General features: G+C 35.9%; 4 protein-coding genes and 5 long non-coding RNA genes across 17 annotated transcripts in view; 3 read left to right on the top strand and 6 right to left on the bottom strand.

The window, feature by feature from the left end:
- LOC142224962 (uncharacterized) overlaps positions 1–1,544 on the top strand; it is a 2,787-nt gene extending 1,243 nt beyond the window's left edge. Inside the window, exon 2 of the mRNA XM_075294739.1 lies at positions 1–1,544. This exon is cut by the window's left edge and continues 410 nt beyond it. Coding sequence (XP_075150854.1) covers positions 1–1,081 — 1,081 coding nt within the window. The 3' untranslated portion in view covers positions 1,082–1,544.
- A 14,563-nt stretch (positions 1,545–16,107) lies between these two features.
- On the bottom strand, positions 16,108–16,650 carry LOC142224961 (uncharacterized). The gene has a single exon (XM_075294738.1). It carries the CDS (start codon positions 16,648–16,650, stop codon positions 16,108–16,110), a length of 543 nt encoding a protein of 180 aa, XP_075150853.1.
- A 19,525-nt stretch (positions 16,651–36,175) lies between these two features.
- On the bottom strand, positions 36,176–49,819 carry LOC142223725 (uncharacterized). 2 transcript variants are annotated; one of them, XR_012718874.1, is made up of 5 exons: positions 49,682–49,819; positions 37,851–38,101; positions 37,360–37,561; positions 37,205–37,296; positions 36,176–37,064 (listed from the first exon to the last, which is right to left on the bottom strand). It is a non-coding gene; the product is annotated as an uncharacterized LOC142223725 (long non-coding RNA). The 2 variants fall into 2 exon arrangements; XR_012718873.1 differs by lacking the exon at positions 37,205–37,296.
- LOC142223724 (uncharacterized) lies at positions 47,621–48,350 on the top strand. The gene is made up of 2 exons (XR_012718872.1): positions 47,621–47,893; positions 47,958–48,350. It is a non-coding gene; the product is annotated as an uncharacterized LOC142223724 (long non-coding RNA).
- Positions 49,820–50,825: 1,006 nt separating the features above from the next.
- LOC142226012 (uncharacterized) lies at positions 50,826–57,353 on the bottom strand. Of its 8 annotated transcripts, none has more exons than XR_012719566.1 (4): positions 55,223–55,461; positions 54,777–55,073; positions 50,925–54,684; positions 50,826–50,869 (listed from the first exon to the last, which is right to left on the bottom strand). XR_012719566.1 is itself a non-coding variant. In XM_075295873.1 (4 exons), exons 2-4 carry the CDS (start codon positions 54,833–54,835, stop codon positions 52,952–52,954), a joined length of 1,617 nt encoding a protein of 538 aa, XP_075151988.1. In that variant the 5' UTR covers positions 54,836–55,073; positions 55,223–55,461; the 3' UTR covers positions 52,807–52,951. The 8 variants fall into 8 exon arrangements, 7 of the variants coding, with proteins under 7 accessions (XP_075151986.1, XP_075151985.1, XP_075151987.1 ...); XM_075295873.1 differs by lacking the exon at positions 50,826–50,869 and having other exon boundaries at positions 52,807–52,966; positions 53,142–54,684; XM_075295874.1 differs by lacking the exon at positions 50,826–50,869 and having other exon boundaries at positions 53,156–53,351; positions 53,576–54,684.
- LOC142224960 (uncharacterized) lies at positions 51,626–52,111 on the bottom strand. Its single transcript, XM_075294737.1, has one exon. It carries the CDS (start codon positions 52,109–52,111, stop codon positions 51,626–51,628), a length of 486 nt encoding a protein of 161 aa, XP_075150852.1.
- Positions 55,475–55,950, top strand: LOC142226013 (uncharacterized). The gene is made up of 2 exons (XR_012719567.1): positions 55,475–55,585; positions 55,656–55,950. It is a non-coding gene; the product is annotated as an uncharacterized LOC142226013 (long non-coding RNA).
- An 834-nt stretch (positions 57,354–58,187) lies between the features above and the next one.
- LOC142223723 (uncharacterized) lies at positions 58,188–59,272 on the bottom strand. Its single transcript, XR_012718871.1, has 3 exons — positions 58,945–59,272; positions 58,522–58,879; positions 58,188–58,460 (listed from the first exon to the last, which is right to left on the bottom strand). It is a non-coding gene; the product is annotated as an uncharacterized LOC142223723 (long non-coding RNA).
- A 6,155-nt stretch (positions 59,273–65,427) lies between these two features.
- Positions 65,428–65,959, bottom strand: LOC142223722 (uncharacterized). The gene is made up of 2 exons (XR_012718870.1): positions 65,724–65,959; positions 65,428–65,666 (listed from the first exon to the last, which is right to left on the bottom strand). It is a non-coding gene; the product is annotated as an uncharacterized LOC142223722 (long non-coding RNA).
- Between the last annotated feature and the right edge of the window lie 6,130 nt (positions 65,960–72,089).

Raw genomic sequence — 72,089 nt, 5'->3', positions numbered from 1 at the left:
TGAAATATTTACGGAAAGATTAAGAAATTTAACAGACATTACTAATAAAATAAATAATTCCATAAAAAAGAGCAATAAATTAATTAACGAAGCTGCCATCAGCCTACAAATTAAGTTAAGATTTGTCAAAGAGGAACTAATTAATATAAGGTATGCTATAGAATGGGCAAAACAAAATGTAATAAATTCGGTCCTCTTAAATAAAGAAGAAATTAAAAAAACATTGAGCAAATTAGTTGAAGACAAATTTTCATTTTCATCTGTAGAACAAGCACTTGAATTATCAAATGTAAAAGTATTATATAATAAAAAGAAAATAATGTATGTAATTGTTGTACCCCTTATGAGCAACAAAGTTTATACTGATGTAATTTTGAAACCCGTAAAAAGAAATGGGAAAATTGTAAATGTCAAATATAAAGAAATAATGAAGAATAATAATGAAATATATGGAATCTTAAATGCATGCCCTAAAGTAAATGACGTAAAGATTTGTAAATTGAACCAACTAGTTAATATATCCAAAGATAATTGCATCCCGCCGCTCCTTAGTGGTAGAAATTCATCATGCACGATGTCCCAAGGATATCATATACCAAACGTGGAAATTATATCTCCCGGTGTAGTATTACTTAACGACTTTAACGGAACAATTAACAATGAAACAATTAGTGGAACATATTTGATCAAATTCCACAATGTAACTGTTAAAATAAATAACAAATTTTACAGAAATTTAGAAGCTCCCCATATGGAAGTTTCTCCACCATCAATTCAACAATTCCCAATTGAAAACGAATTCGTAAATCTCTTATCTTTGGAAATGTTGAACTACGTTCATATTAATAACACTAAGAAAATACACGAAATTAAATCAGACTTTGTCACTACAAAATACATAAATTTTTCAATATTCATTCTTTTGTTTCTACTTTTTGCAATAATAAACTGTTTCTCAAAGAAACGAGAAAAAATAGTTTTTCAAACAGTAACTCCAAACCCAAAGGCAATTCAGCAAATTGTCCAACCTAACTTCCAATGTTTAAGGCCACAGAAAGTCGATGACCTACCGTATTTTTAACGATTGGGGACAATCGTTTTTAAAGGGGGAGGAGTTAACGCTAAGTATGTTCACTATTATAAAAAATATAAATTTCTTCGCATAAATAAATGCAAACTCTGCAGTACAAGTTCAGTGACACATTACGAGGCCACTAACTTAAATATGAAACTTGAAACCTTTTTGTTTGCATTTTTTTTCCTTTTCACCTTTTTTTCCGTTCCGAAACTAAAATCGCATTAAGTGTCATTAACCCGCGTAGAATTTGCCAATAAATGCAAACGTATCAATTGATACATTTTTTTCGGTTTTTCTCTTTATTTAAATGCATGGCCTGATTTAATAGAAAGTAGCAAGTAAGCATTTTTATTATTAAAACCAAGTCTTAGTTCTAAGTAACATACAAAGAAATATTGCACTTCATTTTTATTCGTTCAATAAAGAAGCTGACCGGCGCTCGACGCGTCGTTAACTAACGTAAAAAGTTTTTCATTTATTGGTTGGGAAGTTGAAAGAGTCCAGGCGACTCTAAGAAATTATTTTTTTTCTATTCAAGGACCCAACCATCATAACTTATATATATATATATATATATATATATATATATATATATATATATATATATATATATATATATATATATATATATATATATATATATATATATATATATATATATATATATATATATATATATATATATATATATATATATATATATATATATATATATATATATATATATATATATATATATATATATATATATATATATATATAATGGGTTTTATACACATATCATATGATTTGCATTAATAGTGCCAAATGCATTTTTATTTAGCTTTAAAACTGTCTTCTCTAAATTTTGAAGGAAAGTTTCAAGAATTTTCAGGGAAGGTTAGGGTTGCTATTCACTACGGTGTTTGTCGATATTGTATCGGGGAAAGTGACGTCCCTTTAAAACAATAGAGCAAAAATTAAACATCTCCGATCTACTTGAAATTTACAGGGAACGTGGGAGGAGGTGATGAAATTTATACATGATTTTTAAATTAATATATGATTTTTCGATATCTGGTTGGGGAAGGGGAAAATTGAAATAAACTTTGTCGATTTACTTCGATAGAATTTATAGGGACCATTGAGTAGTTGCGAAATTAATATAGGGTACGTGATAGTCCGATATCAGGTCAGAGTGGAGCGAAGGTGGGGAGAGAGTTCCCTTTTGTCGGTTTTTTCTCTTAAATTGAAAGTGGAGGGTTGTCCGTAAATGGGAACTCGGTATATAATTTTATGATTTTTGCACAGGCTTCTTTCTTCCAGACTTCCTATTAGAAAAGAGGGGGTTCCCTTTTGTCCGTTTTTTTTTTTTTCTTAAGTTGAAAGTAGAGGGTTGTCCGTAAATGGGAACTCGGTACATAATTTTATGATTTTTGCACAGGCTTCTGCCAGACTTCTTTTTAGTAAAGAACTTAAATTTACATGAAATTGGCAGTCAACGTAGAGGGTGCATTATTTTCCAACATTTTAGCAAATGTTAATGTGGTAAAATTTTTTACTATTTTTACTTTTTCCGATTTATTGGATGGGAAACAGTAATTCTTTGTATGTTATTATAATATAATGCTTAATTTTCAGATATGTTGAGGAGAAGGATACTTTTCCTTGACAAACCACACTTAAAATTCACAAGAAATATAGAAGAAGGTACACCCTCTCCCGGATATATGGTTGCTATTATTTTGGAAAATTTTAACTAATTTTTTTAATTGCAACATATTACAAATAAGCTAATTATTTTTGTCTAATTGAAGAAAATGTATTAGAAGTAATAATGTTTTTTGTGTTGTTTAAGAAAATTTCATATGTTGAAAGAAAAAATTGGATCCAAAAATTATTAAAATATCTTTAGCGCTGTACGAAATTCAAGGCAAGTAAAAGTTTTGTAAAATTTACTCATTTGAGAGGCTTATGAACACAATTTAATCAAACTTCTCCCATTTTAGGAAAATATGAAATATTTTATTATTTAGTAAAATTATTTACTATATTTGCATAAAACTTTTTTTCTTATTTTTAGTACACGCCAATAAAGTAAGCAAAAAATTATTCACTTGCTCACATTGGGCAACATTTAACTAAAATCAACTAATCTTTATGAACTAAAATAAAGTTTAGTTGGTATTAAAGCCCCCTTTTTTAATACAGTGTCAGAGTCATTGGTAGAGCATTAATAGTGAGAAAGGAGCGTGTTACAGAAATAGGAATAATAGGATTGGGTGTTATATAGCTAAACACTATTCAAAGTACTGTGATGAGAGGAGTGTGGTTGTGGGAGTGAAATGTAAGAATGTTAATTTTTAATCGGTTTTCAAGGTTAATGGCGATTTCGATTCGAATAATAGATCGAAGGAGACTGTCATAATTTATGCATATAGAATTCCTCAAAATATTATGAATTAATATAAACTTTGGATGGAACTATCGTTTGGGCAAAAATAAAGGAAGAAATGAATTAGTGTAACACACGCATACTATTTTTTTCACCCTTACCAACCATTTTATAAATTTATTTCTAATTCTATTGAATTTCAATATAAATTATTGAGGCGAATGCACTTTTTCTAATTTTAGTTGAAGAGGGTCGGTTAATAAATACGGAAAATTTGCGCAAAACTGTTGCGAATAGCTATAAATTATCCATTCTACAAAATTATCCTAAGGAAATTGTATAACTGTGCGCCACATATATCTTATTCCACATCAATTTAATCAATTACAATATCAATTTCAAAATTTAGAGAAGACAGTTTTAAAGCTAAATAAAAATGCATTTGGCACTATTAATGCAAATCATATGATATGTGTATAAAACCCATTATATATATATATATATATATATATATATATATATATATATATATATATATATATATATATATATATATATATATATATATATATATATATATATATATATATATATATATATATATATATATATATATATATATATATATATATATATATATATATATATATATATATATATATATATATATATATATATATATATATATATATAATGGGTTTTATACACATATCATATGATTTGCATTAATAGTGCCAAATGCATTTTTATTTAGCTTTAAAACTGTCTTCTCTAAATTTTGAAATTGATATTGTAATTGATTAAATTGATGTGGAATAAGATATATGTGGCGCACAGTTATACAATTTCCTTAGGATAATTTTGTAGAATGGATAATTTATAGCTATTCGCAACAGTTTTGCGCAAATTTTCCGTATTTATTAACCGACCCTCTTCAACTAAAATTAGAAAAAGTGCATTCGCCTCAATAATTTATATTGAAATTCAATAGAATTAGAAATAAATTTATAAAATGGTTGGTAAGGGTGAAAAAAATAGTATGCGTGTGTTACACTAATTCATTTCTTCCTTTATTTTTGCCCAAACGATAGTTCCATCCAAAGTTTATATTAATTCATAATATTTTGAGGAATTCTATATGCATAAATTATGACAGTCTCCTTCGATCTATTATTCGAATCGAAATCGCCATTAACCTTGAAAACCGATTAAAAATTAACATTCTTACATTTCACTCCCACAACCACACTCCTCTCATCACAGTACTTTGAATAGTGTTTAGCTATATAACACCCAATCCTATTATTCCTATTTCTGTAACACGCTCCTTTCTCACTATTAATGCTCTACCAATGACTCTGACACTGTATTAAAAAAGGGGGCTTTAATACCAACTAAACTTTATTTTAGTTCATAAAGATTAGTTGATTTTAGTTAAATGTTGCCCAATGTGAGCAAGTGAATAATTTTTTGCTTACTTTATTGGCGTGTACTAAAAATAAGAAAAAAAGTTTTATGCAAATATAGTAAATAATTTTACTAAATAATAAAATATTTCATATTTTCCTAAAATGGGAGAAGTTTGATTAAATTGTGTTCATAAGCCTCTCAAATGAGTAAATTTTACAAAACTTTTACTTGCCTTGAATTTCGTACAGCGCTAAAGATATTTTAATAATTTTTGGATCCAATTTTTTCTTTCAACATATGAAATTTTCTTAAACAACACAAAAAACATTATTACTTCTAATACATTTTCTTCAATTAGACAAAAATAATTAGCTTATTTGTAATATGTTGCAATTAAAAAAATTAGTTAAAATTTTCCAAAATAATAGCAACCATATATCCGGGAGAGGGTGTACCTTCTTCTATATTTCTTGTGAATTTTAAGTGTGGTTTGTCAAGGAAAAGTATCCTTCTCCTCAACATATCTGAAAATTAAGCATTATATTATAATAACATACAAAGAATTACTGTTTCCCATCCAATAAATCGGAAAAAGTAAAAATAGTAAAAAATTTTACCACATTAACATTTGCTAAAATGTTGGAAAATAATGCACCCTCTACGTTGACTGCCAATTTCATGTAAATTTAAGTTCTTTACTAAAAAGAAGTCTGGCAGAAGCCTGTGCAAAAATCATAAAATTATGTACCGAGTTCCCATTTACGGACAACCCTCTACTTTCAACTTAAGAAAAAAAAAAAAACGGACAAAAGGGAACCCCCTCTTTTCTAATAGGAAGTCTGGAAGAAAGAAGCCTGTGCAAAAATCATAAAATTATATACCGAGTTCCCATTTACGGACAACCCTCCACTTTCAATTTAAGAGAAAAAACCGACAAAAGGGAACTCTCTCCCCACCTTCGCTCCACTCTGACCTGATATCGGACTATCACGTACCCTATATTAATTTCGCAACTACTCAATGGTCCCTATAAAAAGTTTATTTCAATTTTCCCCTTCCCCAACCAGATATCGAAAAATCATATATTAATTTAAAAATCATGTATAAATTTCATCACCTCCTCCCACGTTCCCTGTAAATTTCAAGTAGATCGGAGATGTTTAATTTTTGCTCTATTGTTTTAAAGGGACGTCACTTTCCCCGATACAATATCGACAAACACCGTAGTGAATAGCAACCCTAACCTTCCCTGAAAATTCTTGAAACTTTCCTTCAAGTGTGGGGCAATGATGGTTGCCTCTTCATTTATAACCTTTTCCCCCGCTTCCTTTGTAAATTTCAAGAAAACTTAAATTTTTTTATATTTCATGTTAGCCTGATACCGAAACAGGTAATTGACGTCCAAATGCATTATATCTAATTATACAATTATTTTTCGAGCTTTATGGACAGATATAGATTAAGGAACATGGTTAATAGAGCCATTTTTTGCAGTTTTAGAGGAGGACCTCCTCCCCGACCAAATGTCGAAAAGCGTATCTTTTGTAAACGTCCCAGAAAATGTCAAGCAAATTATAAGCCTAAAGGGCGGCCTCTCTTCCGTCCAAAAATCACAAAATCAGGTATCAACTATTACGATTGACAGAGGTTACGATCTCTCCCCAGTCCTCTGTAAATTTCAAGTAACTCGGTAAAGTTTAATTGTTTCTCTGTATGTACTTAAGAGAAGCGGATGTCTCCCTATGCCCTTTTATTTTTATTAAAAAATCAGGAACCTGATATAAATTTCATAACCTCACCCATTTTTCCGTAAAATTTCAGTCGGGGGAGTTTAGTTTTGTTTTCACTGTACTTTAAAAAAAGTCGGGCAAAGGGGTGGCCCCCCTCCCCGACCAAATATCGAAAAATAATGTAGCGGATTTTTGTCTAGATGCCAACCCCAACATTCAATGAAAATTTCATGCAAATCGCATAATTTTGTTCCAAGTTTCAAAAAGTAAGGCAAGGGGGAGGTCCCCCTCCCCGTCCGCATATGAAATCATCAGGTACCCCATATTAATTCCATAACCTCACCGCATGTTCTCTTTAAATCTCAGATAATTTAGAGAATTTTAGTTTTTTCACTGTACTTTAAAAAAGTCGAACAAAGGGGAGGTCCCCCTCCGCCACCAAATATCGAAATATAAAGTAGCGGATCTTTGTCTAGTTGCCAACCCCAACCTTCAATGAAAATTTCAAGCAAATCGGTCAACTTTGGTCTAATTTTCAAAAAGTCCGACAAAGGGGAGGTCCCCCTCCGCGACCAGGTGTCAAAAAATGAGGTACCCTATTTTCACCACATGAACGTCCCCTATGATCTCTGAAAGTTTCAAGTAAATCGGTTCAGCCGTTTCGGAGCCAACTCGGTTCATACAAACAAACAAACAAACAAACATAGATTGAATTTTATATATATAGATAATGGGTACTTGATATCGGAAAGATAAATAATAAATAATTTTTATGATTTTTTATAATTTTTAATGGATTCTAACGCTTGTCTGAAACGTTTGACCTCAAATATTTTCAAAAATTCATAATTTTTTCAGATTGAATTTAGCATTTTTTCGACAAAATTTAAATAATTTGTACCATTTTATGAATTCTTAAACAGTTTTTAACCAATTTGAAACAAAAAATTTAACATTACCAATTAAAAATATGAATAAAACATGTTATAAAAAATTGAATGAAAAGAACTTCCTGTGTAGTTAAAATGAAGAACATCATTGGGAGTACATCTTCTGGAAGTTCTTTTAAAGTTGTGCCTTTGGAAGAACTTCCAAATTTTTTGATGGGTAACTCTGCACTTCTGCCACATAGGATCAGCAATATTTTTTTATGAAATAGCGCAATGCCTCATGCAAACGATCCATAAATTCTGTTCCTGGTGTAATACAATTGCTACCGAATCGTTCGTGTTCTCTCACTTCACCACGCTCTGTGCTAATCGTTCCAAAGTTCAGCTTCCTTGGCTGAACGAAAACGTCTACTACGCTGTTGATTAATTTTTGTACGAGGGGCCACGCCGTCAATGGCCACAAAGCATAATTTCTGTGGTTTAATTAGAAAAACAACTTGTCAATATAGTTGAATATGTCCTTCAACATATCCTCCTCTTATGTTGAGATGGATGTTTGTATCACCGGAATGGGAGCAATTGTGAATAATGCCATTCATATCCAAATAAAGATTATCAAAATCGGGAACCTAAATAGAATACACAAGAAGCTCATAATTATTTCCTCCAACTTGTTACATGTCACTCCACACTTACGCACTGTTCCCAGGCCAATTCACTGAGACAAGGATACCGTTTGCTTATGTAGCGGACAAATTTCGCCCCATTTTTTGTTGTTGTTTTGTATTGATGTCTGCCTTAGGCATATATTTAACTTCAAATGACTTTTTGTTCTTTGTAATAAACAATGGTTGGCTGAAAACAACACTACACATACACAAAATGTCAACTTAAGTCATCTGCCATTTTAGTTTGACATTATAATTATCATGGGGGGTACACACGTTTGCTCGTGACTTTACCTTTAATTAATATGCCTTGATACCCACCTTAAACTTGAACCAAAACACTAAATTAAAAGTACAAAAATATTTATGAAGACTATTATATTTTTATCAAGTCTTATCAAATAATGGATGGAAAAGATCCAATGAATTGATTGATAATCATATTATATTTCTAAATTAATTAATTAAGAAAAGTAACCGTGAAAAAAGCTTGTTTTCAGCTTGAAAACTGAACATAGTACTCAGCTTTAGCCGCTAAAATCGCTAAAGTGAAAACTAAATCAGTAAGAAAAATGCATGAAATTATACATATTTGTTGCATATTTTATTATAACTTGATGGGGAAAAGCCCAAAGCAAATTTTCACAAAGTTTGTATTCCTTAAAATGGATTATTAAAGAAAGGTAATCGTGAAAAAATGACGTTTTTAGCGGCTAAACTCGAACTTAATACCCACCTTTAATAAGTATAACAAACCAATGTGCAATAATTCATTCTGTGATACAAATTACTGTGCAATAAGGGTAGTTCAATGTGATATACAAAAACGATGTGCAATAAACAGAATCAGGGAATTGTGCAATATAAGGTTTAAAATTAGTTCTAGGTTTAATTTACTAGTTTTAAGTATTTTAAGTGTCCGACACTTGAGTTCATTGTTTTATGTGCCCCGCACTTCAACGTTGTTTCACTTGGTGTATGTTTCTTCAAAAATGGGTTTGGCACAACAAAACCCGAACTTCACGCCAACGCTCACAGTCACTATCTGCCACCTTCACCAACGCCGTCGGTAAAAATACATTAGAACGGTGATACGGAAGTTCAACTTCGGGCATCATCTCCTCGGTATTTGTAGCGATGGTACTCCCAAGGAAGGTTCAAGTTGTGGGGCACCATGAAGTAGGGTGTGATGCCTGATTCTGCACTCTCGGCATCCCATCACAACTGGACAATCTGGTGTCAAGTGGCTCCTGGCCAAACAATTTCTGCAATATCCCCTCCTTTCCACAGCTTCATACCATTGGTAAGGGCTGACACTAACCACAAGAAAATTGCCAGTTCGGATGGCGACGCCGAGAGGCAGATCTGCTGGGTCTTAGCGGGTTGGCTCGTCGTTGAATCCGCAGTGAGGGTCTTGATTCACGTACTGTTGAGGGGTCGGGTTGTGGTAAATAAACAGCCATTTTCTGCTTATCTCGTGAGTACCGTATTTTTGACATAAACATGTAAGGGCTATTGATTGTTCGAAAACAACTTCATAATTTTAACTATGGGTCAAGTAATTACACCATTGACGGTCCTCACGTCAACAACCCGGACATTTTGGTCGTATCCCGAATAAGTCTTTTTCTATACGACCCAACTTCCACTCGCTAGTGGCTACTTTTTCATCTTTAATAACTACTAGGTCGTTTACCTGAAGGTTGACAGATGATCGTTTCCATATATAGCGACGGTGAAGTTCATTCAAATATTCAGACTTTTGAATGAACTTCCAACGATTTACTAAATTTACGTCCTCACTTGACAAGACAGGTTCTGCAGGAGTTAATTTATTTATTTATTTACGTTTATTTATTTATTTATGCGGCTAATAGTAGCCGGGACATTACAAAATATATCTTTTCAATTCAATTATATATAATTCAATATTCCAAGTGAGCCAAAAGGGACCCTATAGGTCAGTAAGGACCACAGCGAGTCAGAAAGGACTCCCAAGCTAGTTATTCGAGATGGGTCAGAAGGGACCCCGTTGAGTCAGTAAGGGCTCTGCGGTACTCAATAAGGTTCAATATATATAAGCAGATGGGTCAGGAGGGACCCCATTGAACCAGACAAAGTTTAAAAAGTGCCACCATGGACGGTAAGGGCGCGGAAAACAGGATAATAGAAGCAGTAATTGGATGAGCAGGACCAAGAAAAATATATATAATACGGGGAATTTAGAAGGCAACACCCCTTGGATCAGAAACTATGTTGTTAAAATTAAGAATAATTTCCTTGATGGCAGGAATCGGACCGGTTAAAGAAATCAATGAATAGACCGAATTAAAGTTTTTACACAAAACATTAAGGGGATTAAGTAATTCATAGTTATGTCTGCAAAATTCAGTCTTTAAGAATGCAAAGTTCCTAGTTAAACATATACTATTCAACCGTCGAACTGAATGGACGTGTTTTCTAATAGCGGAGTATTTCATCGCAATAAGTATTTATTACGAATTTCACGTGTGGTAGAAATAATAAACCACCATGCAGCGAAATTCAAAGTCATCCACTGTGTTGCTAACTTCAGGGCCCAGTGGACGGGTAACGACTGAATTTATAAATTTGGGCAGCGACCAAGAGTCAGGCCCAATTAGTCGACCTGTAGACGGGTCGACTGGCGGTGACACATTGGCAAGTCGAACCTTTTCTAAGGTGACGACATCAAAAGGAGGCAATCCCTCTCGAAAGAGATTCAAGGAACGAAGAAATGCTTTGTTTATCCTAAAGAAATTAGGATCAGTCGACCCAAGCACGTTGTCGGCTAAGCAAAGCGATTCCTTAAAATGGGCTCAAGGAATTCTTGAAGCTGGAAAAAGGGAACGATCACCGGATGAGCTGCCATCCTCTAAACGGGATCAAAGATCGTTTGCCTCAGTTGCAAAAGACAGCCTTGTGATGGCTATTATTAATAAAGGAGCATTGGACGGTATGATTCCAAGGCAAAAATGGGGGTAAATTGAGAACGCGATGTCTGGTGTCTACTCAGAGGTGCCAAAAAAGTTTCCCGGACCAAGTCCTCGACTTCAAGATGCTGGATGGTATCAAGGACGATATAAGTTAATAACTTTTGCGGACCAGAGGTCTATGGATTGCTTTAAAGCTGCATTGATGCTAATTGGTGAAGTTTGGGAAAGAGCCGCTTTGGAGTTAGTCGATAAAAAAGACATACCGGCTAAACCTAGAGCACATGCATGGATACCGGCAAACCCTCCTGATCCTGAGTCAATACTAGAGAGACTAAAAGAATGTAACCCAGATCTTCCAACCGCCGATTGGAAGGTTGGTCGTTTGGATGAGGTGGATGGACCACGACATGCGGTGTTTATATTAAACATTGAGTCGCTGCCACATCTAGCCCAGACCCAAGCACGTGTAAGTTATGGCTTTCATGATATCCATATGAAGGTATACAAAAGCGATCAGCCAAAGGATTCCGAAACGGACAAGCCTGCGGTAGAGTCAGCAGTGAAAAAATCTCCTAGCGAAGCCGAAGGAGACATAAAACCTGCAGCCTATGGTGAAAATCATATGCGGGAAGTTTCTACCATAGACCAAGGAAGGTATAGACATCTCAAGTGAATTCACAGCGCTGTAGTTTGTCTGCACACCGTAGATGGCTCTTTTTCGTCTGCAATTGAGTGATTTTTTAATTTGGCTTTAATTTGTTTTCTTTCCTTTGTTCTCTCGTTGAAACACCAAATATTGTGAAAGTTTATAAAATACTATTCATCCACACCTTTTTTGTAAAGCAAATTGACTAATTTATACGGTTATTCTCGTTTTCCAAAAATAAATTGAGTCACTTGACTGCGCAATTGAGTGGAATGACTGCGCACTGCAAATAAACCAAACCATGGTGAATTATCAAGGTATGTCTCTATATTTTCTTGGTCTATGTTTCTACAGGCTACAGGATTGTTGCGAGAGTCACCGATATCTGTGAAGAGGAAGCCCTTGATGACTCAATTGAAGCGGCTGATGTGACGGTGGTTGAAAATTTGGATGGTTCTATGGTTCCTCCAGATAAATCTTCACCATTGTAAGGCCGCTTGTGCTGCCTTAAAAGTTCTCCTGATGAAAGGAGACATATATATAGTTCTTATTCAAGAACCATACATATATAACAACAAGATCTGTGAATTAAGCACTCCGGGTTTCAAACTTTTGCATAATACCGGTAACGATATAAATCGAGCATGCATAATTGCTAAAAACGAACTAAACTTGTTTCTGCTTCCTTCATTGAGCAATGCAGACACTGTCGTAGCCAGTCTAGAGATATCCAAATGCAAATATTGGGTATCTTCGGTCTACATGGAACATGATAGGGAAATGCCACCCTGTGCCGTTAAGACCTTAGTTGAGGAGTCACTAAAAACAAAGACAAAACTCATTATGGGATGCGATGCAAATGCACATCATAGTATTTGGGGAAATAGTGATACTAATGCGTACTAACCTGGTAGTTTGCAATAAGGGAGATGCACCAACCTTCGTCACCAGAAACAGGCAAGAGGTTTTGGACGTCACGTTGACCTCTCCGGAACTGAATGATAGGATATCTGAGTGGCAAGTTTTGAGGAAACATAGCTTCTCAGATCATCGCTACATCAGTTTCAGATTGGCTGTTCGTACATCAAAGACCATATTTCCGCCAAATGTTAGGAAAGCTGATTGGAATAAGTATAGGGAATCGTTCAATTTGATGATACCGAAAGTGCCAGAGACAAATATGAGCACTGTACAAGATATCGAACACGCAGTGGAGCGGATTACTAAGGCCTTCAACATGCCACTGAAAGCTGCTTGCCCTAGAGGAAAGCCAAGGGGAAAAAATCGGCCGCCATGGTGGACTACGGAGTTAAGTAATATGAGGAAATCCTGCAGGAAGCTCTTTAACAAAGCAAAGTCCACAAGAGCTCCGGAGGATTGGGACACTTACAAGATGAATCTGAGAGCATATAAACGAGAACTGAAAAGGTCTCAACAAAACTCTTGGGATGATTACTGTAGCAGTATTGAGAATACGTCAGAGGCTTCCAGATTACGGAAGGTACTAGCATCCACCAACACCGCTCCAGGTTTCATTAAAACATCGGAATGAAATTGGACAACGTCCAGTGAGGAGACGTTGGAGGCACTTTTGGACACACACTTCCCTGGAAATCAGACGGTTGAACCATGTTCTGGCGGTGTAACAGAGGCTCAGCGATCATTTCCTATCGAGGAAATTGTGTCGGAATCTAGAATAAAATGGGCTTTAAATAGCTTTGGACCATTCAAATCCCCCGGACCTGATGGAATTACTCCGGCGGAGTTACAGGCAGTGGCTGAAAGAATTATCCCCTGGTTGACGGTGATATATAAACGATGTGTAAACTTTTCTTAGCAGCCAGAAAAGTCGTCTTCATACCTAAAGCAGGAAAAGCTTCTCACTCGAGTGCGAAGGATTTCCGACCAATCAGCTTATCCTCATTCCTACTTAAGACCCTGGAGAGGATGATAGACATGTATCTTAGAACTAGCGTGGATTCAGGTTTGCTCTCGAAACGACAGCTACTGAGACCGCATTGCACGAACTAGTCAGCTTTATTGAAAGCTCACTATCTGTCAAAGAATACACAATCGTGGCGTTTCTAGACATCGAAGGGGCGTTCAATAATGTCCATCCGAGCTCGATATTAAATAATGTCCATCCGAGCTCGATATTAAATGGGCTGACAAGTCTGAATGTTGATCCCGGTATACTTAGGCTGTTAGACGAACTTCTAATAAAGAGACGTATTTCAGCCACACTAGGGCAAGCAAACATACAAAGGTATGTGAACAGAGGCACTCCCCAAGGAGGAGTTCTATCACCTCTTCTTTGGAATGTTGCTATAAACAACCTTCTGGTTTCCCTAGAAAAAGAAATGATAAAAGTGGTGGCATGCGCAGATGATGTGGCGCTAGCAGTCAGGGCAAAATTCCCATCCACAATTAGAGATATTATACAGAGAGCTCTCCGTATGACTCAGAAATGGGCGAAAGATAATGGTCTTGGTGTAAATCCAGCAAAGACAAAACTAGTCATGTACTGCAAAGATCGCAAAACTCCCACGGTTAGGCTCATTTCCTTAAGATGAGTACTATGTTCGGGTTTTCCACCAAAACACTAAATCAAAAGTACGAATATATTTATGAAGACGATTATATTTTGATCAAGTCTTGCCAAATAATGGATTTAAAAAGTCCAAGGAATTGATTGCAATTAATTTTGTATTTCTAATTAATTAAAAAAAGTAACCGTGAAAACAAGCTGGTTTCCAGCTTGAAAACTGAACATAGTACTCAGCTTTAGGGGGTACTGAAATTCCCTTTGGTGAGTGTGCAAAATACCTTGGCGTTATTTTGGACAGGAAGCTGAATTTTAGGCTTAATATTGAAGAGAGGGCGAGAAAATCCACGGTAGCTTTGTACTCGTGCAAAAAGGCAATAGGGAAAAAGTGGGGACTAAAACCAAAAATTGTGCATTGGCTATACACGGCAGTAGTTAGACCTATAATGCTATATGGTATTGTAGTCTGGTGGCCGGCACTTCAGAAACCGACTTGTTTAGATAAAGTTCAGCGTATGGCGAGTTATGTATCTCAGGCGCATTTAGTAAGACAGGAACAGACTCCCTTAATGTCATGCTACATCTATTGCCTTTAGACATTTTGGCCAAACAGTCAGCTGCAACAACGGCTGTGCGGTTGCGCGAGCTATCGCTGTGGTCGGAAAAAATGTACGGTCATAGTTCGGTCCTCAAAGTAATGCCAGATGTGCCTAACACCCTGGCAAAACCACTTTTCGACAAAAAGTTTGAAACTCTAATTCCCAACAGTGAGGCGTGGTGTACACAGACCCCGGGGAATAAAAGATATATAGATTTCTATACTGATGGCTCCAAATTGAATGGACAAGTGGGGTTCGGAGTATATTCTAAAGATCTGGAAATTCGAATAGCGAAAAGATTACCTAATCACTGTAGTGTTTTTCAGGCTGAAATATTGGCAATAAGAGAGGTGGTGAATTGGCTGAGAAGTAATGTTCCAACAAATATTGGCATTAATATATACTCAGACAGTCAACCTGCAATAAATTCCTCGGACTCTGTGTTCCTTAACTCGAAATCGGCCATAGGCTGCCGCAAATCTCTCAACGAGATGGCTGAGCAGTACAATATTCACCTAATATGGGTGCCTGGCCATAGGAACATACCGGGGAACTGTGAAGCAGATGTGTTAGCAAGGCTGAGAACGCTGTTATGATGGCCTATATTCGATGGGAGAATTGCAAGGGTTGTAACGACACCAAGCAAATATGGCCCCATTTAAACTTAAACCGCACACTAGATATGCTAGTGTTCTCTGCTATAACTGGTCGCTGCCTGATTGGCGAATTTGCAAAAACTATAGGTGCGAAGTATAATGACTATTGTATAAGCTGTCATGATGTGGAGGAAAAGGAATCAATTAAACACCTCTTGTGTAAGTGTCCTGCTTTTTGTGTAAGGCGTAAGCGAATTTTAGGAGCATATAGCTTTAGATTACTGGCTGACTTGGAAAACGTTAACTTAAGCAGTTTGTTAATGTTTTTGGAGCAATCTGGTTGGTTCCACAAAAGTAAATAATAGAGAAGGTTCAGTGGTTAAGACTAGAAGCGCCCATATGTAATAGGTACTTTTAGTTAAATGTGGTATCACAATGGACTGAATAGTCTAAGTGAGCCTGAAATTTAATCGGGCTGCCACTTTAAACTAACCTTAACCTAATCTAGTTAAACGATTTGGAACATTGCAGCAAATTCTCGATGTCAAGTAGTGTGAATCAGTATCTCCATTAATAATTTAGTTAGAAACACAATACCGTACATTAACCGTCTACTTTCAAGAGATTAACATAAGACGACTAGAATATGGAGGCAAATCGTATGAATTATTCCAGCCAAGCCCCCTCAAAGCAAAAATAAGAAACTGCTTCTGTACAGATTCAATACGATCAATAGAAGTACAATAACTCGGTGACCAGATAACACATGCATACTCTAATATCGGTCTAACCAGTGTCGTAAAGAGTCTCTTCGTAAGATAAGGATCAACAAATTCCTTAGACCATCTCTTAATGAAACCCAAAACACCAGTTACCTTATTGACACATCCCTCAATATGGGAACCAAAGTCAAGCCTGGAATCAAAGAATACACATAAATCATTAAAACTAAGCGCATTCTCAAGCCTATAATTCCCAACATAGTACTCAGTCTGTTCACAAACTCTACGAGAAAAAGTCATCTTCTTACACTTCAAAAGATTGAGTAACATACAATTAGAAGTACACCAATCTTCCAACTTGTCAATGTCCTCCTGAAGAAGTAAAGAATCACTAGCATTATCAAATGAAAGAAACAGCTTAACATCATCTGCGTACATCAATATCCTCGACGATATGATAACCGACGGAAGAACGTTCAAAAATAGGTTAAACAGAACCGGTTCTAGGTGGCTGGGGAACGCCAGATGTCACACGTATAAGCATAGATAAACTATCTTTAAATGCAACTCTCTGAGTTCTACCATGCAAGTAGGAATCGATCCAGCGATCCAGTAGACCTACCTCTCATAAAACCATGTTGGCATTCTGATATAATATTAGAAAGGGAGCACGAAATTCGGCTAGTTACCAAAAGTATAACACTTAACTTAGCAATACATCTGTAATTCCCAATGTCAGACCTACTACCTTTCTTGAACAAGGGAATGGCATAACTAATCTTCCATATGTCTGGGTAGCTACCATCCCTCAAAGATAAGTTAAGCAGACGCGTCAAAGGAATATATAAGAGATCCGCACATTCCTTCAGGATGAAAGAATGTATACCATCAGGCCCAGGGTAATAATTTACAGGTAAGGATTTTAATCCGTTAAGAACCTCAGGGAAAATATAGTAAAAGAGGGAATGAAATATGGATAATCCGATCCAACATTCGAACTATCAACATATGACTCCTTAAAATCATCATCATCATTAGAAACTGTGTCCCTATATCTCATAAAACTAGGAAAGGCTCGTGTCCTTCTTTTCGAATTAACGAAATTATAAAAAGTCTTAGGATTGGATTTCAGGGCATAGCACATTCTACTCAAATAACTTTCATAGCAATTCTTGTTGAGTCTGACGAAATTGGATCTAGCAACTGAGTAGTTAAGAAAATCAAAAGATTTGCCACTCAAAAGAAATTTCCTGTACAACTTATTTCTTAAGTTACGAACACGACGAAGTTCCTTCGTAAACCAGGGAGGTCCAAGATCCGATTGTCTATTGGATAAGGGAACGAAAGTCCTCATCAGATCGGCAAAAGTATTATAAAAACCAGAAACCTGATAGACTAAATTATCGCAATCAAATAACCAATCAACACGGATAAGATCACCCTTAAGTCCTAATATGTCATATTTTCTAAAATCCAATTGTATCCTACGAGTATAATTAGAGGACGTGATATCCCGACTATAGGAATCCAAGAAAATACAAAGAGTAGGATGGTAAGTGTCTTCAGGATTTGCGAAGGGTTCCACTCTAGAGACATGAATGTCGGAGACATTACAAAATACCAAGTTAAGCATTTTCCCTGAAGTGTTATGAACGTTATTAATTTGAGACAAAGTAAGATCGGGCAAAATGTCACGGAAAGACGGGTCGACTGGCGGTGACACATTGGCAAGTCGAACCTTTTCTAAGGTGACGACATCAAAAGGAGGCAATCCCTCTCGAAAGAGATTCAAGGAACGAAGAAATGCTTTGTTTATCCTAAAGAAATTAGGATCAGTCGACCCAAGCACGTTGTCGGCTAAGCAAAGCGATTCCTTAAAATGGGCTCAAGGAATTCTTGAAGCTGGAAAAAGGGAACGATCACCGGATGAGCTGCCATCCTCTAAACGGGATCAAAGATCGTTTGCCTCAGTTGCAAAAGACAGCCTTGTGATGGCTATTATTAATAAAGGAGCATTGGACGGTATGATTCCAAGGCAAAAATGGGGGTAAATTGAGAACGCGATGTCTGGTGTCTACTCAGAGGTGCCAAAAAAGTTTCCCGGACCAAGTCCTCGACTTCAAGATGCTGGATGGTATCAAGGACGATATAAGTTAATAACTTTTGCGGACCAGAGGTCTATGGATTGCTTTAAAGCTGCATTGATGCTAATTGGTGAAGTTTGGGAAAGAGCCGCTTTGGAGTTAGTCGATAAAAAAGACATACCGGCTAAACCTAGAGCACATGCATGGATACCGGCAAACCCTCCTGATCCTGAGTCAATACTAGAGAGACTAAAAGAATGTAACCCAGATCTTCCAACCGCCGATTGGAAGGTTGGTCGTTTGGATGAGGTGGATGGACCACGACATGCGGTGTTTATATTAAACATTGAGTCGCTGCCACATCTAGCCCAGACCCAAGCACGTGTAAGTTATGGCTTTCATGATATCCATATGAAGGTATACAAAAGCGATCAGCCAAAGGATTCCGAAACGGACAAGCCTGCGGTAGAGTCAGCAGTGAAAAAATCTCCTAGCGAAGCCGAAGGAGACATAAAACCTGCAGCCTATGGTGAAAATCATATGCGGGAAGTTTCTACCATAGACCAAGGAAGGTATAGACATCTCAAGTGAATTCACAGCGCTGTAGTTTGTCTGCACACCGTAGATGGCTCTTTTTCGTCTGCAATTGAGTGATTTTTTAATTTGGCTTTAATTTGTTTTCTTTCCTTTGTTCTCTCGTTGAAACACCAAATATTGTGAAAGTTTATAAAATACTATTCATCCACACCTTTTTTGTAAAGCAAATTGACTAATTTATACGGTTATTCTCGTTTTCCAAAAATAAATTGAGTCACTTGACTGCGCAATTGAGTGGAATGACTGCGCACTGCAAATAAACCAAACCATGGTGAATTATCAAGGTATGTCTCTATATTTTCTTGGTCTATGTTTCTACAGGCTACAGGATTGTTGCGAGAGTCACCGATATCTGTGAAGAGGAAGCCCTTGATGACTCAATTGAAGCGGCTGATGTGACGGTGGTTGAAAATTTGGATGGTTCTATGGTTCCTCCAGATAAATCTTCACCATTGTAAGGCCGCTTGTGCTGCCTTAAAAGTTCTCCTGATGAAAGGAGACATATATATAGTTCTTATTCAAGAACCATACATATATAACAACAAGATCTGTGAATTAAGCACTCCGGGTTTCAAACTTTTGCATAATACCGGTAACGATATAAATCGAGCATGCATAATTGCTAAAAACGAACTAAACTTGTTTCTGCTTCCTTCATTGAGCAATGCAGACACTGTCGTAGCCAGTCTAGAGATATCCAAATGCAAATATTGGGTATCTTCGGTCTACATGGAACATGATAGGGAAATGCCACCCTGTGCCGTTAAGACCTTAGTTGAGGAGTCACTAAAAACAAAGACAAAACTCATTATGGGATGCGATGCAAATGCACATCATAGTATTTGGGGAAATAGTGATACTAATGCGTACTAACCTGGTAGTTTGCAATAAGGGAGATGCACCAACCTTCGTCACCAGAAACAGGCAAGAGGTTTTGGACGTCACGTTGACCTCTCCGGAACTGAATGATAGGATATCTGAGTGGCAAGTTTTGAGGAAACATAGCTTCTCAGATCATCGCTACATCAGTTTCAGATTGGCTGTTCGTACATCAAAGACCATATTTCCGCCAAATGTTAGGAAAGCTGATTGGAATAAGTATAGGGAATCGTTCAATTTGATGATACCGAAAGTGCCAGAGACAAATATGAGCACTGTACAAGATATCGAACACGCAGTGGAGCGGATTACTAAGGCCTTCAACATGCCACTGAAAGCTGCTTGCCCTAGAGGAAAGCCAAGGGGAAAAAATCGGCCGCCATGGTGGACTACGGAGTTAAGTAATATGAGGAAATCCTGCAGGAAGCTCTTTAACAAAGCAAAGTCCACAAGAGCTCCGGAGGATTGGGACACTTACAAGATGAATCTGAGAGCATATAAACGAGAACTGAAAAGGTCTCAACAAAACTCTTGGGATGATTACTGTAGCAGTATTGAGAATACGTCAGAGGCTTCCAGATTACGGAAGGTACTAGCATCCACCAACACCGCTCCAGGTTTCATTAAAACATCGGAATGAAATTGGACAACGTCCAGTGAGGAGACGTTGGAGGCACTTTTGGACACACACTTCCCTGGAAATCAGACGGTTGAACCATGTTCTGGCGGTGTAACAGAGGCTCAGCGATCATTTCCTATCGAGGAAATTGTGTCGGAATCTAGAATAAAATGGGCTTTAAATAGCTTTGGACCATTCAAATCCCCCGGACCTGATGGAATTACTCCGGCGGAGTTACAGGCAGTGGCTGAAAGAATTATCCCCTGGTTGACGGTGATATATAAACGATGTGTAAACTTTTCTTAGCAGCCAGAAAAGTCGTCTTCATACCTAAAGCAGGAAAAGCTTCTCACTCGAGTGCGAAGGATTTCCGACCAATCAGCTTATCCTCATTCCTACTTAAGACCCTGGAGAGGATGATAGACATGTATCTTAGAACTAGCGTGGATTCAGGTTTGCTCTCGAAACGACAGCTACTGAGACCGCATTGCACGAACTAGTCAGCTTTATTGAAAGCTCACTATCTGTCAAAGAATACACAATCGTGGCGTTTCTAGACATCGAAGGGGCGTTCAATAATGTCCATCCGAGCTCGATATTAAATAATGTCCATCCGAGCTCGATATTAAATGGGCTGACAAGTCTGAATGTTGATCCCGGTATACTTAGGCTGTTAGACGAACTTCTAATAAAGAGACGTATTTCAGCCACACTAGGGCAAGCAAACATACAAAGGTATGTGAACAGAGGCACTCCCCAAGGAGGAGTTCTATCACCTCTTCTTTGGAATGTTGCTATAAACAACCTTCTGGTTTCCCTAGAAAAAGAAATGATAAAAGTGGTGGCATGCGCAGATGATGTGGCGCTAGCAGTCAGGGCAAAATTCCCATCCACAATTAGAGATATTATACAGAGAGCTCTCCGTATGACTCAGAAATGGGCGAAAGATAATGGTCTTGGTGTAAATCCAGCAAAGACAAAACTAGTCATGTACTGCAAAGATCGCAAAACTCCCACGGTTAGGCTCATTTCCTTAAGATGAGTACTATGTTCGGGTTTTCCACCAAAACACTAAATCAAAAGTACGAATATATTTATGAAGACGATTATATTTTGATCAAGTCTTGCCAAATAATGGATTTAAAAAGTCCAAGGAATTGATTGCAATTAATTTTGTATTTCTAATTAATTAAAAAAAGTAACCGTGAAAACAAGCTGGTTTCCAGCTTGAAAACTGAACATAGTACTCAGCTTTAGGGGGTACTGAAATTCCCTTTGGTGAGTGTGCAAAATACCTTGGCGTTATTTTGGACAGGAAGCTGAATTTTAGGCTTAATATTGAAGAGAGGGCGAGAAAATCCACGGTAGCTTTGTACTCGTGCAAAAAGGCAATAGGGAAAAAGTGGGGACTAAAACCAAAAATTGTGCATTGGCTATACACGGCAGTAGTTAGACCTATAATGCTATATGGTATTGTAGTCTGGTGGCCGGCACTTCAGAAACCGACTTGTTTAGATAAAGTTCAGCGTATGGCGAGTTATGTATCTCAGGCGCATTTAGTAAGACAGGAACAGACTCATTCTACTCAAATAACTTTCATAGCAATTCTTGTTGAGTCTGACGAAATTGGATCTAGCAACTGAGTAGTTAAGAAAATCAAAAGATTTGCCACTCAAAAGAAATTTCCTGTACAACTTATTTCTTAAGTTACGAACACGACGAAGTTCCTTCGTAAACCAGGGAGGTCCAAGATCCGATTGTCTATTGGATAAGGGAACGAAAGTCCTCATCAGATCGGCAAAAGTATTATAAAAACCAGAAACCTGATAGACTAAATTATCGCAATCAAATAACCAATCAACACGGATAAGATCACCCTTAAGTCCTAATATGTCATATTTTCTAAAATCCAATTGTATCCTACGAGTATAATTAGAGGACGTGATATCCCGACTATAGGAATCCAAGAAAATACAAAGAGTAGGATGGTAAGTGTCTTCAGGATTTGCGAAGGGTTCCACTCTAGAGACATGAATGTCGGAGACATTACAAAATACCAAGTTAAGCATTTTCCCTGAAGTGTTATGAACGTTATTAATTTGAGACAAAGTAAGATCGGGCAAAATGTCACGGAAAGACGGGTCGACTGGCGGTGACACATTGGCAAGTCGAACCTTTTCTAAGGTGACGACATCAAAAGGAGGCAATCCCTCTCGAAAGAGATTCAAGGAACGAAGAAATGCTTTGTTTATCCTAAAGAAATTAGGATCAGTCGACCCAAGCACGTTGTCGGCTAAGCAAAGCGATTCCTTAAAATGGGCTCAAGGAATTCTTGAAGCTGGAAAAAGGGAACGATCACCGGATGAGCTGCCATCCTCTAAACGGGATCAAAGATCGTTTGCCTCAGTTGCAAAAGACAGCCTTGTGATGGCTATTATTAATAAAGGAGCATTGGACGGTATGATTCCAAGGCAAAAATGGGGGTAAATTGAGAACGCGATGTCTGGTGTCTACTCAGAGGTGCCAAAAAAGTTTCCCGGACCAAGTCCTCGACTTCAAGATGCTGGATGGTATCAAGGACGATATAAGTTAATAACTTTTGCGGACCAGAGGTCTATGGATTGCTTTAAAGCTGCATTGATGCTAATTGGTGAAGTTTGGGAAAGAGCCGCTTTGGAGTTAGTCGATAAAAAAGACATACCGGCTAAACCTAGAGCACATGCATGGATACCGGCAAACCCTCCTGATCCTGAGTCAATACTAGAGAGACTAAAAGAATGTAACCCAGATCTTCCAACCGCCGATTGGAAGGTTGGTCGTTTGGATGAGGTGGATGGACCACGACATGCGGTGTTTATATTAAACATTGAGTCGCTGCCACATCTAGCCCAGACCCAAGCACGTGTAAGTTATGGCTTTCATGATATCCATATGAAGGTATACAAAAGCGATCAGCCAAAGGATTCCGAAACGGACAAGCCTGCGGTAGAGTCAGCAGTGAAAAAATCTCCTAGCGAAGCCGAAGGAGACATAAAACCTGCAGCCTATGGTGAAAATCATATGCGGGAAGTTTCTACCATAGACCAAGGAAGGTATAGACATCTCAAGTGAATTCACAGCGCTGTAGTTTGTCTGCACACCGTAGATGGCTCTTTTTCGTCTGCAATTGAGTGATTTTTTAATTTGGCTTTAATTTGTTTTCTTTCCTTTGTTCTCTCGTTGAAACACCAAATATTGTGAAAGTTTATAAAATACTATTCATCCACACCTTTTTTGTAAAGCAAATTGACTAATTTATACGGTTATTCTCGTTTTCCAAAAATAAATTGAGTCACTTGACTGCGCAATTGAGTGGAATGACTGCGCACTGCAAATAAACCAAACCATGGTGAATTATCAAGGTATGTCTCTATATTTTCTTGGTCTATGTTTCTACAGGCTACAGGATTGTTGCGAGAGTCACCGATATCTGTGAAGAGGAAGCCCTTGATGACTCAATTGAAGCGGCTGATGTGACGGTGGTTGGAACTAGTCAGCTTTATTGAAAGCTCACTATCTGTCAAAGAATACACAATCGTGGCGTTTCTAGACATCGAAGGGGCGTTCAATAATGTCCATCCGAGCTCGATATTAAATAATGTCCATCCGAGCTCGATATTAAATGGGCTGACAAGTCTGAATGTTGATCCCGGTATACTTAGGCTGTTAGACGAACTTCTAATAAAGAGACGTATTTCAGCCACACTAGGGCAAGCAAACATACAAAGGTATGTGAACAGAGGCACTCCCCAAGGAGGAGTTCTATCACCTCTTCTTTGGAATGTTGCTATAAACAACCTTCTGGTTTCCCTAGAAAAAGAAATGATAAAAGTGGTGGCATGCGCAGATGATGTGGCGCTAGCAGTCAGGGCAAAATTCCCATCCACAATTAGAGATATTATACAGAGAGCTCTCCGTATGACTCAGAAATGGGCGAAAGATAATGGTCTTGGTGTAAATCCAGCAAAGACAAAACTAGTCATGTACTGCAAAGATCGCAAAACTCCCACGGTTAGGCTCATTTCCTTAAGATGAGTACTATGTTCGGGTTTTCCACCAAAACACTAAATCAAAAGTACGAATATATTTATGAAGACGATTATATTTTGATCAAGTCTTGCCAAATAATGGATTTAAAAAGTCCAAGGAATTGATTGCAATTAATTTTGTATTTCTAATTAATTAAAAAAAGTAACCGTGAAAACAAGCTGGTTTCCAGCTTGAAAACTGAACATAGTACTCAGCTTTAGGGGGTACTGAAATTCCCTTTGGTGAGTGTGCAAAATACCTTGGCGTTATTTTGGACAGGAAGCTGAATTTTAGGCTTAATATTGAAGAGAGGGCGAGAAAATCCACGGTAGCTTTGTACTCGTGCAAAAAGGCAATAGGGAAAAAGTGGGGACTAAAACCAAAAATTGTGCATTGGCTATACACGGCAGTAGTTAGACCTATAATGCTATATGGTATTGTAGTCTGGTGGCCGGCACTTCAGAAACCGACTTGTTTAGATAAAGTTCAGCGTATGGCGAGTTATGTATCTCAGGCGCATTTAGTAAGACAGGAACAGACTCCCTTAATGTCATGCTACATCTATTGCCTTTAGACATTTTGGCCAAACAGTCAGCTGCAACAACGGCTGTGCGGTTGCGCGAGCTATCGCTGTGGTCGGAAAAAATGTACGGTCATAGTTCGGTCCTCAAAGTAATGCCAGATGTGCCTAACACCCTGGCAAAACCACTTTTCGACAAAAAGTTTGAAACTCTAATTCCCAACAGTGAGGCGTGGTGTACACAGACCCCGGGGAATAAAAGATATATAGATTTCTATACTGATGGCTCCAAATTGAATGGACAAGTGGGGTTCGGAGTATATTCTAAAGATCTGGAAATTCGAATAGCGAAAAGATTACCTAATCACTGTAGTGTTTTTCAGGCTGAAATATTGGCAATAAGAGAGGTGGTGAATTGGCTGAGAAGTAATGTTCCAACAAATATTGGCATTAATATATACTCAGACAGTCAACCTGCAATAAATTCCTCGGACTCTGTGTTCCTTAACTCGAAATCGGCCATAGGCTGCCGCAAATCTCTCAACGAGATGGCTGAGCAGTACAATATTCACCTAATATGGGTGCCTGGCCATAGGAACATACCGGGGAACTGTGAAGCAGATGTGTTAGCAAGGCTGAGAACGCTGTTATGATGGCCTATATTCGATGGGAGAATTGCAAGGGTTGTAACGACACCAAGCAAATATGGCCCCATTTAAACTTAAACCGCACACTAGATATGCTAGTGTTCTCTGCTATAACTGGTCGCTGCCTGATTGGCGAATTTGCAAAAACTATAGGTGCGAAGTATAATGACTATTGTATAAGCTGTCATGATGTGGAGGAAAAGGAATCAATTAAACACCTCTTGTGTAAGTGTCCTGCTTTTTGTGTAAGGCGTAAGCGAATTTTAGGAGCATATAGCTTTAGATTACTGGCTGACTTGGAAAACGTTAACTTAAGCAGTTTGTTAATGTTTTTGGAGCAATCTGGTTGGTTCCACAAAAGTAAATAATAGAGAAGGTTCAGTGGTTAAGACTAGAAGCGCCCATATGTAATAGGTACTTTTAGTTAAATGTGGTATCACAATGGACTGAATAGTCTAAGTGAGCCTGAAATTTAATCGGGCTGCCACTTTAAACTAACCTTAACCTAATCTAGTTAAACGATTTGGAACATTGCAGCAAATTCTCGATGTCAAGTAGTGTGAATCAGTATCTCCATTAATAATTTAGTTAGAAACACAATACCGTACATTAACCGTCTACTTTCAAGAGATTAACATAAGACGACTAGAATATGGAGGCAAATCGTATGAATTATTCCAGCCAAGCCCCCTCAAAGCAAAAATAAGAAACTGCTTCTGTACAGATTCAATACGATCAATAGAAGTACAATAACTCGGTGACCAGATAACACATGCATACTCTAATATCGGTCTAACCAGTGTCGTAAAGAGTCTCTTCGTAAGATAAGGATCAACAAATTCCTTAGACCATCTCTTAATGAAACCCAAAACACCAGTTACCTTATTGACACATCCCTCAATATGGGAACCAAAGTCAAGCCTGGAATCAAAGAATACACATAAATCATTAAAACTAAGCGCATTCTCAAGCCTATAATTCCCAACATAGTACTCAGTCTGTTCACAAACTCTACGAGAAAAAGTCATCTTCTTACACTTCAAAAGATTGAGTAACATACAATTAGAAGTACACCAATCTTCCAACTTGTCAATGTCCTCCTGAAGAAGTAAAGAATCACTAGCATTATCAAATGAAAGAAACAGCTTAACATCATCTGCGTACATCAATATCCTCGACGATATGATAACCGACGGAAGAACGTTCAAAAATAGGTTAAACAGAACCGGTTCTAGGTGGCTGGGGAACGCCAGATGTCACACGTATAAGCATAGATAAACTATCTTTAAATGCAACTCTCTGAGTTCTACCATGCAAGTAGGAATCGATCCAGCGATCCAGTAGACCTACCTCTCATAAAACCATGTTGGCATTCTGATATAATATTAGAAAGGGAGCACGAAATTCGGCTAGTTACCAAAAGTATAACACTTAACTTAGCAATACATCTGTAATTCCCAATGTCAGACCTACTACCTTTCTTGAACAAGGGAATGGCATAACTAATCTTCCATATGTCTGGGTAGCTACCATCCCTCAAAGATAAGTTAAGCAGACGCGTCAAAGGAATATATAAGAGATCCGCACATTCCTTCAGGATGAAAGAATGTATACCATCAGGCCCAGGGTAATAATTTACAGGTAAGGATTTTAATCCGTTAAGAACCTCAGGGAAAATATAGTAAAAGAGGGAATGAAATATGGATAATCCGATCCAACATTCGAACTATCAACATATGACTCCTTAAAATCATCATCATCATTAGAAACTGTGTCCCTATATCTCATAAAACTAGGAAAGGCTCGTGTCCTTCTTTTCGAATTAACGAAATTATAAAAAGTCTTAGGATTGGATTTCAGGGCATAGCACATTCTACTCAAATAACTTTCATAGCAATTCTTGTTGAGTCTGACGAAATTGGATCTAGCAACTGAGTAGTTAAGAAAATCAAAAGATTTGCCACTCAAAAGAAATTTCCTGTACAACTTATTTCTTAAGTTACGAACACGACGAAGTTCCTTCGTAAACCAGGGAGGTCCAAGATCCGATTGTCTATTGGATAAGGGAACGAAAGTCCTCATCAGATCGGCAAAAGTATTATAAAAACCAGAAACCTGATAGACTAAATTATCGCAATCAAATAACCAATCAACACGGATAAGATCACCCTTAAGTCCTAATATGTCATATTTTCTAAAATCCAATTGTATCCTACGAGTATAATTAGAGGACGTGATATCCCGACTATAGGAATCCAAGAAAATACAAAGAGTAGGATGGTAAGTGTCTTCAGGATTTGCGAAGGGTTCCACTCTAGAGACATGAATGTCGGAGACATTACAAAATACCAAGTCAAGCATTTTCCCTGAAGTGTTATGAACGTTATTAATTTGAGACAAAGTAAGATCGGGCAAAATGTCACGGAAAGAGTTGAACCGTTCAAATGTCTGAGGAAGAAGAAAGTTAGAGTCAACACAAGGTGTCCAAGAGATTCTAGGAAGATTAAAATCGCCAAGAACAATCAGAATATCGTCAAGAGAGGAAATTTCATTAACACATCGTAGACGCCGAGTATAACCCAAATACACATCCTGACTAGAATCAGGCTGAATATATAAACATACAAGAAAGAAGGTACGATTACGTATACGAACCTTGACACAAACAAATTCATCCTCATCATCACCTGGAAACAACAGATGAAGGGAATGAGTTATGAACTGCACTATTATACACATCGCACAGTATCTCAGAATTAAGGACATGTGGTTTAAGCCAAGTCTCAGTGAAAACCAAAAAGTAATATGAAGATGTGAAACTACTAACATAAATGTCATTTAATTTCGAGTTAATGCCACGAACATTCTGGTAAAGAATGGATGTGTTAATAATCAGTTTTTTGGAATCGACTGCGGTTCAGTATTAGATCTAATGACCACAGGATCGAAACGTCTAGGTATGTCTCCAGAGATGAACTCTTTTACCAAACCACCAGAAGGCCAAAACTCACGAGTAAGAAGAGTATCAAATAATATCTGTGGAACAGTAATTCTAAATGATGCGATATCCCTTGGGGAGTTAAAATTAAATTTATAGACGTTACAATCACGCTCATTAAATTTAACGCCTTTGGAACGAATGTAAGAAACAATATCAGACTCAGATGTAGCCGGCGAAAGTCTTGAAATGAAAACAGATATACGCGGGGGACCAACAACCAAATTGTGAAGTTGATTGCCGGTACCATTCACATTCAAGCTATCTGGCTCTCGTGGAGAGGGAATATTAATCGGACCAGCTATAGAAGCAGAAGAGTGAGAAGTAATAGGAATTGAAGAAGTCTGTACCTGAACATCTAGAGTAGAGCCAGACGCACCGTTAATAGACGGAGTCTTTGGCGAGGGGACATCAATCGTGTCACGAGGGCTAGGCAATAATGGTGAAGGTGCAATCTGTACAAGAGGTGTAGGAGAAAGAAAAGCGCCAAGCAAGTCACGCGAGCTAACATTCATGTCCGATGGAGCAGAAAAGGATGAAGACTTCTTCCTCTTATATTGAGGGGATGCCATGATATGATCAGGCCATTTTAAATGAGAAAACATCTTCTCGAAATTCCTAAATCTCGTAAGAATAGATGATAAATCATGAGAAATCTGCGAGAACCCTTTTTTAGATTCCCGATACAATCTATAAAAATCAACATCAATCTTCCGCCAATTAATACATGACAAACGTAGTCCACTCGAGACATCAGTAATCTTATAGTAATCTCTTCCATTAAACCCAGCACACTTAAAATGAGATGTACCTTCGCATAACCAACACCCAGAGAAATGGTTGGTTGTAATTCGATAATTACAATGAGGAAATTATGTCAGTAACTTATTTTTTGTTACAAGAACAATGTTTTGATTATTTTCCCCATTATACATTCAACACGACCATAAAAAAGTTCACAGGATCAAAACGAAATTCCCATAACCATTCAATTGGTTACAATAACCAATGCCGATAAATTTGGTTTTATGCTGCATAAAATTGTTGAGCTAACCACCAGCATAGTGAGACTTACATCAATGGAATCAACAAATGGTTGGTACAACCAAAAGTTGAGTATACTAATAGAATCTTAGTTCAATTATAGGACGGACGTAAGGTAGTTGTTGCAACAAATAAATATTTATATCAACATCGACATGGTAAATGGTATGACGCTACAACATTTGCAAAACGGGGAACAACATTCACTTGATAATAGTCCGCAATACATTGAATAAAGTTTATCCCATAGAAAAGAAGTAGCCTTCAGGTAAGTATCGCTCCGATTTATAAAAAAGGAATATTACAAAAGTTTCCATAAAAATTGCAGGCTTCATACACCAACAAACACAAATACTTTTTACGGCAAGCGAGCTTTTTTATTGTATTAAGAATACAGGAAGAGTCTAAGTCGATCTGTATTTATATCTAGAGGCTTAAGGAAGAAATTTCTGGCAAGTATAGAATGAATCAGGTTCTGTAGTTTGACCACATAATTGCGACCTAATAACCATCTGTCATTGGTATACAAACATTACCTATAAAAAATTGTAAATTGATCTCACATATATGTAGATCAAAAACCTTTTTTGTTAGCACCTTTTGTATTTATTTTCGTAGTTTATTATGATTGTAAATCTTGTAATAAATTAATAAAATCTCAATATAATCTGCCCTTTCATTTGATATTGGAATTTGGTTAGGATAATAGTAAAGAAAATCGAGGGCGGTTGCACCAACAAACAAAACAATTAATATGAAATTGCGACAACCAATGCAAAGTTGATCCAACATACTACCATGTAGCTACAATTGCCAAATGTTAGTTGTGCTGACAGATATCATTGATAGTTGATGGAACCACCTGCTTCGGTTGGCAAATAATTCGGTTGAGGCAACGAACAAGATATAAAACGTTCATTCACATTTGATACCTTGCAATTAATAAAACTACACTCTATTTTAACAAGCGCCTAAAAGTAAACTTCAAAAATCTTATAAAATTCAAAATACTATTATCTTATATTCTAAAATTATGCTTCAAATGATGTATGTAATACGCGACAGTATAACAAATCAGATATATCCCAATAAACACAGGATGAGCGTTTTTCAAATGCAACAACTTTTCAGTTTGAGGGTAAATATAATTTTCAACATAAATTCAACTTGACTTGAAATAGCTCATCTTCAATACATCTTCAAATTGTTTGCGAATTACTTCCAATTTGCCAAAATGTTGACGAAATCTTTGAAAAGGTGTTGAAGATAATATGAGAACACTTTGACAAAATACTACCCTAAAATGCAACGAAAAAACCATGTGGTTTTCAATACTTATTTGCGCAACGAAGTTCGTGGTCAATTGCAAGAAATTAAAAAAATGGAAAATTTTAGACAAATAACCAAATAGTTTATAAAAATAGGTAAGTGAAAATAAAAAATGAAATAAGACTTTAAGGAAGTCACTAAATGTATATCTCTTTGCAGAAAACTAAAATTATGGATTCTACGTTCTTGAAAACATTAAAAAGCTGACCGATGAAAAATGGTGGACAATTAACTGGAACTGCTGTGACGGTTGCATTTATATTTAATTTACACTTCCATGATTTCTTTATTTTTATTTATATTTTTTTTGCGGCTGTTGTTGTCTTGTTGTACAACTTGTTTTGACATGACTTTTGTCCAACGAGAGTGGCAACTCATAGTGACACAACAGAGGTGTATTTTTTTATAATTTGACAACCGAACAGGGTGAAATTTAACGAAGGTAGGTCAACCATGCGGTTAGAGCGTCTTGATCAGTTCATTCCAATTGAACAGCGACAAGGTGAACGTGTGAGAAGAGGTGTCTCATAAAATTAAAGTTAACTTAGTGATTTTAGTGAATTAGATAAGAGATCTCCATTATACTTTTTACCAGAAATTTATAAATTTTCTGTTTATAGGAAAAGGGGTAAGAATAATCTTATTATTTAGATTTTGTTTATTATATAAGATTAAAACTTGTGGTATTTAAATCACACGTGAGTTTCATTTAATATAATATCCAGTGAAAATACATGATATATGCTTCCATTCCGAAATTAATTTCAATTAAATAAATTCTGTTTTATTTTCGTTTTTTTTTTAATTCCATTTACAAATTAGGTTCAAGCCTATGTTAAAATCATGTATAACTCACGTGTTACCACAAGCTTTTCTTTTGTATTTCGGTCTGAGTAGAAAACTATATTACATTTCATCTATCTGTTAAATTGTTTAAAATCAACAAAGTAAGGCTTAATACACATTGAAATGTTGTGCATGATGATGAAATATGTAATTTTCTATAAAACCAAATCGAAATGCTACAAAAAATAAATTTATTTTTACAATGTTCTGATTTGGCCATTATCCTTGTCCATCTATACAGGCCAAGGCCCCTTTATGTATATATATATACTGTACAAAACAGAATCTCAAGTAACCTCAGAGCACGTGCGGCATCTATGTTTGATTACTGGGAACTCATATACACATGTTTGGTGTCCAGGTCACCCTGTTCCATTGTACCCACGTGGTAATACCGTTTCACTAAGGTAATAACGTGTATGTAGAATCCTTGCAAGTTTGCCATTGCTATGTTTGAATTATTCAATGTGAAATTTTCTACGAAATCTCGAAATGTGCTGCGTGTGCCATAATAACACTAAATCACATGACCTATCCTAACCTAATATTGATCATGTTCAATTGGTTACCATTAAAAATAATTATTAACTAACATATACTAATCTCATTGACCAAAAGAAAAGACAACAGTAATTAAAATATTAATTAAAAATAATTTGGCTAAGACTAAGAAATAATTACAAAATTCTACAAACAAAAAAATATTAAAATTCACAAATATGAACAAAATTATCTAATATAATCAAAAGTATTCAAATTTTACCGTTAATAAAAACGAAACTTAAAATTCCATAAAAGAATTACATATTCAAACTTAGAACTAAATATTGAACCATATATGCTATATATTGGATTAAAAACAGAATAAGAAAAAAATACTAAATACCTAAAATAATTTTTCATATTACAATTATACTGACTACAATTAAAAATGTATTAATATCATGCATTCATGTAATATCATGCAATTAAATAATCAATTTATTACATAAAACACTCTTTCATATATATAATTATTATTGTTGCCAATTTTAAAGAAATTAAAAGTAATATCATCATAAAATAACTAATTTTTCTTTATATTGCATAATTCAAATTTTCTTAGAGAATAATCTTCCCTTTATTCTTTGACGAAATTTGTTATTATTTTTTTTTTGTAAATAATTATTTAAATCTTTATAAATGGCAATAATATCAACATTTGAAAAATCTTTAAAAACAGCAACAATGAAATAATTTAAAAATCTGTAAAAAAAGGAAAAATCAACAAAACAAAATTATAAAAAAATATATATATGTGTATACATATATACTTGTACGGAAACATTTAAAAACAAAAATTTCATATGTAATCTGAATACAAAATCAAATAACAAAAAAATATATATCTATATGTTACCATAATTGTTTATTATTTTGTATAAATATAAAAAGAATTGTTATATATGTATATATTTAATGTAATTCATTACTGTTATTATTTTTAAGAATTATTATTACAAAAATTCAAAAAAAAAAAATATATATATATATTGATATGTAAAAAAACTAAAAGCTAAACTAATATGTGTTAAATAATTAATAACAAGGCAGAATATGTAACGGCTAGCTAATTTTAAATAGCTATATTAATAATAGGGGTATTTTCAAATATATATAACCGGCGAAGAAAATACCAAGGATGACATTTATTGTCATATGGGGAGGGCAGCCGCTAGGTATAATAACAGCTTGTACCCATGGATTCGAAATCCGTTGGCAAAATTCAAAAAGCATTAACTGTTCACCCGTTCCAGTAATATAGCATAATTATGTCAAATACGACACACCGCCTCTGGACCAGCTGATATACACCTACATAAATATTACACATACTATCATACACAAGTATGGTCAGGGCTGTAAAAGCGTAATTGCTATTTACATGTCCCTAATTATATTTGTGTGTTTCCATCTCTGGTCAGAGAAAACAATATGGTACATCAAAAAACTTTAAATGTACGACCCAAAAGCGGAAAAGAACCACCCCATCCGACGAGCTAAGCTGTGCCCTAACATCTCCGTACCATATCCGCTAAGGGGGTTGTCACACTGCTTCAAATAGTTTATAATAATTGGTACGTCAATATGAAAAATTAAATCAACTCTTTAGAGAAGTCACTAAATTTGCAGAAAACTAAAATCTTTAGATGCTACATTCTTGCAAACATTAAGAAGCTGACCAATGAAAAATGAGTGGCCTATCGACAAGAAAAAGTTTCCAGAAACATTACAAGTGCAACCAATTAAAATTGTTAAAAACAACAAATTGTTGAAATCAACAACTTCTGGATGAAAATGTGCATCACATCGTCAGTTTAATTCATATGCTATTATCAGTTTAAAATGGATATTTTGTGTATTCCTTCTGCTGGAAATCAATTCTAACACGCGGTCCAGTACGTTCCTATTTTCAAATTGAAATCGAATTATCAACTAATAATGTTTAAGATATTTAAAGTTTTGTTGTTTGTTTCTTTTTTTTTCTTATTTGTTGATATGTTTAATAAGATCATTATTTATCAATTGGTATTGTAGTGTATTATGTAGTGTATTATTATATATTTTATTTTGATGAAAATGAATAAATTATACAAAATTCATAGAATTTTGGCTTTGACTTTCAATTTGAAGTGGGGATATCATTCATACAAATTTAGGTTGAAAAGTATTTGCAACGATGTTAATTTTGAATTTGACTCGCATCGAAAATTGTTTGACGAATTATTGAGTAGCGATGCATTTCAATTTGAGGATAACACTTGAGATATTATTGCTAATGTGTTGAATTTCACTATTGAGGGTAATGTCTGTTTTTTGTTGAGAACACGATTTTCTTAAATTTCTCAACTTGAATATTACCCTAATCCTTTGAAAAATTGTTGAAATTTAGCATTTTTCAAACGTTCGTGTTTATTGGGATTGTTATCAAAGCAAGCAAGCAATAATAATGCAGTGTAAACAAAGTATAACTCACTGGGAGACTGAAGAATAAATCACTAAAAAAACAGCGAAAATCGCACACAAGCACAAAGAACTCGATTTATCTCGAATAGGTAATGATTCACACTATTGAAATGCACAAATATAAATGCGTGTCACTCAACCAATCACTAGAGAAAATATATATTTCTTACAATATTAACGAGCGCGCAAAATAAAAAAAAAAAAAATTTTAAGGCTGAACCAGGGTTACCTTTCGTAATAACGACGATCCTACCAAAAAGTGTGCCGGGGTTAAGGGAGATAAATCATATGGGTCTTCGCTTGCTGGACTTAGGGGTCGAGAATTGAGGCAAGCTTCAATTCTGATCAATACAATACTGGTTAGAATTGACAATTCTTGAAATGTAAAATAGATTTGAGATTTAACACCAGCCTCCCATAACCCGCCCATATGTGAAGCCCCGGGAGGTATGCAGTCCTACTCTAAATTCTGATGGAAGTTATCGTGAGTGGCACCCTCCTTGAGTGACTTCATGAATTCTAAGGGTGTGAAGTTAAAGTTGTTTTAGCGAAGACACAAACCACTTTACAAATTTTGAAAATTTTAACTTTTGTTGCGAATTTAAGACTTTTTGGTAAGAAATTAAATTACACATATCTTAAACACAAATACGTGTATTCTTAACATAATTTTGAGCAAAAAGTTATTTGAGTAATCTAGATGTCATTCAAAAAATATGGAAAAAGGAATTTTTCATTCAGTAGACTTTTTCAGTCATTTGTAAGGAGAGTTAAAAAACAAAAGTGGGTATAGCACATTAGCCCAGAGGCGTAGGTGATATAGTTAACGAGATAAAAGGGGGACATTAATGTATTTTCGAAGAGCTAAAAATCATTGATGGGGCACAGTTTAAAAAAATAATTGTGTCTGTAAGATTTAAGGGCGTAGAAGACTATTCTGGAGATCCCATGAGCGTAGCTGGGCGTTAAGTCTGAGGGGGGTCAATTATATTTAGGTCAATTTTGTGGGTCGATTTTCGGGCATTTTTAAAGGCAAAAGTGGGTATAGTACATTAGGCCCGCAATGCAATGTTGTTGCTTATTATGTCAATTTTAAAGATTCAGGAAAAAATGGAACAAACGATAAAGATTTTTTGATAGTATATAAATTACCTAAAAAATTAGAGTTTTTGCCTGTTCAAAATAGTTGCAACTTATATTAAGTGTTACATATATTTAAAAATAATTAAAGTTTTTGTATTTTTAACGATAAATGTTAATAGTTGATGCTATAGCAATGCCGTTTCATTACTTCTGCGACTTTTTGCCATTGGTTAGGATTAAATGGTTAAGTATAGCCCATGTTTCAGGCTCAAAAAGATTTCGAAGGACTTTTGCAAAAATTTCGTACTAATTTTTGTTTTAAAACTTTCCAAAAGTTGTTTTATGACCTACATTAGGCGACGGAACAGGCTAGTCAAGCACCCGCAATTTTTCATTGTAAATCATTGTTTTACCACGATACACGTGTACTAGTGATAATGATCGCGCTGAATAATCCATGCAGGGGCCAAATCACCGCAGTCGAAATCGAGTACTTCGTCGTCGTAATGTAGTTTGCACGGATCACCTGTCATGTGCGGCCGAATATGGTTCTAATTTTTATGGGCTTTAGCGCCATCTGTTTGTGGAAAGCCCCAGACGTATGATGAATATTGTTATCCATCCCTGGCAAAAACAAACATATGTTTTTGTTGGGGATTGGAATCAAATTTCGCGATGGCTGGGAAGTGGAGAAGATTATGGCGAATGCAACGTCAATAATGGAGGTTTTGGAGAGTCAGATTATTCTGAGTTTGGATGCTGAGAAGAGTGGTCGGTGCGACAAAGAGTAAAAAAGAAATAGAAAAATTGTGTAAATTTATCAATCTTATAATACGAAAAAAGATATGAACACAAACAATTATGTATAAACAATAATATAAAACAGTTTTGTTTGAAAGTTTTTAACTTTCCCAGCTGTCGAATATTTGTTGCTCTCCAGAAATTTTGTTGATTTTGGCTGCTGCATTGCTTTCCGTCTTCTATGCTGTGTATGATCCTATTCCATCTTGGGTGTAATTAGCGCTGGTCAACCTACAGCGCCTCAGGTACCTCTGATTCGTCTGTTGTCATACATTGGAATACTCGTACATTTGTTTGACTTAGACTGACGGACAGACATAGACAGGAGCTTCTGTAAATAAAATAAACAAATCTAATAGTTATTTGATTTATGGCAGGTTTCTGTGTTAGCAAAAGGGGGTATTCATTAGCGCTGTTTTGTTTCGTTGCGCCTGGTTTGGGCATGATAAATAGTGTTTAGGCTGAGCTCACCCTAATACTAAGTTTAGAGTTAATAGGACTGGAAATGTGGGTCCACTTTTAACGCTCTTAATGTTTGTCCCGGCAGGAACAAGAAACAAGAGCTACATGAAAAAGGTTATATGTTTTATTTACGGAAGTTATATTTTGGCGTTACTAATACTTACGTGATCTAGACGAACGGACGGAAAGACATTAGACCGAAGAAAGGATTTCGATGCTGTCTGTGGAAGAAGTTGGACATTATTTGTTTATGAATTTAAAAATTGTTTTGATAAAATACTTATCTTTTATGATTTTTTTTTTTTTGAGAATAATTGTAAATTCTTGCCTTAATTAATCTTCTTCAATTTCATGATTCTAATTTATCTGAAAGAGAGAAAAAGGATAATAAAAATATGTTTATAATGTCGTTTGAAAAGAAATAATATTGATGTTAAATTATTAAATATGGAAGGCTAAAGAAGTTATAAGGAAAAGGGGAAAAGGTGATTTAAAAGACAGGTGAGTAGCAGTTGGGGTGTCCCGAATGGATGGGCCACAGGGACACCATGGTTGGGTAGGGTTAGGCCACGGCATGCTTTGGGAATCCGGCATGCCAGCAAACCAATATGAGTGGAGATTGTGTAAAAATTATCTTACGATTTTTGATACGTACCTGTTGTGTTTTGTGATGTCCATCAAAGGCTGGTTGTTTTTATTTTATTATTTTTTTTTGTCAGCTGCCAGAGGACTGGTTTGCCAATGAACCGCGCCCCACAGACTGAGCCAAAAGCCGGCAACACCGTTCAGCAACCAGCGTACGGCAACTCAGTTCCTCCCTCCAGATGGCGGTAGCCTCCGGACTGTGACACACCGCAGTCGTTATCGAATGGTTTCTACTCGAAGTTGAACACGATAGGTAGCATGCTATCGAAAACGAAGTATGTAGTGATTATTGAGCAGAAAAAAGGTAAACAAAAAGAAACAAGTAGTTGGTGAAAATGGAAGTTGTAGCGCATGTTATTATTATACGACATATTTCATTTTTATATTTAAATCATTATACATGCATTTATTACATTTTTCTTATATTTATATATTACATCACTAACAATTACATACATTGAAAAGATAAATATTTCTACCGTTTCTATTTTGTTTATATGACGCATACTTTTATGTTTCATTGTAATTGAGTGTAAGAAGCTAGTAATATTTAACAAACAAAAGAGAAAGAGAGTTATTTTGAGTGTTAAATTGAGTACTTGAGTAACTAATTGTTTGATTCTCACTTGTATGCATAGGTTTATGATCTATCATTACTCTCATATGTTTATTGAGCAATAATTGTAAATCGTTCTGTGTTATTATAAAAGGAGATGCATAGAAGCATAAAGGTTAGTTACTGGCTTACCAGTCGTTGAGGTAAGAGCTAAGACTACTTGGGGAACGCATTAGCGTGGCCGGTTGTCTTTAATCTTGCTTTGCCGACGGCAAACAACACTTGGCGAAAGCGAAAGCAGTCACTTGTGTTTATGCCTGAGGCATTAACGATTGTTAATATATAAATATATTGTGTAAACTTAAACTTTACTAAATAAAGTTTATAACGTTTTATGTAGAAATCTTGCGCGTTATTATTTCTGGGGAAATTGGAATTATACCGCATCAAAACCTCTACATAAATTTGGCGCCCATCCGTAGTGGCCAGTTTTGTTTGGATTTGTATGGAACCTGTTACCTCACGAAGAAGTCCAAGATTACAAAACATGACTAACCCAACTTTAACAACGGAGCAGTTTGAGAAATTGATGCAGGCTGTATCAACTGCCAATGTGAAGTCCGGAACGTATAGCCACTGTACTGCTCGTTACAACGGTGAGAGAGATCCGGCTAAACTTGAGGAGTTTATATCAGCCATTACAACTTTCAAGACTGTGGAGAAGATTGGAGATGATGATGCTATCAATAGCATCCCGATGCTGTTGCTGGGTGACGCTTCTGAGTGGTGGAGTGGTGTGAAAGGTAAGGCGAAGAAATTTGAAGATGTCCTTAAAATGTTGCGTGATTCATTCTGTCCACCGAAACCTGCATGGCGTATATATGCTGAGATGTTCGAGGGAAAACAGCAGAAAAACGAGGCAACTGATACTTTCATACGAAAGAAAAGGGCATTATTCGCGAAACTTCCAAAAGCTCCATCGGAAGGCGATCAAATCGATATCCTATTTGGAATGCTTCATGTCCAAATCCGTGATAGAGTTTTTCGACACAAAGTAGTGAACTTCGACGAATTACTCAAGGATGCACGGGAGGCTGAAGAAGCTATAAACGAAAAAGGAAAGTCTGTGAACACTGAGGTTCCGTCCGTCGGTGGTCCAGTTCGTTGTACGTATTGTCGAAAGAAAGGACATACGAGAGACAATTGTTTTAAAAGGGAGAAGTATGAAGCTGAGGCTAGACAAGAAGCTACTATTATCGCACAAACTACCACGGCAAAACCCAAATTGGCATGTTATGGATGCAATACACCGGGATACGTCCGCGCGAATTGTCCAAATTGTAGCGGTAACAAAAGGCAACAAAATCCAGAAGGCTTTGTAAATTTTAATACAATGACTCTTCGATTAGTCGGAAGAGAGATTCCTGTGGCCAACATTCACATGTTCGGAGTCCCTGGCCAAGCATATTTAGATACGGGAGCACGAACTAGCATTGCCAGTGCAAATCTAAAGACAATTTTGGATTTTCACGATTGTGTATACAATAATGTACGGATGGAAATTTCTTTGGCAGATGGAAGCAGATCTGTGCAAGAATGCCTGTCGACGGTTTGTAAGATTGCAATTGGTGGAAGATCCTTTGATGTACAATTCGTCATATTGCCTTATGCTAACAATAATCGAACCCTGTTAGGTTCTGATTTTCTAGAGCAAGCGGCCATTGTTTTAAATATGGGTCAAGGTTACTGGTATTTCGAGGACGATCCCAGTAAAAATTTTGAATTCCCTGAATTGCTTCCTTTGAATTTGAACCTACTTGAAACAATCAAAGTATCTAGCAAGAAAAGGAAAACCACTAGAGAACCAGTTCAAAAGGATCTTATGAGAGATGGACCAACGAAACCAAAACAGTATCACCACGAAGTTCATATGGCAGAATTTGAAAGTTATGGTCCAGAAATTACGGAAAATGATTACTCACCTCATTCGATTCAGGCTATTTTTAAAGATTGTTTGCCAGATAGTGAAAAAGACACGCCTAATCGTGGTTCTAAGTCAAATCTCTTTGGATCTCCTAATTTGGTCTATGATACTGAGAATATTGACCCAATTCCCATACCGATGTTAATGGTCGATTTCAAAATTCTAAAACAATCAGATGGCGAATTTTTACAATATAATGAAAAACGGGAGTTAGACCAACTTTTGCAAAAACATTGCGTAATTTTTGGTGAAATCGGAGAGCCAACTCCTTATATGGAGCACAGCATAAATACAGGTAATCATCAGCCTATAGCATCGCCGGCATATAGATTGTCTTTCGCAAAAAGTAAAGAGTTGAGAGTAGAAGTGGACCGAATGCTTGAGCTGGGTATAGTTGAGGAATGTGAATCTGCCTGGGCTTCACCGGTTGTAATGGTTCCAAAACGAGATGGTGGTATAAGAGTCTGTGTTGATTACAGAAAGTTAAATGCTATTACAGAGCCAGACAGATACCCATTGCCCCGTATAGATGACTTGATCCATGCAGCAAAAAGTACGAAGTTCATGACCACGCTTGATCTCCAGAGCGGCTACTACCAGATCGCAGTTACTTCAAAAGACAGAGACAAGACCTGTTTCATTACTCCATTTGGCCTGTTCCGTTTCACACGAATGCCTTTTGGCCTTAGAAATGCACCAGCAACATTCCAACGCCTGATAGATCGCTTTAAAGCCCCGTTGAAGGACATGATGATCCTGGCCTATTTGGATGACTTAATTATATGTTCTCCTTCTTTTAAGGCTCATTTGAATGATTTAAACTTAGTGTTTGCCCGTTTGAAACTGTTTAACCTGCGAGTTAATAATGCTAAATGTCGATTTTGCTGTCAAGAGGTAAGATACCTTGGTCACATTTTAACACCAGATGGTATAGCTATCGATCCGGCTAAAACGTTGGCAATTTCGGAGAAAAAGGAACCAAAGAACGTCAAACAACTGATTTCGTTTATCCAAACCTGTTCTTGGTATAGAAAATTTATTGATAACTACGCCCAGATAGCAAAACCTCTCACCGATCTAACCAAGAAAACAGCAATATGGACGTGGGGAGATACCCAGAGACAAGTTTTCCAGGCTCTGAAGGATAAGCTGATAACCCCACCGGTTTTAAAGCAAGCACAAGATGGACTACCATTCATAATTAAAACAGATGCAAGTTCAATCGCTCTCGGTGCAGTTTTGATCCAGGGGGAAGGCCCTGACGAGCATCCGATTGAGTATATCAGCAGACTACTTTCTAGTGCTGAAAGAAATTATTCAACCACCGAAAGAGAAGCACTTGCAATCGTGTGGGCATGTTCAAAATTTCGAGGATATATCGAAGGCGCTGAAATTATCCTTATGACTGATCATCAGCCTCTTAAGTGGTTGCTAACCATGAAATGTCCTGTTGGTCGCCTTGCTAGATGGGCATTGCAAATCCAGCAGTATAATTTTCGTGTCGAATACACTCCTGGGAAAAGTAACTCGGTTGCTGATATGTTATCCAGACCTAATGAAAATGATGATGATCCTGGTAGTATGCCTTTATTCAGTTTTCAAATCGATTTCCCACACAAAACTCCCGAAAAAGTGCGAGATGAACAGTTTAAGGACGAAAATCTTAAAGAAATCATTATTTCTATAGAATCGGAAAATGAAAATTTAAGCCACTGGCTAAATCGTGGTTATGTTATGAATGATGGTGTTTTGTATCGATATAATAGCGACGAAACCGATGAAGCTCAATTAGTTATTCCCGAGCATGAGCGAAATGATATCCTTAAAATCTACCACGACGAAAGCACAGCTGGTCATTATGGCGCTGAAAGGACAATACAGAGAATCGCAAGCCGATATTTTTGGCCAGGCATGAGAGCCGAAATAACCAAATATGTCAAGACATGTGTTGAATGCCAACGATTCAAAGCATCAAATGTGAAACCAGTCGGTCTAATGAAAACAACAAGTTCCAAGCAACGTTTTGAGGTATTGGCTGTTGATCTTTTTGGTCCGTTACCTTTGACAGAAAACGGATTTCAATGGATACTCATAGCGGAAGATATAGCATCCCGTTGGGTAGAACTGTTTGCCCTTAAAGAAGCTACAGCCGAAAATTGTGCAAAAATGTTGATCGAGGAAGTTTTTCTGAGATATGGTGTACCTAGACGTCTTAAAAGCGACAATGGTGTCCAATTTATTTCCGCCATAATGCAACAAGTGACTTTTTGTCTAAATATACAACAGCAATTCACGCCAGTCTACCACCCACAAGCTAACCCAGTCGAACGCAAGAACCGTGATCTGAAGGCGCAATTAGCTATTCTGGTTCAATCCCATCACAACACTTGGGCAACCCATCTCAGTGCAATACGGTTCGCGATGAACACATCTAAATGCCAGTCTACTGGATTCACAGCCTCCTATTTAACTTTTGGCCGTGAGTTAAGAACAATAGATGACGTCCAAAATGATCTACGGTCTGTTGTGGAAAGCGAAAACTTTATTCCACAAATAACCAAATATCTACAGAATCTATCTAAGATCTACAAAGACGCCGTAGAATCCGAGCAACATAGACAGGATGAGAACAAAAGAGCTTATGATGCCCATAAACGACCTCAGCCGAATTTCGATATTGGTTCCAAAGTTATGGTCAATACTCATGTGCTAAGCCAATCATCAAAAGGACTGACTTCTAAATTTGTGCCGAAAAGGGATGGTCCCTACATCATTATAAAGAAAATTGGTTCTACTTCTTATGAAATCGCCGCACCTGATAATTTAGATGTACCTTTGGGAACATATCATTCATCCGCTTTAACTATGTTCCGAGATAACAACCGTAATGAGATGCCTAAACCAGTTCATCCCATACGCAAGCGAGGAAGACCAAAGAAGTCATAGGTCGTTGTCGTGCCATCGAGTCGTTGTCGCACTCCAAAGGGGGAGATTGTAGCGCATGTTATTATTATACGACATATTTCATTTTTATATTTAAATCATTATACATGCATTTATTACATTTTTCTTATATTTATATATTACATCACTAACAATTACATACATTGAAAAGATAAATATTTCTACCGTTTCTATTTTGTTTATATGACGCATACTTTTATGTTTCATTGTAATTGAGTGTAAGAAGCTAGTAATATTTAACAAACAAAAGAGAAAGAGAGTTATTTTGAGTGTTAAATTGAGTACTTGAGTAACTAATTGTTTGATTCTCACTTGTATGCATAGGTTTATGATCTATCATTACTCTCATATGTTTATTGAGCAATAATTGTAAATCGTTCTGTGTTATTATAAAAGGAGATGCATAGAAGCATAAAGGTTAGTTACTGGCTTACCAGTCGTTGAGGTAAGAGCTAAGACTACTTGGGGAACGCATTAGCGTGGCCGGTTGTCTTTAATCTTGCTTTGCCGACGGCAAACAACACTTGGCGAAAGCGAAAGCAGTCACTTGTGTTTATGCCTGAGGCATTAACGATTGTTAATATATAAATATATTGTGTAAACTTAAACTTTACTAAATAAAGTTTATAACGTTTTATGTAGAAATCTTGCGCGTTATTATTTCTGGGGAAATTGGAATTATACCGCATCAAAACCTCTACAAAGTATTATTTATATATTTTGGCAAAATACGTTTAAGAAAATATATTACTTGCAGTTAAGGCCGGTATGCACCTCTAGCGAAATTTTCGGTAGCAAAAATTTATTTAAGTCTACAACAAAAAAAACAGGGCTGTGTACACAAATTTTAAACCAGCTAATCGCTTTAAAAAATTGTTAATATATGTTCCAAATATTCCTCAAATAAATTGTTTATTATTTACAGACCTTTTAAAACTTTTACGCACACAATGATTGTAATAAATTAAATGTTTGCTGCCAAAATATGCTTTTGACAACCCTGTTATTTTCATTAGAGGTGCGTACCAGCTTACGAAATTGAACGCTACCGAAAATTTCGTTAGCATAAATAGCAATGCATTTCTTATGGGAATGAAATTTTTCGCTAGAGGTGCATACCGGCCTTTAGGGAAACGGAACAAAGGAAGTAATGCTCAGTAGCCGCTTCAAAAAAACTCCTTTTTTAAGAACATATTTAAAAGCTTCTTTTAAATCTATGGATGTTAAAAACACAAATAGTTAAAAGCACTCACTTCAAAATAGAATCACTTACAGGCAATGCACTTCAGGCAATGCTAAACGACTGATTTTGTCTCGAATATTTTTCCTTATTAATGCCACTTTGTACTCAACCTATGAATCCGAAGACGAGGAAAACAAAAACACATGGATTCATAATAATTTTTACACATATACATATTTTGATCACAAAAATTTATTTTGAAATCATCTTTTGTTTCCAATTTCTTATTACCATATGTTTACAGCAATGTAAAAAAAGTAGTAGACAAAATAAATTACGATCGAATGCGGTGATCCAAAATTTTACAGCGATCGAAATGTTTCTCGATACGAGATATCACATGGGACAAAATGTTTTTGTCCCATGTGATATTGCCTAATATTGGTCCCACCACGATTGACGTAACTTTTTTCAATTCTTGGATTAAGGCTTTCCTTGCAGCCTTCGTACTAAATTTGATCCATGCTAGTTAAACTTTGAGTTGTAGGAAAATATTAAACATTTCTACTGCTCCTGAGGCCATTTGAGGTATTTGTGTGAAAATTTAAGGCGAGCTAACCTAGTTTTCTTTGAAATAAATGATTTTTGATATTTTTGTATAATCGTACTCCGACTTCTAATGCTCTACCCCTGATCGTTATGGTTGATATACCCAGTTGAATTTAATTTTTGTGATATTTGATTGCATTGTTGCATAGTTGTTTGATTACAAAAAAATTGAAAAACGTGAAAATTCATTTCAATAAACGTTGAATTACACACCATGCGTCAATCAGTGCGTTGATGGGAGGGTTGATTTTTTCTGTTTGCGGCAGACTATTCGAGCTTTTGATTTCAAAGAGAAATTTCAACTCTTCAATCATCGGACGCATTTAACGCATGGTATGTAATTCTACCTTAAAAGATATTATTGTGTTGTTTTCGCTTGCAAAAAATAAAACGTTTTTCTACCTGTTCTCGGTACGTTTTTTTTTTAATTTGGATAATTTCCAAAAAATCATACGTTGCCGTTATGTTACGGTTACGCTACATTTTTGATGCATAACCAGACCTTTAGGGTTTCTTCTACACCCGTGCACAATTTTGATTCATCCACTGTTTATAACTCTAGACGCAGTTGTGTTTTGCACATTATACTCTTCCGAAATTCGTGTTTGTCACACAACCACATTAAAACTATCGTTATTTCTTTTGGTGTAGTCTTAGGGTTTCTTCTACCCCGGTGTACAATTTTGGTGCATCCACTGTTTATAGCTCTAGACGCAGTTGGGTTTTGTACATTGTACTCTTCCGAAATTCATGTTTGTCATACCCCCACATTAAAACCACCTAATAAACACAGGATGAGTATTTTTCATATGCAACAACTTTTCAGTTTGAGGGTAAATATAATTTTCAACATAAATTCAACTTGACTTGAAACAGCCCATCTTCAATACATTTTGAATTTGTTTGCGAATTACTTCTAATTTGCCAAAATGTTGAAGAAATCTTTGAAAAGGCGTTGAAGATAATATGCGAAAACACTACTCTAAAATGCAACGAAAAAACCATGTGGTTTCCAATACTTCTTTGTGCAACAAAGTTCGTGGTCAATTGGAAGAAATAAAAAAAAACTGGAAAATGTTAGACAAATAACTGAATTTACTCCAAATAGTTTATAATAAATGGTAAGTGAAAATACAAAATGAAATAAAACATTAAAGAAGTCACTAAATGTATATATTTGCCGAAAACTAAAATTATGGACTCTACGTTCTTGAAAACGTTAAAAAGCTGACGGATGAAAATTGTCGGAAAATTAACTGGAACTGCTTCAAATTGGTAAGTCAATATGAAAAATTAAATCAACACTTTAGAAGTCAATAAATTTAAATCTCTTTGCAGAAAACTAAAATCTTTGTGTTCTACATTCCTTCAAACATAAAAAGTTTCCAGCAACATTTCAAAGTGCAACCAATTAAAATTATAAAAAATTTGCATCACATCTTCAGTTTAGTTTACATCCTTTTATCAGCTTAAAATGGATATTTGTGAATGCCTTCTGCTGGAAATCTATGCTAACACGCGGTCCATCACGTTCCTAATTTCAAACTGCCCGCATATTAATTAATTTTAATACAGTTTTATGACACCAACAGGAAGAAATCGAATTATCTGTGCAAAAGTGTTTACAAATAATTTTAAGACATTTAAAGTTTTGTTGTTTTGTTCTTATTTGTTGCTATGTTTAATAAGATATTTATTTTTCAATAAGTATTGTAGTGTAGTGTATTATTATATATTTTATTTTGGCGAAAATGAATAAATTATACTAAATTCATAAAATTTTGGCTTTGACTTTCAATTAGAAATGGGGATATCATTTATACAAATTTTGGTTGAAAAGTATTTGCAACGATGTTAATTTTTAATTTGATTCGCATCGAAAATTGTTTGAGCAATTATTGAGTAGCGATGCATTTTAATTTGAGGATAACAGTTGGTAAATTATTGATAATGTATTGAATTTTACTGTTGAGGGTAATGTCTGTTTTTTGTTGAGAACGCGATTTTCTCAACAATTTCTCAAGTGGAATATTACCCTAATCCTTTGAAAAAATGTTTGAAAAATTTTGTATTTTAGCATTTTTCAAACGTTTGTGTTTATTGGGCATCGATATTTAGCTTTTTATTGTTGGTTAGTGTGTAAATATAACCATAGCGATAGGCGGTAGGCGAAACATTTTTGCCGCAACGGCAAATACAATAAGCTTGACGGCGAATAATTCCCTTTTTCACGTTTCCTAGCGTTTTTGTTGACAATACAGCACGCTTTGACAATATTAAACAATGAAGTTGAATAAAAACATACAATGACTTGTTATTTATTGAGTTATTTCAAGAAAAAATAATCTACACGTCTCCAGGCAACAGCAATTCCTAGTGGTGAGTTAAAAAAATTGATAAGCGATGGCAACACTATACCAGTTTTCGCCAAGGAGCTAAGGTTTTCAAATGCAACAACTTTTCAGTTTGAGGGTAAATATAATTTTCAACATAAATTCAACTTGACTTGAAATAGCTCATCTTCAATACATAATCAAATTGTTTGCGAATTACTTCCAATTTTCCAAAATGTTGACGAAATCTTTGAAAAGGTGTTGAAGATAATATGAGAAAACTTTGACAAAACACTACCCTAAAATGCAACGAAAAAACCATGTGGTTTTCAATACTTATTTGTGCAACGAAGTTCGTGGTCAATTGCAAGAAATAAAAAAATGGAAAATTTTAGACAAATAACCAAATTGTTTATAAAAATAGGTAAGTGAAAATAAAAAATGAAATAAAACTTTAAGGAAGTCACTAAATGTATATCTCTTTGCAGAAAACTAAAATTATGGATTCTATGTTCTTGAAAACATTAAAAAGCTGACCAATGAAAAATGGTGGACAATTAACTGGAACTGCTTCAAATAGTTTATAATAATTGGTACGTCAATATGAAAAATTAAATCAACACTTTAAAGAAGTCACTAAATTTAAATCTCTTTGCCGAAAACTAAAATCTTTGGATGCTACATTCTTGCAAACAATAAGAAGCTGACCAATGAAAATTGAGTGGCTTATCGACAAGAAAAAGTTTCCAGAAACATTACAAGTGCAACCAATTAAAATTGTTATAAACAAAAAATTGTTGAAATCAACAACTTCTGGATGAAAATGTGCATCACATCGTCAGTTTAATTGCCCGCATGTTAATAAAAGGAAGGAACCAAAAGGAAGGAAATCGAATTATCAATGCAAAAGTGTTTACTAATAATGTTTAAGATATTTAAAGTTTTGTTGTTTGTTTTTTTTTTTTTTTGTTCTTATTTGTTGATGTGTTTAATAAGATTATTATATATCAATTGGTATTGTAGTGTATTATGTAGTGTAGTGTATTATTATATATTTTATTTTGATGAAAATGAATAAATTATACAAAATTCATAGAATTTTGGCTTTGACTTTCAATTTGAAGTTGGGATATCATTCGTACAAATTTAGGTTGAAGAGTATTTGCAACGATGTTAATTTTGAATTTGAACTCGCATCGAAAATTGTTTGACAAATTATTGAGTAGCGATGCATTTCAATTTGAGGATAACACTTGCGATATTATTGCTAATGTGTTGAATTTCACTGTTGAGGGTAATGTCTGTTTTTGTTGAGAACGCGATTTTCTCAACAATTTCTCAACTTGAATATTACCCTAATCCTTTGAAAAAATGTTTGAAAAATTGTTGAAATTTAGCATTTTTCAAACGTTTGTGTTTATTGGGAGTGCTTCAAACTGAAAAATATCAACCCTTCCATCAACGCACGGATTAACGCATGCTATGTAATGCGCTTTACAGATTATCAGTTATTCCGGACGGAATGTCGGTGTTTGTAAAGAATCTTATAGTGTGTCGGATCGGTACGACTTGTCGGCGATGACTCAAGAATCGGTAAATGTGTTATCGATCCCATAAACATGCAGCAGTATCGATTATGCCTTCGGACTTAACTTATAATGTACACAATATATGGGATATGTTCGACGTGAGCACTGTCGTCCGGAATAACTGATAGTCTGTAAAGCGCATTACTCAACCTTTAGAATAAGTTTTAATTTAGCGACACGCCGCTAGCCGTCACGGTATTCCGTCGCGGATTTTGGGCTTCCCATAAGAAATACCCGTAAATAAGTGTTCGCCTACCGGCTATCGCTATGGTTATATTTACACACTTATGCTTATTGCCGGTAATTTTATCGAATTATTCAAAAAATAGGTATTAAAACCTAAAACCAAAATGATCACATTTGTTTGGGTTGCTGGTAACATTTTAAAATTGCGCATTCTGTACAGCCAATTAAACACCTACACCGGAGCTACATTGATAGATCCCACCGGAAAACTTATGTTTTCCAATCATTGTGAGGAATCTTCATGACTTTGTTTGACATTCATCGCTACTTTGTACGCAGGAAATAGAGACAATTGTTAACCATATTACCGCGGTCGTATGTTGAACTGAGCATATCTAGGACAAAAAAATACTGCGCGTGCAAATGCACCAACTTACACTGGCAACTCAAAACAGCGATTATTAGGAATATTAAACAAACAAATCTTTTTTTTTGTTTGTCCAGTTACTCGAAATGAGGATTATTTGGCCACCGAAGTACTACCCCAACGCTATAAACAAACAATTCAACCAAATCCACTAATCTATTTAACATTACGGCGCTTTAGTGGCGAAACAGTGTTGCCAGTACGCCTTACAAAAAATTAATGAACCCATTACGCACAGTTGGTGGCACCACAAAGAAATATTTGAGTTCAAGCAATTTACTGAAAATACACAAAGATTTACCTTGCTTTCGTTCCGTTCTTAATGCGCTTTACAGATTATCAGTTATTCCGGACGGAATGTCGGTGTTTGCAAAGAATCTTAAGGGCACCTTATACGGTCGGATAAACCCTGCGACACAACACGTTGCGGCGACAAATCCGATTGTATAAGGTCGTGTTCGGCTGTCGCGGGGATGTGTTGGCATAAAATCAAAACAACTTTGATTTTTTCTGGTTGGGTGGTACAAATCATTGAGTGTAAGGGGATGTTCGACAAACATTATCAAAGACAAATTTATTTTTACATTAAAAACAGCCATTTATGCAATGAAATTAATGATGGATCGCCAATTCTGGTTGAAAATTAAAGAAATATATAAATCTAAACCAGTATTGTTGCAAAAACGTGGAAAAATTCCACTTCCAATCAATGGGAAACCAGGCGACAAGTATTTTGAAATTCAAGTAATTTGTAATATATTAAATGTGGATTACTTCAGGAATCATTGTTTTGACACATATACCAGAATTTTTTTTATTATCTTCTTCCAGTTTTTCAGTAAAAAATGGTTTCACCCATAAATCTTCGTACAACTTCATTGTTTGTTTATGCTTCTTCTTATTTTTTCATGTTGTCATCACATTTGTTCGTGCAGTGTAAGGGCAAAACTTGAACGAACAAACAACAAATAGACGAACCTCTGTCGGAGTGTTTATCCGACCGTCTAAGGTCCGCTTTACAGTGTGTCGGATCGATACGACTTGTTGGCGATGACTAAATAATCGGTAAATGTCCTCTCTGCGTCTTGACACGAAAATAAACCACCTAAAGCATTCCAATCTTGGCAGTAATACAATTCCCAATGAGACTCGAATTGTTTAAAGGTTGGATGTACAAAAGATGTATAGTGTTTATTTGCTAAAAAGTAATTATATAAAATACAATGAAATTAAAAAATTAAGAATATGCTTACATGTTTTTTGTGTCCAGCAGAAAGGGACAAAATCAAGGCCTGAAGGGCTTTTATATGAAAAAAGGGAACGCTAAAATTTACTAATACAAATAAACATATATAATGTATATAAGGAACTGCCATAAAATTATTGTTCAGTGGTTGCGGTTCGAACCCACTCGCATTGCCAACGGTAGTGCTGCCATTTTTCGGGTTGCCATCAACAACATCCTCACCCCCGTGAACTGACCCGGACGGGGAGGCTTCACAAGAATCATGCACATCAAGCACTGCAAGTTTAGATATGGGTCTTCGATATTGGCCTCAGACGGTTGATACCAACGCCGACCGAGCCACTCCATCTTTACCCACAAACAATTCGGTTACTCTTCCACGTTTCCACTGTGACCTCGGCATGTCAGGGTCGCATATAAAAATCAAACATCCAACACTAATTGGATTTGAGGGGAGACACCACTTCGACCTCCTTGTCATCTCCGGCAAGTATTCGGACATCCATTGACGCCACATTCCATTTTTTAGATTTTGTAGAACTCGCCACTGTTTCCGTAAACACATTAGCCTTGGCTCGAAGGGGGCTGGCGTCTGGGTAGAATTCAAACATCCCAATAAGAAATGATTTGGTGTGAGGGGGTCCGGATCACTTGGAGTCACAGGTAGATGTGTCAGGGGACGTGAGTTGACCATGTTTTCTGGCTCAATCAAAAAACTGTGCAGAGTTGCTTCTCGGGGGCCTGCTCTTTTAACATCATGAAAAGAGCCTTCTTGACAGAGCGCACGAGTCGTTCCCAGACACCACCTTCGCTGGGATTTGCTGGGGAATTAAAAATCCATTTGATACCAAGGCCTGCAAGAGATGAAGTAATTACGTTATTGTCAAAAAGGTTACTAACCCCCTGCAATTCTTTGGCAACTCCCACGAAGTTGGTGCCGTTGTCGCTCCGTATAACCAAAGGCAGTCCTCTTCTATTAACGAAATTTCTCAAGCACAAAAGGAAGGCATCGGTTGATAAATCGGTTGATAGTTCTAAGTGCACGGCTCGTACTGTCAAGCAGGTGAATAAACAGACCCACCTCTTTTCCCGCTGGCGACGCACTGTGACATTTAAAGGCCCAAAATAGTCCACTTCTGTATACGTGAACGGTCGAACATAAGGAGTCACTCTATCGATTGGAAGAGGAGCCATTTGAGGTTGACTTGGCTTGGCACGATGAAGGCGGCAAACACGGCATGAGGACTGGACGCTATTCAAGAGACGGCGAAGAGATGATACCCAAAAACGCTGACGATATGTTAATATTGATATGTTGAAATTTGGTATGGTATGATTCCACTAATAAACGAGTGAACAGGTGCTTCCTTGGGAGAATTATAGGATTTTTTGCTTCTATAGACAAATTCGGTGCATTAACCAGACGACCATTACCACGAAGTAAGCCATCAACTCCAATGAACGGATTGAGTGATTTTATTGAACTGGTGTTAGCGACTGATTTATTTTTCTGGATACATGTAATTTCATTAGCAAAACAAGATTTTTGTACTTCTTGACATAGATGGTTTTCCGCCCAAATTTCTTCTTCTACCGTCAGCTCGCCTTTGATGCAGTCGATGCCTTTTAATTTATATAGCAAATTAAGTATGTACAGCCTTACCCAAGCCATGGTTCTTCTGAGTCTGGAATATTTAGAAAAGCGATTAAACTCAGGAATTTCAGGTCGTACCTGGTTTGTAAAAAGAATGATATGTTTTGAACGGAGCTCGGAACCGCTGTCATCAGAACAATTTTTCATTTGGGTTTCCAATGGCCAGTGTGACTCATCCATACGAAGAAAATCTGGTCCATTTTTCCACCGTCCGTCTATCTCATAATTAATGGGAAATTTGGCTCTAGTCCCATAATCAGCTGGATTTATATTTCCGGGGCACAATTTCCAGTCACTGATTTGGCTGCTTTCCAAAATTTCCCCAACCCTGTTGGCGACAAACTGTTTGTAGATACGATGATCAGAACGGATCCATTGCACTACAGTTCTTGAATCTGTCCAAAAATAATATTTATTAATATTTTTTAAATGGTTTTTTATAATCAACTCTTTTAAACGAACGCCCATTGTTGCTGCTTGTAACTCTAATTTGGGAATAGTGTGATACCGTGTTGGTGCGCAGGCAGTTTTTCCCATAACAAAAACAACATTAACTCCATCCACACTTACCGTTCTCCAGTACGCTACCACCGCCATTGCCTCTTCACTAGCGTCTGCAAATATATGCAACTCCACATGACAATTAAGAAAATATTTCCCATAACAACGTGGCACTTTATACTGTTCCAATTTATATAACTCCTGCAGCCACATCTTCCAACACTCATAAATTTGTACTGGCAGTTCTTCGTCCCATTGGATTCCAGCTTTCCAAACATGCTGCATCAAAATTTTTGAACCAATCATAAAATCGCATACAAAACCATAGGGATCGTAAATAGACATATTCAATGATAGCATTTCCCTTTTTGTAGGAACTTTTCTACCCTCCAAAATAGATTTTTCAATTTTGTGCAAATTTAATCGGAAACAAAATATGTCATTTTCTGGCAACCAATGAATTCCCAAAATTCTTTCAATGTTATCTTTTAATAAAAACTCACCACCATTGTTTTTTCCATTGGCCGAATGCCCACAAGCTGTTCTGACTTTCTCGGAATTTGAGACTATATTCCTCAACTCGAATCCTCCAGCACGATGTATACTTATCACGTTATTCACTACGTCAATGGCTTCCTCATCAGTATTGAAACAATCAACATAATCGTCCACATAATGACGTTCAATAATACCTTTTACTGCCCGTGGACATTTTTCTTCAAAATTTTTTGCATTTAAATTTTTAACATATTGGGCTATCGCCGGGGAACAAGTGGCTCCGAAAATCATTCTTTCCATCACAAATATTTCCACACTGTTATCACTTTCACCATTTCTCCACAGGAATCGCTGGCTATCTTGATCCTCCTTTGCTATTTTAATTTGGTGGAACATTTCTTTGATGTCACCGCAAACTGCAATGGGAGCTTCCCGAAACTTTAAAATAATAGAAATAAGTGAATTGTTTATATCTGGCCCAGAAAGAAGACACTTATTCAATGATACATTGTTCACTTCCGCAGCAGCATCAAAGACAATTCGAACACCCTTTTTATTTACATTTTTAACACCAAAATGTGGTAAATAAAATACTCGTTTATTTTGAATTTCCTTTTCAGCATCACTCAATTTTCTGGCATAACCCTTTGCAATGTAGTCATTAATTTTTTGACAATATTCAGTTGCATATTCATTATCTCGTTTCATTTTATTTTCCACACTGCACAATCGTCTTAGGGCCATAGGGTAAGTATCAGGAAACGGTTTTACGTTTTCTTTCCACAAGAGTCGACTTTCGTACCTACCATCTACCTTTCTTGTTGATTCATTCAAAATATTCAAGGCACGTTCATTTTCATTTGACAATAATAGTTGTATATTTGCTTTTATTCCAAATGATTCCACGTCAAAATAATTCCTCATAAGATTTTCCATAACTGTGTAATTTTCTACTTTTGTATTGGTTGACTTGCGTATGTGCAACGCCCGATTATTACTCACAACATCTTCTTCTGGCATTGGTCCATAAATGACTACTCCGAGTCTTGTGGTGGTGACAATCGGCCCAACGGTTGACAAATGGCGTGGTACATCAAGAGGAACTGTTGAAAAACTATGAGTAAGGCTTAATATTAGTTTTGGTTGTACGTTGATGTATTCGCTGAAATTGATATTTGAGAAATCATAATCTCCATTCAACTTTACCAAACTTTCCCATTTACAACTTTGTACTGGCAACGATAAATTGTCTGAAATGTAGACATCTCCAATTGTGTAGCGCTTGCAAAATTGACCAACTCCACTTATTGTTAATACCACCTTTTGCGTCGTTTGCATCATACTATGGTCGTTCAACCATTGCAAAGATAACATTTCGCTTTTTCCCTGTAGGCCCAATTCGTCACCAAGTGCTTTGTCTAGCATCGAAACATTGGCACCGTCATCGATAAAGGCATATGTTGTTATGGTCTTATGCTTCCCAAAAAGCTTCACGGGGACAATCTGGAATAAAATATTGGTAGTGTTGTTTAAAGCGTGACAATTTCTTGTGTTTGATTGCATTGAATTTTGGGTGGGTTGCTGCGAAATATCAACACCTTGGGAAGTGGTAGTTTTGTGCAGCAAAACATGATGAAACTTTCCACACTCACTTTTATCACACTTTACTCGATTTCTGCACTGGGAAATTTGATGCCCTTTTTTCAAACAACAAAAACACGACTTACTATCCTTTATTATCTTCCATTTATTTTCGACGGACATATCCAAGAATTGTTTACAATTTATTAATGACGGGCAGAGTCCCTTGCACACTAAACAATTCTTGACGGCGGCAAAAGCAAACTTACGACTTTGATGGCTAGAGTTAGAACGACGGCTATTAGAGGGTAACGTATCGTAGACGACATTGGCGATGCGTCGTAAATTTTGCAACCAATCACTGAAGTCAACAACGGTGGGCATTCTTTCCAAAGCCAAGCATTTTTCACCCCATTGCATTTGTCGGTTAATAGGTAATTTTGCAACTAACTCACTCAGTAAAGACGGGTTTGCCAAATGATGTTCTCCTTTAACATTTTTCAGGAATGTAGACATATTGGTGATTTTTGTGGAGAACGTGACCAAAGAGTCCAAGTTGTCATTTTGTAATGGTGTTATCTGGCGTACCTTCTCAATTTGGCTACGTATAAGTTGCTCTGGACGACCAAAGGTTTCACGAAGTGTAGACATGATGTGGCTGACGTTGGAAGAATTTCCTAGGAGACACTCCACTACTTCACGGGCACGGCCATTCAATGACTCTCTTAACCTCATTATGTTGTGTAGATCGGAATATGAAAATTCTGCGGTGGTAGAATAAAATGACTCTGAAAATGTTTGCCATTCTTCCGGATAACCTGAAAATGAGGGAATAGGGTATATTTTTTTTGAGGCATATTTACATAATTTATGCTTGGAGTGCTACATCCACTACAGGACGTTACGTTTGATCCATACGTTAACGGCGGTAAAGTCTCACGCGGTTGTTGAGAAGACGTTGGCGGCATTTGCTGTGAGGGAGGCGGCGGCGTTAACACTGGTAGAACTGGCTGAGAATTTTCAAATGACAATTGTTGCTGCGAAGTCTGCTGACCATGAGATTGTTGGACGGACGGTGTTGTATGCTGCGATATTACTTTTTCATCCAAATCTTTTCGCAGTTTTTGAATCTCTGTCTGCTGCACTTTAAACTGATCTTGCAGCAACTTCTGCATTTGCATCATTTGTTTCTGCATTGTCACCATTTGCTTTTGCAACTCACCCCCTACGTCCATTGTTGCTGTCTTTGAGTGTTGAATTGGTGTTAAATTCTGCTTTTCGGCTTCTATGCGGTCACTACTGGCAGATGACGTAGACAGTTGATTTGTTGATTTTTCTTGCAGTTTATTGGTTGGCGTACATACTTTTCCTCCAATTTGCATAGATGTTTTTGATGTGGGCGAATGTTGTAGGCTCATGTCGATGAGGTATGCGTCGAAGCGGGCTGGGGGTTTACCTTGTGTTGATCGTTTGCTTCTCTGCTGCGAAGGTTCGGGCTTTTCTGACATGAAATTATCAAAGGCAGTTATAAAAATGTTAACATAAATAAATTGACGGCATAAATAACATGTAACACAGACGGCATCAATAATTAGACGGCAGTGATTCTTTTGGCTAGGAATATGACAAATTCCTCCACTATAAAAAACACAGAATCACTTGTCAATAAATTAAAAACGGCAAATATAACATCGACTGTTGTTATGGCAGTTAGGCATCGACAAATTAGGCAGCATCCATAACAAATTAAATTCGGCAGTAGGCTTGAAGTTAATTGGTTTCTTGTAACGTCCAATATATGGTCAATTAAAACTTCAAATAAAACATCAAATAAAAATGTCCTCTCTGCGTCTTGACACGAAAATAAACCACCTAAAGCATTCCAATCTTGGCAGTAATACAATTCCCAATGAGACTCGAATTGTTTAAAGGTTGGATGTACAAAAGATGTATAGTGTTTATTTGCTAAAAAGTAATTATATAAAATACAATGAAATTAAAAAATTAAGAATATGCTTACATGTTTTTTGTGTCCAGCAGAAAGGGACAAAATCAAGGCCTGAAGGGCTTTTATATGAAAAAAGGGAACGCTAAAATTTACTAATACAAATAAACATATATAATGTATATAAGGAACTGCCATAAAATTATTGTTCAGTGGTTGCGGTTCGAACTCCTTCGAACCCACTCGCATTGCCAACGGTAGTGCTGCCATTTTTCGGGTTGCCATCAACAACAGTAAATGTGTTATCGAACCCATAAACATGTAGCAGTATTGATTATGCCTTCGAACTTAACTTATAATGTGCACAATATATGGGATATGTTCGACACGAGCACTGTCGTCCGGAATAACTGATAATCTGTAAAGCGCATTGCAGACTATGAGTTTTTACGGACGACAGTGCTCGAGTCGAACATATCCCATATATTGGACACATTATGAGTTAAGTCCGAAGGCATGTTTATACCCAATAAACACAAACGTTTGAAAAATACTAAAATTCAATAACTTTTCAAACATTTTTTCAAAGGATTAGAGTAATAATCAAGTTGAGAAATTGTTGAGAAAATCGCGTTCTCAACAAAAAACAGACATTACCCTCAACAGTAAAATTCAACACAATAGCAATAATTTCTCAATTGTAATCCTCAAATTGAAATGCATCGCTACTCAATAATTTCTCAAACAGTTTTCAATGTGATAAAAATAAAAAATTAGCATTGTGCGAATACTTTCAAACCACAATTTGTATGAAAGTCAATCCTAGTTCTAACTGAAAGTCAATACTAAATTTCTAGAGATTTTGTAAATTTTATTATTTTTTTCGTTAACAAATATAATAATCTTAAAAATAACATTAATAATATATAAAAATAATAATATAATACCAATCAAAAGGTAATTATCTTATTAAACGTATTAATAAATAAAACTATGAATACAACTTTAAATACCTTAAACATTTTTACATGTATAATTCCATTTCCTCCATAATGTTGGTGTCAAATAACTATTAATTAATATGCTGGCAATTTGAAATAATTACTATCGAGGAACTTGCTGGCTTGTGTGTTAGAATAGATTCCAGCAAGAGGAAATCACAAAATATCAAACTGATGACGGGATGTAAATTGATGTAATGCACATTTCCATCCAGAAGTTCTTGATATAGGAATTGCTGCACTTTGTTTTAATTGGTTGCACTTTGTAAGTTTTCTGAAAACTTTTCTTTGTTGTTCCCTTCATCGGTTTTTCATCGGCCAACATCTTCCAAGAATATACCATCCAATGATTTTAGTTTTCAGCTAAACAATCGAGTTTTGTGATTTCCATTATGTTTTCATTTCACTTTTTATTTTGACTTACCAATTTGTATTTCTTCCAACTGACCACATACTTCGTGATTTCCTCAAGAACGTTGGTGTTACAAAATTGTTGTTATTAACATACTGGCAATTTTCAGGAACTTGATGACCAGATAATTGGAATAAATTTCCAGCAATTTCAATTCACAAAATAACAAATTAAACTGATGATGCGATGTAAATTAAACTATCGATGTGATGCGAATTATCATCCAGTAGTTGTTGATATGGAAAAGCATAAATACCAAGTTTTTTTGGTTGCACTTTGATTTATGGAAACTTTCTCTTCTCGATAAGGCATTTTTCATCGGCCAGCCTCTTAATGTGTCCAAGAATCAGCATCCAAATATTTTAGTTGTCTGCAAAGAGATTTGATTTTAGTGACTTCCTTAAAGTTTTCATTTCGTGTTTTAGTTTTACTTACCAATTATTATAAGCAATTTCAATTGATTATTAAAAAATTTCCACATTTTTGTATTTCTTCCACGAACTTTGTTGTCCAAAGTAGTATTGAAAACCATGTGGTTTTTTCGTTGCATTTCAGGGTAGTGTTTTGTCAAAGTTTTCTCCAATTATCTTCAACACATTTTCAAAGTTTTCGTCAACATTTTGCCAAATTGGTTGTAATTCGAAAACAATTCGAAGATGCATTGAAGATGAGCTGTTTCAAGTCAAGTTGAATTTATGTTGAAAATGATATTTACCCTCAAACTGAAAAGGTGTTGCATTTGAAAAACGCTCATCCTGTGTTTATTGGGTAGGATCGATAAGTCATTTACCGATTATTTAGTCATCAACGAATTGTCGTATCGATTGGTATGAAAATGTACTCTGTGATGGACAGGTTTTGTTAACTAGCGGTGGCACTCTTGGCGTTTTGCTGCGGCTGTAGTTCGCCGGAAATGGGGAGGTTCTTCCGCTCTATCCATTCATTTAAAAATTTAAGTGCCAGGTGGAAATACAATTTTTCTTTTAAACGTTGAACAATGTACGGTTACACAAATTTGAAAAGAATAATACAACTTTGTTGGAATTTGGTTACACGCGCGAATTGACTTTGCAAACCAGATGTAATTGGTTTGCTGGGCTGCCCTCCCTCTTCATGATCCCATATGACCATCCTGTGAGATTCTTTCTTGTCCCATTGTTACCAGAATCCCCCTTTCAGTGGCTCACAGCACTTCTCTCACAGTAGCTACATTCCCGAACCTTTCAAAAAAATAGGTTCAAAAAAGGCACACTGACAATATAGAAGATGTAACAAAAATTCTCACAAACAATAGTTTTCGAAAATCTCTAATTAATCAACAACTAGATGAAACAAAGATTAAAATTAAGAATAAAAACTCTAATGACAAGAAAAATAAAGTTAATGAAGAGGACAAGAAATTTTACAGTGTACCATACATTCCTGGACTTACCGATAAGAAAACAATAAGAAACACAATCAAAACAAACAACATATGTTTTGCATACAAACCAAATGCAACTCTTTCTACCGTATTCTCTCAACTGAAAGACCCAATAGACAAACAACAAAAACATAATGTTGTATACGAAATACCATGTAAGGGGAATAATGAACGTAATTGTAATCTTCGCTACATTGGAACAACAAAACGAACACTGCAAACAAGAATAGGGGAACATAGAAATGACATTGAGAAGAAAAAAGAGACGACAGCATTATCACAACATATGAGAAACACAGGACACTTGCCAGATTTTGAGAATGTGAGAATTCTTGACAGGGAAAATAACAGTAGAAAGAGATATCTACTGGAAAGCCTACGAATTCAACAGAAAGGCGAAACAACGATGAATTTAAAAGAAGATACGGACAATATAAGCTGGAGCTACCGAGCTGCAATAAAATAAGCTGTGATATTTAAATTAAAATGATATTAAATTTAAATTGTGTCGTTAAATAAATTTATGTTACGTGTTTGAATATTTATATAAATGTAACCAAAAAACTTGAATTTCTGTAAGTTGTTTTGTTAATATTTGTATTGTGAAATATTGTTATTCAATTTCTATAAATCTTTGTTTAAATAGACGAATCCCTTGAAAAAGCCACCAAATAGTGGAGAAACGTCCGGAGAATATGAAATAAAAGAGTTTTATTTCAAAAATAATTTAGGCCTAAATAGCTAAAATTAAATAATAACAAAAAAAGGTTCGGGTGGAAAAATATAAAATTATTTCAAAAGAAAAAAAAGGTATGTATTAAAAGTTAACGCATAGGTGAGTATATAAGGTAGTGGTAAATAAATAAAGTAAGTAAGTATATAAAGTAATTCTAAGGTAAGTATATAAGTTTTTGAAATAGATAAACACAATGAGATGGTAAGTATTCGAGGAGAAATAACCTAACCAAAATTTATTTATTGCTTTAATTTACTTCTACTCTTTTTAAGTTTTATGATCAAATTTTCATGTTTTCGTTAATTCAGTTGTGCTTTGCTATTTTTTAATTATGATTATTTTTCCTCTCACAACAACAAATTTACTCGGTAATAATTCATAATTTATAATTCAGGTTTTCTCTTCTTCTTTTACGATTTCTAATTATTTTTAGTTTCTTTCTTTTCGATTTTGTAATTTTTAAATTACTATTAATTTTTTTTTAATAATATTCAAAGCTGGTTTAATAATTTTCTTGAAATATTTAGTTTGATTTTTGAATGAATTGAATTTTTAAAATTTTTTTTTGATTTTTCTCAGCAAACAATTAATTTCAGTTTCAATAACTAATGAATGATTCTTGATAAAAAAAATCTTATTTTGTCTTGTTCCACATTTAATGAGAACTTAATATCAGTCAAAACTTTTCAAGTAAGTTGAGGTAACTTCGTTTTTCTTTGTTACGTTTTCACGTTTCTTATAGGTTTACCATGGGTCTAATTGATTATGTAACTACCAATTTAGACTTTATAATTTAGTTTCTGCGCCCATTATTAGCCTGTGCACCGAAACCAGAGTGGATTTCGTCCACCAAAAAGATTTCGCTTAACTCTTGTTCCTACTGGGTACTTGTACTCACTCAGCTGTCTGGGATCACTTTTCATTACCCCAGTCTACCATATGGAGGTGTAGTATTGCCAACCTCGGGATAATTGTGGTGCATCTATTGACGTACAGGTGTCTCGGGTCTCATTTGCACATTCACCAATAGATGCATCCGATGACCAAACCCAATAAACACAAACGTTTGAAAAATACTAAAATGCAATAATTTTTCAAACATTTTTTCAAAGGATTAGGGTAATATTCAAGTTGAGAAATTGTTGAGAAAATCGCGTTCTCAACAAAAAACAGACATTACCCTCAACAGTAAAATTCAACACAATAGCAATCATCTCTCAATTGTAATCCTCAAATTGAAATACATTGCTACTCAATAATTTCTCAAACAGTTTTCAATGTGAGACAAATTAAAAACTAATATTGCTGCGAATATTTTCTAACCACAATTTGCATGAAAGTCAATCCCAGTTCTTACTGAAAGTCAACGCTAAATTTCTAGTGATTTTGTACATTTTATTAATTTTTTTCGTTAAAAATATAATAATATTAAAAATAACATTAACAATATATAAAAATAATAATATGTTATAATACCAATCAAAACATAATTATCTTATTAAAGGTATTAATAACTAAAACTATCAATACAACTTTAAATAACTTAGGGCCAGTTTCTCAATGTCTTGTTATTATTTATCGTGTCGATAAAACAGCTGATCCCATACAAAAATTTTACTAACCGGAGGTCTATCCACCGGTTAAAATTAATCGGAGGATGAGAAACTGGCCATTAAACATTTTTCATGTATAATTTCCCCCATAATGTTGGTGTCACATAACTATTAATTCATTAATTATTAATTAATATGCTGACAATTTCAAATAATTACTATCGAGGAACTTGCTGGCCTGCGTGTTAGAATAGATTCCATCAAGAGGAATTCACAAAATATCAAACTGATGACGGAATGTAAATTGATGTAATGCACATTTTCATCCAGAAGTTCTTGATTTAGGAACTGTTGCACTTTGTTTTAATTGGTTGCACTTTGCAAGTTTTCTGGAATCTTTTCTTTGTTGTTTCCTTCATAATTTTTTCACCGGTCAACATCTTCCAAGAATATAACATCCAATGATTTTAGTTTTCTGCAAAACAATCGAGTTTTGTGATTTCCATTACGTTTTCATTTCACTTTTTATTTTGACTTACCAATTATAATTACCGTTTTGGATTAATTTCAGTTATATGTCAATAAAAATAACTGACCACGTACTTCGTGGCACAAAATGTATTGAAACCCACAAAATTCCTCAAGAACGTTGGTGTCACAAAATTCTTGTAAAACTCATTAAAATTCGGGAAATTAGCAAGGAACTTGATGACTAGAGAGTTAGAATAAATTTCCAGCAATTTCAATTCACAAAATATCAAATTAAACCGATGATGCGATGTAAATTAAACTATAGGCGTGATGCGAATTATCACCCAGTAGTTGATATGGAAAAGCATAAATACCAAGTTTAATTCATTGTATTTACTTTGATTTATGGAAACTTTCTCTTTTCGATAAGCCACCATCATTTTTCATTGGTCAACCTCTTAATGTTTCCAAGAATGCAGCATCCAAATATTTTAGTTTTCTGCAATGAGATTTAAATTTAGTGACTTCTCTAAAGTGTTGATTTAATTTTTCATATTGACTTACCAATTATTATAAACTATTTGAAGCAGTTCCAGTTACTTGTCCAACATTTTTTCATCGGTCAGCTTTTTAATGTTTTAAAGAACGTAGAATCCATAATTTTAGTTTTCGGCAAAGAGATATAATTTAGTGTCTTCCTTAAAGTTTCATATCATTTTTTTATTTTCACTTACGTATTATTAGAAACTATTTGGAGTAAATTCAGTTTTTTGTCTAAAATGTTTTTTATTTCTTTCAATTGACCACGAACTTCGTTGCACAAACAAGTATTGAAAACCACATGGTTTTTTCGTTGCATTTTAGGGTAGTGTTTTGTCAAAGTTTTCTCATATTATCTTCAACCCCTTTTCAAAGATTTCGTCAACATTTTGGCAAATTGGAAGTAATTCGCAAACAATTTGAAGTTGTATTGAATATGAGCTGTTTCAAGTCAAGTTGAATTTATGTTGATAATTATAGTTACCCTCAAACTGAAAAGTTGTTGCATTTGAAAAACGCTCATCCTGTGTTTATTGGGAACTCTTACTGGAACTGCATTACCACAAAATCCTTGTACACAAATAAAATAATAAAGAATTACTTATACGCCCCCACAGAAACGAATGTATAATGGATATAAATATAATATAAAAAAAATAATTTCGGTTTCACCAAACAAAAACTGCATAAGGATTTCCCTCTTTAGCTAACCTAAATATACACAAAATATTAATAGAAATCCACTGTAAACCAATAAAACACGAACCATGAGTACAAAACGACAAAAAAAACCATATGTCAAAATTCACAAAAGCCCTCTCGCTACAAAAATGGGCCCGATCACTGGCAGTTCACTATTGCCAATGAGCCAAACATTTTGCATTGTCATGACAATGTATCGGTCACGGTGTCCTTTAACAAGGTCATGTCCAGTTCTGCCAAATTTAGTAAAACAAAAACCCAATAAACACAGGATGAGCGTTTTGCAAATGCAACAACTTTTCAGCTTGAGGATAAATGTAATTTTCAATATAAATTCAACTTGACTTGAAACAGCTCATCTTCAATACATCTTCAAATTGGTTGCGAATTACATTCAATTTGCCAAAATGTTGACGAAATCATTGAAAATGTGTTGAAGATAATATAAGAAAACTTTGACCAAACACTACCCTAACGCAAAAACCATGTGTTTTTAATACTTCTTTGTGCAACGAAGTTCGTGGTCAAGTGGAAGAAATAAAAAAAATGGAAAATTTTAGACAAATTTGCTGCAAATAGTTTATAATAATAGGTAAGTGAAAAAAAATTAAATAACATTTTAAGGAAGTCACTACATGTATATCTCTTTGCCGAAAACTAAAATTATGGATTCTACGTTCTTGAAAACATTAAAAAGCTGATCGATGACAAAACGTTGGGCAATTAACTGGAACTGTTCAAATAGCTTATAATAATTGGTAAGTCAATATGAAAAATCAAATCAACATTTTAGAGAAGTCACTAAATTTAAATATTTTTGCAGATAACTAAAATCTTTGGATGCTACATTCTTGCAAACATTATGAAGCTGGCCGATGAAAAATGAATGGCTTATCGGAAAAAGATTCCAGAAAAAATCAAAATGCAACCAATTAAAATTGTTAAAAACTTGATATAATTCCATATCATTAACTTCTGGATGAAAATGTGCATCACATCGTCAGTTTAATTTACATCCTATTATCAGCTTAAAATGGATATTTGTGAATTCCTTCTGCTGGAAATCTATGCTAGCACGCTGTCCATCACGTTCCTAATTTCAAATTGCCCGCACATTAATTAGTTTCAATGCAGTTTTATGACACAAACAGGAAGGAAATCGAATTATCTATGCGAAAGTGTTTACAAATAATGTTTAAGATATTTAAAGTTTTGTTGTTTTGTTCTTATTTGTTGATATGTTTAATAAGATATTTATTTTTCAATTACCAACATTTTTTGAATTTGGGGACTCTTTTGAGAATCCCCACTACGTCGAAAACAATCATATACGACATCAAAAACTCGTCGGAAAAGCACCGTCACTATTGAGAAGTTGTACCACGCCAAGTTACTACAAAAATGTTTCGCATGAGTGCAATTATTAGGTGCCTTTATAGATCAATTTAGAACGACGCCAATAACGGACCCTCCAAACAATCAGAAAAAGTGCATTTTAAGATAGTTGTGAAAGAATCATTGTGGTCGAGTAAAACACGTTTGTTTAGATATTTATTAATTTGATTAAACATTTACAAATTCTTAAAAATATAACATTTATACCACTATCACATTACATTTAACATAATTTTTGGCATTAATGATGATGTTGAGTTACAAGTAGCGAGTTACATGTTGCTGCGTCTATCAACCAGTGTTTTTATTCCATGGAGGCAGCGTGTCTGTAAAATATCTGAAAAACAATCACTTTATTCCATTTGGAAAATCACCAAATTGTTCACCAATATACCTTTCACAATTTTAAGCGTATAATCTATGTTTTCAGAACTTTATTTTCGTTTTTATTTAATTAAAATATAACAAGCTGGTTGCGCTTGGCGTTTCACAAAAAAAGGGGTTTTTTAACAGTAGGGATGGCAAATTACTTGCATGTACTTTTTGATGTACCTTTTCATGATGGTTGAAGTGACATTTACGAGTCTGTGGTAACGATGAGGTTGAAATGGAACTTTGAAATGCTGGCAGGGTAGTATTGTAGTGTATTGTTATATATTTTATTTTGACGAAAATGAATAAATTATACAAAATTCATAGAATTTTGGCTTTAACTTTCAATTAGAAGTGGCGATATCATTTATACAAATTTTGGTTGAAAAGTATTTGAAACAATGTTAATTTTTAATTTGACTCGCATCAAAAATTGTTCGAGAAATTGTTGAGTAGCGATGCATTTCAATTTGAGGATAACACTTGAGAAATTATTGCTATTGTATCGAATTTTACTGTTGATGGTAATGTCTTTTTTTTGTTGAGAACGCGATTTTCTCAACAATTTCTCAACTTGAATATTACCCTAATCCTTTGAAAAACTGTTTGAAAAATTGTTGAAATTTAGCATTTTTCAAACGTTTGTGTTTATTGGGAAGGGTTCATTTGCTCCTTTCGTGCCAATGAAATGTCAAAAGACACTAGATGGTGCTAGTAATTTAGAAAAGCATTCCATGATATTACAATACCAGTAGTAAACACTCAACAGAAACTCTATCCCAATTCTCCGATCATATATCATCCCACGATCAGTAACACACAAAAACAGTCGTTAAATGTCCGAGCGTCACAACTCATTCAAAGATCAAAATCGTCCGTTTACAAGTCGTTCACACCATGTGTTTAAATGTCGATAGCCGCCTTGTAATCCCTGTCAAATAAAAACCATTAGTCTGACGCTTACCGAACATATCTGTCAAGCCGAATGTAGTCATCTGCTTCAGCGTTGCCATATCGTCGCATACAAACTCAGGCAAGAAGAAGAAAATAAATTATATCCCATAAATACGAATACAGTGGCCGTCATTAAGCCAAATTTCTTATTCGGAGCCCGCGTAGAAATAAAAATTTGGAAACCACGAAGTCGGACACTAGATCTGTAAACGGCTGGTTTCGCTTTCACTTACGGCTATCTGTACAGAGCGACATTAATAATTCACAAAAAACGTAATCCAAAAGTAAGCGATATTAACAATTTAGCATTTTCATGTGATCCAAGAGTTGGCAACCCTATTCATATTTCTACCCGGTTATCCATACCATGGTAGTTCAAACCAATCGAAAATACTATTAATCGATAACTCCGAGTGAAATTACAATCAACCGTATACACCCTGTAATCGCCATCGTAAAAGTAGGAATCGCATCATCACGCTACCAGAAGAAAACTATTCTGTCACCACATACCAAAGATAATATGAACAGACAGAAAAGTGGGCACCTTAACGCCGTCTCTCAAATTGGTGGTGCATCAGGGCATACAATTCCTGCCCCCATGGAGTCACAGAAACAACTAATGTCAACGCTATGCCCCAAATGCCCGTATGGCTTGTCAACATTAATTATTGCCCTGTTCCGCCGCATCACATTACCACAATAGTGGCCACGAGCACAGCACAATATGCCCAACTCCCAACCCAGCTGTAATGAACCATGGGCCGGCCTGTACTGGGCTAATGTCATGACACGTCCGAACCCGTTTCCCATAATGGTTCCCCCTTCGGGTAAAACCCCCGAAAACCAACTATGAATGCTACTATTCATCCCATCGTCCACGTCATTTAATCACTGAACTCTAACCGCCCATCCGGTGGAATACCATGTCTGCGTTGTCCCCAAACATCCAGAGACAGCAGACATTACTCCCTGGTCGGTAAATATATGCATGAAAGTAAGCGCAAATCTCACGCACTCTCATTTCGGCCAATGAAATCTCGCCTTCGCGTAAAAGATGTGATTTCAAATATCGAAATGCGAGACAACGTGTGGATGTATACGTCTGAATAAATACTGGCCTAATTTTCATCCGTTTAGGTAAAGACCACAAAAATTCCGCCTGATGAATAGAGCGGACACCAATATGACGAGCAAAAGTTCGTGTTCGCAACACCTGGTACTGTAATGACCAATATTCTGCTTATACCAGCGACACCCAGAAAGGATACGAATATCCGTCCAGAACGATCGAGCAAAATCAGATATCACACCTTGCCAAATAATGCTGTACATTTAAATCACCTCAACATGAGGCCTGGGCCCCATACTTTGGACCGATTCAAGTGTGGTGGGATATTAAGCAACCATGCAGCGAAATTCCAAGTCATCCACTGGGTTGCTACCTTCAGGGCCCAGTGTTTGGGTATCGACTGGAGTTATAAATCTGGACAATGACCAAGAGTTAGGCCCAATTAGTCGACCTGTAGACGGATCGACAGGTGACGACACTCTGACAAGTCGAACTTTTTCTAAGGTAGCGACATCAAAAGTAGGTAATCCCTCACGAAAGAGATTCAAGGAACGCAGAAATGCCTTGTTTATCCTAAAGAAATTAGGATCAGTCCACCCAAGCACGCTGTCGGCTAAACAAGGCGATTCCTTAAAATGGGCTCAAGGAATTCTTGAGACTGGAAAAAGGGAACGATCGCCGGATGAGCTGCCATCCTCCAAAAGGGATCAAAGATCGTTTGCCTGAGTTGCTAAAGACAGCCTTGTGATGGCTATCATTAATAAAGGAGCATTGGACGGTATGGTTCCAAAGCAAAAATGGGGGGAAATTGAGAATGCTCTATCTGTCGTCTACTCACAGGTGCTGGAAAAGTTTCCCGGCCCAGATCCTCGACACCAAGAGGCTGGTTGGTATCAAGGACGATTTAAGCTAGTCGCATTTGAGGAGCAAAGGTTATAGAATGTTTTAAAGCTACTCTGATACTAATTGGTGAAGTTTGGGAAGGAGCTGCTCTAGAGTTAGTCGAGAAGAAAGACATACCGGCTAGAACTATCCACATGCGTGGATACCTGCAAACCCTTCTGACCCTGAATCTATTTTAAATAGGCTGAAACGATGCAATCCAGGTCTTCCAACAGCTGATTGGAAGGTTGGCCGTTTGGATGAAGTGGATGGACCAAGACGGCATGCAGTGTTTATATTGAACATTCAGTCTTTGCCACATCTAGCAAAGTCTCAGGGCCGTGTATGTTATGGGTTTCATTATATCCAAATGAAGGTGTATAAAAACGATCAGCTAAAGGATTCAGAAATGGACAAGCCTCTGTCTGAATCAGAAGTAAGCGGATGCGAAGTCGGGGGAGATACCAAAGTTGAAGACATGGATAGATACCGTATGCGTGAGGAAGTTGCTAGGGTTATTGCGAGAGTCACCGAGATCTCTGAAGAGGACATTCTTGATGACTCGATTGAAGCGGCTGATGTTACGGTTGTTGAAAATCTCGATGGTCCTACGGATCCTCCAGATAAATCTTCACCATTGTAAGGCTGCATGTGCTGCCTTAAAAGTTCTCCTGATGAAAGGGGACATAGTTCTTATTCGAGAACCATACGTTTATAGAAACAAAATATGTGAATTAAGTACTCCGGGGTTCAAACTATTCCAGTATACTGGTAATGATGTAAATCGAGCCTGTATAATTGCTAAAAACGAGCTTAACTTGTTTCTGTTTCCTTCAATTTGCATTGCAGACACTGTCGTTGCCAATTTAGAAATAGCCAAATGCAAATATTGGGTATCTTAGGTCTACATGGGACATGACGGGGAGATGCCTCCATGTGCCGTTAAGACCTTAGTTGAGGAGTCACTGAAAACAAAGACGAAACTCATTATGGGATGCGATGCGAATGCGCATCATAGTATATGGGGAAGTAGTGATACTAATGCTAGAGGAGAGTCGCTAATAGAGTTTATTTTGTGTACTACTCTGGTAGTCTGCAACAAGGGAGATGCCCCAACCTTTGTCACTAAAAACAGGCAAGAGGTTTTGGACATCACCTTGGCCTCGCAAGAACTGAATGAAATGATATCTGAGTGGCAGGTTTTAAGTGAACACAGCTTCTCAGATCATCGCTACATCAATTTCAAATTTGATGTTCATACCACCAAGACCATATTTCCGCCAAATGTTAGGAAAGCTGACTGGAATAGGTATAGGGAATCGTTCAATATGATGATACCGGAAATAACAGACACAAATATGAGAAATGTGCAAGATGTCGAACACGCAGTGGAGCGAATTACTAAGGCCTTGAACATCTCACTGAAAGCTGCATGCCCTAGAGGGAAGCCAAGGGGGAAAAATCGACCACCATGGTGGTCTACGGAATTAAGTAATATGAGGAAATCCTACAGGACGCTCTTTAACAAGGCAAAGTCCACTAGAGCCCCTGAGGATTGGGACGCTTACAAGAAGAATCTGAGAGGATACAAGCGAGAACTGAGAAATGCTCAGCATAACTCTTGGAATGATTACTGCAGCATTATTGAGAATACGTCCGAGGCTTCCAGACTACGGAAGGTTCTAGCATCCACCAACTCCGCTCCAGGTTTCATTAAAACATCGGAGGGCAATTGGACAACGTCCAGTGAGGAGACGCTGGAGGTACTATTGGACACACATTTTCCTGGAAATCCGACGGTTGAACCAGGTTTTGGCGGTGCCACAGTGGCTCAGCGGTCATTTCCTATCGAGGAAATTGTATCGGAATCTAGAATAAGATGGGCGTTAAATAGCTTTGGACCATTCAAATCCCCCGGACCTGATGGAATTACTTCGGCGGATTACAAGCAGTGACTGACAAAATTATCCCCTGGTTGTCGGCGATATATAAAGGATGTATCAACTTATCATATATCCGAGGAAAGTGGAGGGAAACAAAAGTCGTTTTCATACCTAAAGCGGGAAAAGCCTCTCACTCGAGTGCGAAGGATTTCCGACCAATCAGCTTATCCTCATTCCTACTTAAGAGGATGATAGATATTTATCTTAGAACTAGCATCGATTCAAGTTTGTTCTCGAAACGACAGCATGCATACTCGAAGGGCAGGTCTTCTGAGACTGCATTACATGAACTAGTCAGCTTTATTGAAAGCTCACCATCTGTCAAAGAATACACAATCGTGGCGTTTCTAGACATCGAAGGGGCTTTCAATAATGTCCATCCGAGCTCGATATTAAAATGGACTGACAACTCTGAATGTTGATCCATGCATACTAGATCCATGCATATTAGACGAACTTCTAATGAAGAGACGTATTTCAGCCACACTAGGCCAAGCAAACATACAAAGGTATGTGAACATACAAAGGTATGTGTTGCTTTAAACAACCTTCTGGTTTCCCTAGAAAAAGAAAGGATACAAGTGGTGGCATACGCAGATGATGTGGCGCTAGCAGTCAGGGGAAAATTCCCATCCACAATCAGAGATATTATTCAGAGGGCCCTCCGGATGACTGAGAAATGGGCGAAAGACAATGGTCTTGGGGTAAATACTGTAAAGACAGAACTAAATACTGCAAAGAAGTCACTAAATGTATATCTCTTTGCCGAAAACTAAAATTATGGATTCTACGTTCTCGAAAACATTAAAAAGCTGATCGATGAAAAAATGTTGGGCAATTAACTGGAACTGTTTCAAATAGCTTATAATAATTGGTAAGTCAATATGAAAAATTAAATCAACATTTTAGAGAAGTCACTAAATTTAAATATTTTTGCAGATAACTAAAATCTTTGCATGCTACATTCTTGCAAACATTATGAAGCTGGCCGATGAAAAATGAATGGCTCAGAAAAAGTTTCCAGAAAAAATCAAAGTGCAACCAATTAAAATTGTTAAAAACTTGATATTATTCCATATCATTAACTTCTGGATGAAAATGTGCATCACATCGTCAGTTTAATTTACATCCTACTATCAGCTTAAAATGGATATTTGTGAACTCCTTCTGCTGGAAATCTATACTAACACGCTGTCCATCACGTTCCTAATTTCAAATTGCCCGCACATTAATTAGTTTCAATGCAGTTTTATGACACAAACAGGAAGGAAATCGAATTATCTATGCGAAAGTGTTTATAAATAATGTTTAAGATTTTTAAAGTTTTGTTGTTTTGTTCTTATTTGTTGATATGTTTAATAAGATATTTATTTTTCAATTAGTATTGTAGTGTATTGTTATATATTTTATTTTGACGAAAATGAATAAATTATACAAAATTCATAGAATTTTGGCTTTGACTTTCAATTAGAAGTGGCGATATCATTTATACAAATTTTGGTTGAAAAGTATTTGAAACAATGTTAATTTTTAATTT

The sequence above is a fragment of the Haematobia irritans genome, chromosome 2, assembly GCF_050003625.1.
Source record: "Haematobia irritans isolate KBUSLIRL chromosome 2, ASM5000362v1, whole genome shotgun sequence".
Lineage (NCBI taxonomy): Eukaryota > Metazoa > Arthropoda > Insecta > Diptera > Muscidae > Haematobia > Haematobia irritans.
The sequence above is the reverse complement of the archived record's forward strand: the minus strand, read 5'-3'. Positions and strand labels throughout refer to the sequence as shown.

What these genes read in the sequence shown, in the direction of transcription:
- LOC142224961 (XM_075294738.1), bottom strand. Translation starts at nt 16,650, where the DNA reads ATGTACGCAGATGATGTTAAGCTGTTTCTTTCATTTGATAATGCTAGT.
- LOC142224960 (XM_075294737.1), bottom strand. Translation starts at nt 52,111, where the DNA reads ATGGCTCCTCTTCCAATCGATAGAGTGACTCCTTATGTTCGACCGTTC.
- LOC142226012 (XM_075295871.1), bottom strand. Translation starts at nt 54,835, where the DNA reads ATGTCTACATTTCAGACAATTTATCGTTGCCAGTACAAAGTTGTAAAT. An exon ending in GTTGTAAATGGGAAAGTTTG is followed by an intron (nt 54,685 to 54,776) that starts GTAAAGTTGAAT and finishes CCTTACTCATAG; the next exon opens with TTTTTCAACAGTTCCTCTTG.